A 72089-nucleotide genomic window follows, 5' to 3' on the forward strand; every position below is an offset into this window, starting at 1 on the left:
CCCTGTTCCCTAGAACTCTCTACCTCACTGCCGCAGCCACTTCCAGAGGCTCATGTACAATTAAGGGGGTTATTTGTTTAAACTATGGTCTATCCTCAGGATACATCATCAACTGTAGATTGGTGGGGGTCTATTGCTCAGACCCTTTGCTGATCAGTTGTTTCCAGGTTGGCATGCTTGTGCAGTGATCTGATTTCTGCAGGAAGGGGACAGCTCCATTCTAAACTGCAGTGGCCAGGCTTAGTATTCCATTCATTCATTTCAATGGGAACGTGGCCTGCAATACCAAGCCTGGCCTCTACAGTAAAAACTGAGCCATCCACTTCTTTCAGCATTCAGTTCAGTACACAAAGGCAACAGACCCCTGCCAATCTACTACTGATGATGTATGCCTAGGATAGGCCATGAATAGTTTACAACCGAACAATCCCTTTAACCCTTTGCATAAAATAGTATTTACGATAACCCCACTGTCTATGAGGCAGATCTATAAAGTGCTGCAGTGTGCGTGTTAATACTGGAACAGGAGCTCGTATGACAAATCTAACGTGCCATATGTGAGGATACATTTGCTGTAACATTATGGCTGCATCAATATTCAGAGGAAAATGGCGCCGTACATGGATAAATAGACCACAGGCATTTAATACCGTAATACCTAGCGCCATGATTGTGCTATCCGGAAACAAGCAGCAGTGAGATCATTTAAATGCAGACCACAGCTAGGAACAAAAAAGTGAGCATAAACAGGTTATTTTACTGCATAAAAGGGGGCATGCAGTGGCATTATTACTGTGAGGGGGCCACTGAGGGGCACTCCTACTGTTAAAGCATTACTAAGGGGCAATATTAATTTGATGGGACGCAGTGGGTATGGCTTAGTGTAAAAGGCTTGTCTTTCTAGGCATTATTCAAAAGTTGGAAGCTTTACAGTATCACTGGAGAAGGGTCATGCTGCTGCAGCACTGCTTGCGGTTGAATTTCTACTACTTGAATCTTCTATATATATCAGAGGAAAATACAAGCACCACAGACATTACAAACAATCAAATCGCAGTTCTAGTAATATAATAACCATTTAAAATACTATAATATCAGGGCATATCCTGAGGATGAGCCAGTCCTGGTCCTGGTCCTCAGCTCTGACCAAGTATATGGGTCATTTCCTACTACCGTATGTAGGAGTTCAGGTTCTTCAAGTATGTGATACCAGCAAAGCAACAACTGTGCCCTCTGCTGGTGATAAAGTGTAACTGCATCACAGAAGAACATCCTAATGAGCTGCAGACAAGTCCATGTGTTGTACTTAATTCACATTACAGCGGAGATCTGGAGCCCGATGTCACAGTTGTCAGCTCTGCGTCTGACTGGACATAGATCAGCAGGCTAGCTGTAGCCCCCCCTAAAAGACAAGAATGATGGGGTGATCCACATTAGCCATTTTATATATAAAATATGACATAATACACACCAAGCTGCTGCAAAACCTCTTTACAAAGCTTTACATCAATCAGTTATCTCTCAGCCCCTTGTTACCTCTAATACTCACCAGTGAAAGGCCGTGTTTCCATATGCACATTTCACATCATCCCAGGACACCTAAAACACACAGAAAACATGTGACGCCATATAGTGCAAATATACCACACACTGCTGATATAGAAGACAGGCTGCAGAGGGGAGAGCGGCCTCACCTTACAAACACAGGGGTCACATCTAACACTGTATGATGCCATATAGTGCACATATGCTGCACACTGATGATATATAGAGACTGGCTGCGGAGAGGAGAGCGGCCTCACCTTACATAAACAGATGACACATATGACGCCATGTAGTGCACATATACCACACACTAGTGATATAGAGGATGGGCTTTGGAGCAGATGGGAGAGGTCTCTCCTTACACACACAGGAGTCATTGAAGAAATAGCATCCACCATCCCTGCAGCCGTTAAAGGAGATGTCTCAAGGCAGCAGTGAAATTTTTTTTTGCCCAGTCCCCCTTCTTCAGCATACATTACTAAGTACCAATGTAAATGGCTTTTAAAGCCGGTTCCTACTTACAGTTCTGGCGTTTCATGAACTTATAAAAAGTTTCCCAAAGATGGCCGCCGCTTCTTCTCCCTGCGCTTGCTTCAGCCCGACGTGCTCGCTCCCGAGACGCCGGTCACGCTTCGTTTTAGCAGGGAGCTGTCCAGTGCTGATCCTTTCCCCCTGCACAAGTAATCCAGGCTTCGTTATAGCAGGGAGCTGTCCAGTGCTGAATTCTCAGCAGAAGGTACTGTAATGCCTGCCTGCAATTCACTTGCCACTGTTTTAGATGAAATAGTTTTTTCACCTAAATATATGTGTGTGTATATATGCGTGTACACATTTTATATCTATCTATCTATATATAGATAGATATAGTATACGTGTGTATGAGTATACGCGTATTCGTGAGTGTATATATACACACACATTATATATATATATACCCACACGTGTTTTTTATATGCGTGTGTATATATATGTGTCAGGATACAGGTGTCAATGAGAAGTGTGCCCACCAGGAGCCCTGGTGCAGGTATCAGTGAGAAGTGTGCCTACCAGGAGCTCCAATATGGGTGTTAGTGAGACGGGTGCCCACAATTAGCCCTGATACAGGTGTTAGCAAGAAGTGTGCCCACCATGGAACCTGATACAGATGCCAGCAAGAAGTCTGCCCACCATGAGCCCTGGTACAGTCGTCAGCGAGAAATGTGCCCACCATGAGCTCCAGTATGGGCATCAGCGAGAAGTGTGCTCATCAGAAGCCCTGGTACAGGTGCAAGAAAAATAGTGTGCCCACTACGAGCCCCGGTATAAGCGTCAGCGAGAAGGGTGCCTACCACGAGCCCCAAAACGGGTGTCAGCGAGAAGTGTGCCCACCATGAGTCCTGGTACAGGTGTCAGTGAAAAGTGTGCTCACCATGAGCACTGGTATGAGTGTCAGTGAGAAGTGTGCCCACTATAATCTCCTATACATTCCTCGCTGGCATTGAATCAATAAGTAATTGGATTAGAGATGAGCGAGCACACTCGTCCGAACTTGATACTCGATCGAGTATTAGACTACTCGAGATGAGCACCATGCATTGCTCGAGTAAACTTCATTTCCCGTCCCCGCATGTTTAGCGGCATTTTTTAGCCAATAAACATGCAGGGAAGGCTTTACCACTTATCTACAAGTCTGTGGGCGGTGAATTAGGGCTAGGTATCTGCAGTATACAGTGGCTTAATTATTTCTGGTGCAGCTCAGCGTCTCTCAAATCTACCAGTCTCTGTGTGCGATCAATTATCCCTATTTCTCAGCTCTATACACTGGTTAAATTTGTTCTGGCCTTGTTCAGAGTTTCTTAAAGTCTCTGTGTGTGGTGAATTAGTCCTAGATCTCAGCGCTACACACTGGTTAAATATTTTCGGGCCTAGCAGTCAGCATCTCTTATCTACTGTTGCGTTCTTACCGGATGTGCAATATTCGTAAACAAAAGAATAGGCACAACTGTGCAACGTTAATACAAAACTAAGGGAAATCCTTTCCCCGCGAACCCCTATCCTGGGAGGGAGCTCTGCCTACTCGGAGGGGCCGATCACTTGCGACAGGTGCGGACCCACAACTCGTACCTAAGCCACTAATAATTCCCTACCAGGGAGCCCTGATACAAAAAGGGAACAGTACACCATAACCGCAATGGTACTTAACTGAAGCAGCAACTGCAGCAAGGTGGAGGAGCTCCAGTGGCAGGTTGTGCTCCTCAGCAGCAATCCAGGAAGCAACTGAAAATTGACCAGCACTGAGGTCAATTCAAGCATAGTTTATATAGGAACAGGGCCACTCAGAAACAGGTGAGGACTGACATCACTCATCCAACCACCACACCCCTCAGCTCCAGGAAAGGTAGAGACACTGCTAAACCCTGGTCCGGCCTGAAAGCAAGGTGAAGACTTTAGAACGACTGCAACATCTACAAGTCTGCGGTATACAGTGGCTTAATTATTTCTGGCGCAGCTCAGCGTTTCTCAAATCTAGAATAGGGTAAGGGTCGAGGTCGAGGACATGGACACGGGCGTCTGAATGAGGGTGTGGGCAGAGGCCAAGGTCCTGGGCGGGGTGAAAGTGCCTGCTGCTGAGGGATTAGTAGAGCGCCGCGTATCTCTACTCCCCAGCTTCATGTCCCATTTTGCAGGTCCGCGTGGTAGACCATTATAAAAAGCACAGCAGTGCAATCAGGTGCTGACGTGCATAGCGGATAATGCCTCCAATACTTTATCTAACACCCATTCTTCCACGCAGTCCACTCACGCCACCCAAGGGAATGCACCTTTGAATCCTACGGCTGCTCCTTCTTCCTCCCAGCCTGGTCACTCCAGGAAAAGGAGAGATTATGAAGAACAGGCATACATACACCCAAGAACTCTTCTCAGGACCCTGCCCTAAGTCTGAATAAACATGCAGGGAAGGCTTGCCACGTGAGGACTTTGTCGTGATCGATGCCGAAAAATATGGAACTTTCACAGACTCAGGGTAATAAGGGTGGGGACTTCGAATTACTGTCTCAAGAGCTATTTGTGGATGATGAGGATTAGACATAGTTGTCTGTCAGTGAGGTGGTTGTTAAGGCAGTAAGTCTGAGGGAGGAGCAGACTGAAGAGTAAGAGGAAGAGCTGGTGGACGATGAGGTGACTGACCCCACCTTGCTTGCAAAGCCTACTGAAGACAGGGCTTCAGAGGGGGAGGCAGGTGCTGCAGCAGAACAGGTTGGAAGAGGCAGTGGGGTGGCCAGGGGAAGAAGCAGAGCCAGAGCAAATAATCCACCCACAGCATTCCCTCGTGGCAAGCCTCCGTGCAGAGGGCTAGGTGTTTGAAGGTCTGGAGGTTTTTTAGTGACAGCACAGACGACCGATGAACAGTGCTGTGCAACCTGCACTACCAGCCTGACCATCACCAGCATGCGCAAGCATATGATGGCTAAGCACCCCACGAGGTGAAACGAAGGCCATTTACCGCCTGCGGGTCACACCACTGCCTCTTCCCCAGTGTCACAACCTGTCACAGAGATGCAATCCCCTCCCAGGACACAGGCACGAGCGCCACCAGGCCTGCACCCACACCCTCACCTCCACGGACCTCCACGGTCGTCCACTGCCTTCACCAATGTGTCCCAGCACAGCGTTCAGCTGTCGCTAGCCCAATCGCTGAAACGAAAGCGTAAATGCGCGGCCACCCAACCACATGCAAAATCTTTAAACGTGCATATCGCAAAACTACTCAGCCTGGAGATGCTGTCATACAGGCTAGTAGAAACTGAGGCTTTCCGCAACATAATGGCGGCAGTGGTCCCTCGGTACTCAATCCCCAGTCGACACTATTTTTCCCGGTGTGCCGTCCCCGCCCTACACCAGCACATCTCTCGCAACATAAACTATGCCCTCACCAACTGGGAAGGTCCACTTAACCACGGACACGTGGACAAGTTCTGGCAGGCAGGGACAGTACATCTCCCTGACGGCACATTGGGTGAAGTTGGTGGAGGCTGGGACCGCGTCTGACCCTGAGTCTGCTCACCCCCAAGGATTGCGGGTCCTACCTTGGTGAAGGTTTCTCCGGTGTATTATGCCACCTCCTCTAAACACCCCCCTCCTCCTCCACCCCCTCCACCTCTCTATTACCACGTGTGAGCACGTCGGTAGCTTGAGGCGCTGCAGCACTGCGGTGGGGAAGTGTCAGCAGGCCATACTGAAAATACTCAGCTTGGGAGAGAAGAGGCACACCACCCAAGAGCTGTTGCAGGCTTTGACAGAGCAAACCGACCAGTGACTTTCGCCACTGAACCTCCAACCAGGCATGGTCGTGTGTGATAATGGTCGTAAACTGATGGCGGCTCTGCAGCTTGGCAGACCAACACATGTGCCATGCCTGGCCCACATGTTCAATCTGGTGGTTCAGCGCTTTCTGAAAAACTACCCCCATTTGTCTGACCTGCTCAGTAAGGTGCGTCGTGTGTACGCCCATTTCAGGAAGTCCACCACAGATGCTGCCACCCTCAGGACACTGGCCCTTCCAGCTGCCAGTGCACCGACTGCTGTGCGACGTGCCCACGTGCTGGAATTCTACATGTTGACCAGACTGTACGAGCAGCATAGAGCCATTGTAGAATACCAGCTGCAACATGGCCGGCGGAGTGGTAGTCAGCCTCCACAGTTCTTCACAGAGGAGTGGGCATGGATGGCAGGAAACTTTGAGGAGTCTACACAAATGATGAGCGGTGACGCGGCCATTATCAGCGTAACTATCCCACTGCTTTGCCTGCTGAGAAGATTGCTGCTAAGCATAAAGGCCGTTTGCAGTTAGAACAGGAGACGGGGATGACAGTATGTCGCTTGATAGCCAGACCACCCTCACACCTGTTTCTCAGTGCGTATTGGAGGAGGAGGAGGGGAAAGAGACTGCTACCCACACTGCAGAGGGTACCCATGCTACTTCCCTCATATCTGTTCAGCATGTATGGGGTGAAGAGGAGGAGGAGGATCATGAAAGTCATCCTCCTAGTGAGGACAGCGTTGTGTTGCATATTGGGTCACTGGCACACATGGCTGACTTCATGTTAAGCTGCCTTTCCCATGACCCTCGCGTTAGATGCATTCTGGCTAACCAGGATTCTCGACTCACGGTATAAGGAGAACCTTTCCACTCTCATTCCCGAAGAGGAAAGAAGTACGAGAGTGATGCAATACCACAAGGCCCTGGTGGAAAAGCTAATGCTAAGGTTCCCATCTGACATCCCTAGCGGTAGAGGACGCACTTCAATGGGCCAAGTAGCAGAGGATGCGCGGGGATCAGGCAGCATGTCCAGCGCAGGTAGGGGAACACTCTCCAAGAGCTTTGCCAGTTTTATGGCTCCCCAGCCAGACTGTGTCACCACACTGGCTGAGTAAGAGGGAACAGTGTAAAAAGATAGTGAGGGAGTATATAGCCGACGGTACCAACCCTCTGCTCCATACAACTATTGGGTGTCAAAGCTGGACACATGGCACGAGCTTGCGCTGTATGCCTTGGAGGTGCTGACCTGCCCTGCCGCTAGCGTCTTATCAGAGAGGGTGTTTAGTGGGGGGATCATCACGGATAAGAGTACCCACCTGTCAACTGACAGTGCCGACAGGCTTACAATCATTAAGATGAACAACGGCTGGATTTCGCCACCGCTCTTCTCCTCCGGTGGAAAGCAGCGGAACATAAAGATTCTCTTAGCTGGAACAGTAGAACCATGCATCCTTTTTAACCGCAAAAAAGGGGAGAAGTTGCTTGGTCTATCCTGCTCTGATCTTCCTCCTCCTAAACCAGCATGTAATCACGCTGAACAGCCAATTTTTCAGAGGGCCAAAAGGCTCTGTTAAAACTAATTTTTTCAGGGGGGCTGCCTTCAGGCTCTGTTAGCAAATTAAGCAACTAAGAGCTCTATCTTTAAAAAATGTTTCTGGGTTTCACCTGCACCGTGGGTAAACCAATTTTTTAGGGGTTCACCAGTACTCTTGGTACACACATTTTTGTGCCCTTCGCCTATACTCAGAGCAAACCAATTTTTCCAGGCTTCGTCTAAACTCATAGCAAACTAATTTTTCTGGCCTTCGCCTATACTCACAGCAAACCAATTTTTCAGGCCTTCGCCTATACTCATAGCAAACCAATTTTTCTGGGCTTCGCCTATACTCTTAGTAAATACATTTTTGAGGTGTTTGCCTATACTCTTGGTACACCAATTTTTCAGGGGTTCACCTATACCCTTGGTAGATCAATTTTTCTGGGAATCCGCTATACTCTTGGTACGGAAATGTTTCAAGGGTTTGCCTATACTCTTGCTACAGAAAGGTTTCAAGGATTCGCCTATATTCTTGCTACAGAAAGGTTTCAGGGATTCGCCTATACTCTTGCTAGAGGAAAGGTTTCAGGGGTTCGCCTATTCTCTTGCTACAGAAATGTTTCAGGGGTTCACCTATACTGTGGGTATACAAGGGTTTCCCATAGCAGTGTTCAGCTATCTGACACATACACAGAATGAATTGTCCTGCTTTGCCCACTCCAGTTTCTTCACGGTTCATGCAGTCTTTGGAGCGATCAAAGGAACCGTACCTGAGTTAATGAGACTTTCACAGGGTCACTGTATTGCTGTGGTGACAACTTTGGGAACACCTCCTGCTTAACTTAAATCTTCCATTTTAGAAAGGGTTGCTAAATTTTGCTGATGCTTGGAAGTACTAGCATCCGAGTCCGCTTTATGCCCGCGTTAGTTGAAGGTGTGGGCAGAGGCCAAAGTCCTGGGCAGGGTGGAACTTTGCCAGGTTTGGCCAGTGGAATTTCTTCATGGATCATCCAGTCTTTGGAGCGATGAAAGGAACAGTAACTGATTTCATGAGACGTTCACAGCAGTACTAGCATCCGAGTCCGCTTTATGCCCACTATTGTTAAGGGTGTGGGCAGAGGCCAAGGTCCTGGACGGGGTGCAACTGTGCCAGGTTTGGCCAGTGGAATTTCTTCGTGGTTCATCCAGTATTTGGAGCGATGAAAGGAGCCGTGACTGACGGCACATTGAGTCAACCAGGTGGAGGCTGGGACCGAGTCTGACCCTTAGCCCACTCACATGCTTTCTACACAGAGGATTGCGGGTCCTACCTCGGTCACGGTTTCTCGGGCTTATTATGCCAACTCCATCTCCTTCTTGGGGTCTGGGGATCAGCGTTGGTCGACATGCATTTTCTCTCGTGTTACCAGTTATCTGAGACACTGGTTTGGACCAATCAAAAGAAGCGTAACTGAATTAATGAGACGTTCAGAGCAATACTAGCATCCGAGTCCGCTTTATGATTGTTGAGGGTGTGGGCAGAGGCCGAGGTCCTGGGCGGTGTGCAACTGTGCCAGGTTTGGCCAGTGGAATTTCTGATCACCGCCGCAGGACTGAGGGCACACCGCCGGGGGAAAGCAGTTTGACCAAACTGCTTTCCCCCGGCGGTGTGCCCTCAGTCCTACGGCGGCGATCAGAAGCGTTGCCTCCTTTATTAAAGTACTGGAATTCAATATTGCGGATCTGGGCGGACTTTATTCATATACATCTGGAGTCATCACTTCAAGGAGGAGAATTCTGGACACTATACCCCCCTCCTACTAAGTAAGTGTTCATGTGACTGGTGATCTTGTATCTACTGGATTGACTGCATCTGCATTCTTTAGATCACTGTATCGGGTAGCGCAGGACGCATCTCTAGTTTGGATATCTTGCTGGGGTCCCTCCATGCTGGCACGATTTGTGTAATCAGTTGTTGTACAGTTTGTGTTGGGTGGCCATGTGATGTAATGCATCTACCTATGGGGATGAATCTGGGACCGCTTGGGCCAATCCATGGTCTTGACATCTTGCACATCTTGTGATGGCTGCAGTATGTAGATGGGCATTATCCTGTTGGAAGATATCATTTTGGATGGTGACCTTGAAGGGTATGACAATTTGGTGTACCACTCTGTCCAAATACTGGCAGGCACTCATTGTGCCTTCAACCATCACCGTTCTGCTAACTGACTGTCCCCCAAACCATGACTCCAGGAGTTGGACATGTGTGGCACTCTGAAATCACAGCAGTGAGGGCCCTTTCTTCAAAATGCCACAGATAGTTGATGGTTGTCACTTTGTCCTAAACAAAATCCAGACTGGTCGCTAAATACAACTGTCCTCCATCCATCAAAATTGGGATTATTTACCCTGGAAAAAAGACAGCTAAGGGGTGTTCAAATAAATATGTATAGGACTTCCGCTTCCGGCCCCATGGAGTAGGCAGCGGGGAGAACAAGCTTCGGCATCAACAGTAGCTGCTGTCGGCTCCCTGTGCTGCTCCCCCACTCTGCTATAGCAGTGGGACTCAGGGAGGCAGCGGTGACAGGACAGAGACAGCAGCGCCAACCCCTCCAACTACACTACAGTCCGTGCTGCAGCTCTGCCGGCAATACATCCTGGCTTACATACCACTTACAGGAGAGGAGGCACAGAGCTGCAGGAAGCTCCACTGTCATCATCTGTCATCATCTCCTCGGCTACAGGACTGCAGGCAAGAGAGCAGGCTCTGCTAGAAGGTGCTCCGGGACTGGGTGGGCACAGCAGAGCAAGCTGCTTAAAGGGGTTGTCCCGCAAAAAGAAGTAAGGTTAAACACTTCTGTATGGCCATATAAATGCACTTTGTAATATACATCGTGCATTAAATATTGGCCATACAGAAGTTATATACTTACCCCCCTGTGTTGGCGTCCCCATCTCCATGGCGCCAACCAAATCCTTCGCCTGGCTCGATTAGGCACGCTTGCGCAGTCTGCCTCTTCTGTGCCGTTGAAGGGGCCGCTCCAGCATGCTCGCGCCGCACAGGTTGTCTGCGCATGCGCAGACCGGCTGTGTGGCGGGAGCACGCTGGAGCGGCCCCATTCAACGGGACAGAAGAGGCAGACTGTGTAAGCGCGTCTAATCAAGGAGAAGGATTTGGCTGGCGCCAGGGAGATGGGGAAACGCCAACACGGGGGGGGGGGGGGGGGGCGCCCTGTAGGTAAGTATATAACTTCTGTATGGCCAATATTTAATGCACGATGTATATTACAAAGTGCATTTATATGGCCATACAGAAGTGTTTAACCTTACTTCTTTTTGCGGGACAACCCCTTTAAAACAGTGTGAAGCCACATAACACTGAGGAGGAAAAGTAAACCCTTCCGGCCCTGCACACTATTTCATAAAGCAGGAATCCCCAGGTGTAGGGGACACACATTAAGAGAAGCAATCTGCTTATTAACTCCCCATTAGGAATATACAGGCAACAGTATATTCTTGTTGCAGCCGTTCTGAGGTTCCCACCTTGCTTTCAGGCCAGACCAGGGTTTAGCAGCATTCCTACCTCTCCTGGAGCTGAGAGGTGTGGTGGTTGCAAGATTAATGTCAGTCAGCACCTGGTGCTAAGTAGCTCCGCCCCTATTTAAGCAGTGCTAACTGTTATTCCTGTGCTGGTCAATTCACTTCAGTACTATGTTGGACAGCGGCAGAGCAACACAGAGTGGTGGAAGCTCTTCAGTATAAGCTAAGTTCTTTACTGTTTGGTTTGGTTTGGTTTCTCCTTTTGTTTTGTGCTAGGGCCCCCAGTGAGGGACTGGTCAGTGGCCCAGGTTCGAGTGCAGGCTCGCACTTATCAGCGCGGTCGGTCTGCCGAGTAGGCAGGGCCCCCTCCCGGGTTAGGGGACGATAGGAAGAGCATTCCCCTTTAGTTTTTGTTTCCTTTTGCACAGTTGTGCCTTTGATTTATGTTATTGAGGTTGCACGTCCAGAGGACGCAACAATTCTCTTCAATGCAGAATCACTGAGTAGTGGAAGGTAGAAAGGAGGAAACAGCAGTCAGAGGAATATAGGTATAAGCTATTGAACTTTTACTATCATATCTGCTGACTTTCCCAACCCTGCAAATTTTCGGACACTTGTTGCAGAAATACCATAATTTCTAACTGCTGCATCAATCCATTATATGGAGGAGTTCGTTGTTAAGATGGGGTGTACTAAAACAAAACAAGTGGAGATGTCTGCAAGGGTTTCAACTAAATTATTACCAGATAAAGATGACAACCCTAGTGACAGCTCCCTGCCAGCCCCCCCCAGATTGTCCCTTGACATCTGAACACGATAGCCTTGCCATGGGGGATGCAACGATGCTGGACTATAAAACTTTAGCGATAGAAGTAGCAAAACTTATCTCTCCAGATATACAAGAAACTTTGGCAAATACGGTGGCGGGCACGTTACGCGAACTCCGAGATACGGTTTTCCAACATGGTAACAGGCTGGAATCAATTGAGTCGGAGACGGAAATAATATCCTCAGAGCAAAATGCGACAACTAAATGCGTGGAAAAATTGATGCGAGACAATAAGTATCTTTGGGACCGGCTGGAGGACTTGGAGAATAGATCCAGACGAAATAATCTACACATTATTGCAGTCCCCGAATCTTATTTACAAAAGGACTTGCGCCAATTATGCGAACTTACTATCCCTAATACACCTGGGATTGCACACACATGCAAAGTTGAAAGAGCTCATTGTCTGGGTCCAGACTTGCGTTCAGCTTCTACTATGAAGACCCCTAACAACAAATCATGTCCGAGACCAACAATAGTGAAGTACTTGGACTACACAGATAAAGCTTTAATTTTACGAAACTTCAAGAGCTGCAATAATACTTTGGAGATCGAGGGTCATAAAATTCAAATTTTTGCAGACTATTCAGCCGAAGTTCAACGCACAAGAAAAGCATTCTCCCCAATTTGCTCAGAACTGTATAAGAAACAGCAAAAGTTTGCACTATTGTATCCAGCAACATTGAAGGTATTCTGTTCTGAGGGAGTTATTCTAACATTTCAAGATCCAGATAAAGCAGAGCATGATCTCCCCTTAAAGGTGCTCGGAGGGTCGCCTGAAAGGCAGGGAGGAAGACCTTCCCCCAAGACACAAAAAAGCAAGAACTGGAGAGAAGACGATCCGTCATCATCTGCAGCGCCTAAAGAACAACGTTGCAAGAATACTTCGGCGTCAGCGTCTCCCCCTTGAGGCTTCTGGTCGGGGTCGTGAGTATGCAGTATTACAGGAGGGACATTTTGGGGGTAACAAAGGACTATCTAAGGACACTTGGTAAAAATGGAACGTTCCTTATGCACTGAGGTTGAAAGAGTTTAGTAAAATGCAATTTGTTGGAGTGGAGTAGAAATTTAAACATGAACAAAAATGGAGGTTCACTCCATTTGATTCCATATCGTGATTCACAAGGGAGCGAGAATACCATTGGAAGTTTAAACTTAGGGACGGTCGCAAATAAGCGTCTCTAGTCAATCGTTGCTTCCAATTGCTGCCTACGAAGTGAAATTAAAGGAAGTCGACTTATGTGCTCTTCTTGTGGGCTTATGCTAGGCATTTTACCCTAAAGGAGACAGCATTATATTTGATTTTATTTTGTTTGTGAAAGTTATAGTTCAAAGTTTCGATACCCGCGGGACAGCCTTCTGGTAGTTGATGTAATTTTATGATAAGTTATAATTACAGCATTCAAGATTATGAAGATTGTATCTTGGAATGTTAAGGGTCTCAGATCACCCCCAAACGGTCAGTCATACTTCGCCATCTTAAAGGACTGATAGTAGACATAGCGTTACTCCAGGAAACACATTTGACTAAAGATGATTATTTCCGTATGCGCCGGATGTGGGTGGGGGAAATATATGGCTCACCAGCAGTACATTCTAAGGCAGGGGTGCTGATACTTATTAAGAAAGGTTTAAATCTTGAAGTGCAAGACCAGTGGCATGACACAGAAGGGAGGATTATTTATCTGCGCATCAAAATGGGAATGGAAAATGTCAGCATTTATAATGTGTATGGCCCTAATACAAGCAATAAACAGTTTATGACACGTTGGAACATAAAATAGTGGGGGGAGATTTTAATGCAGTGATTAAAGCGGTAGAGGACCATCGTGGTCAGGCGGTTAGGGTCGATAACATTAGAAGCCAAGACACTAATCTCCACAATTTCTTACAAGCATCCAAACTTAGGGATATATGGCAGGAGCTCAACCCGGAGGGACGTGAATTCACACACTATTCGCATGCACACAACTCATGGTCCAGAATAGATTATATGCTAGTGACACCCCACTTGATACTCAAAATATCTAGTATTTTCATAGGGGAGATGGTAATTTCAGACCATGCTCCAGTAGTGCTATCTCTGAGAGAGGGGGTCCCGAGAGGTACTGACTACTTGTGGAGATTCCCATTATATCTGATAGAGGATGAAACTTTTTGTGCTTTTCTGAGGGGATGGTGCTTAGAATATATGTCTGATAATGAAGAACACGCAAATAATCCCCAGTTGTTATGGGACGCGGCCAAAGCCGTAATCCGAGGCAGGATAATTGCATATGTGATAGCCTTAAAAAGAAATATTATGGATAAAATAAGCTAATATAGTGCACAATTACGCAAGGCTTACACTAAGTTCCAGGGAAATCCAAATGACCATAACAAGCAGAAATGGATGACAGCAAAGGAGTCCTATGAATCTTGGCTTCACAAAAGAGAACAGCTATCATATTCGCGAAAAGAAGCAAAACTGTTTAAATACAGTAACAAAGCAGGGAAAATAATGGCTAATTTAGCAAGAGGGCCCTTTCAGAGATCAAATATTGTAGGCTTGAAAGACACTTCAGGAAAACTACAGTTTAATCCTCAAGAAATTAATAACTTATTCTTCAGGTTTTACTCAACACTCTATTCGCAGTCACAATCGGGAGTGGAGGGGGTGGAGGACATGTTTTCAGACATAACCTGGCCCTCGCTGACTGAGGAACAAAACTTGGAACTAAATGCCCCCATAGATCTAACAGAAATTAAGGAGTGTATTAAAAATTTGGGAAATAACAAGGCCACGGGACCAGATGGATATTCGGTTGAGTTTTTCAAGATCTTAAAAGACCAGACTGCCCCACTACTTGAAACCTTGCTTAATGGGTATATGCGAGACAGTCCCATTCCCTCTGAGATGAACACAGCCCATATTAAACTGTTACCCAAGCCCGGAAAAGATCCTAAGGATGCAAAACCGTACGGACCAATCTCCTTAATCCATACCGACCTAAAGTTGATGGCAAAAATTATGGAAAATCGCCTTGCCAATATCATGCCCCATTTAATTTCCCCATTGCAAACTGGCTTTACAAAAGGACACTCGGCCATCATGAACATTCGGAAAATCTTAACAGTGCTTGATGACATAAAATTACACCTTTCTTCCCATCCCACTCCGGCTCTTCTTGCAATAGATGCAGAAAAGGCATTCGATAATGTCTAGTGGAAGTGGCTAAAAGTAGTGATGGACAGGATGGGCTTTATAGGACTCTTCTGCTCCTATCTATGACAGGACAGTGGATACAAAGGAATCCGGACACGTTAGATGAATTTTCTTTGCTTTATTTGCTTCTTAGGCTTGTGCAATCAGGTACATGGTACAACAAGAACGCGTTTCGGCGTAATACCTTGTTCACTTCAATGTATGTTGCATGGTTTACTGATTTATAGGTTAAAAACAATTAATACTGATTCAAACTACCTGATATGTTAACTCCTTCATTACATTTGGTTTGCTGCCGGTTCACTTCCCAAAGAACCTGCTGCTCAAACCTTACTAAGTAATTGACTCTTTGTATATCAAATGCAAAACCCTTGTGGCACTTATAAACCTTTCATTAAATGCAGTCATATTATGCATCAAAAATTCCTTTTTAAATCATATTATGACATATATTCAACATTGGTTGTGACTGAAAACATTTCATAGAATTTATTCTGTGTGTGAAAACAATAAAACCATCAATAACTAACTTATACAATAAACTGTTGCAATAAAAAAATATATTTGGCACATTAGTATATGTATTAAATAACACACTGTCATAATGTGGTCGCATTAAGGCCATATAAGAGACCCACGAGAGAGAAAACACTTCAAATATCCTCTGAATCTATTACTATGTTTTGGTTTACAAATAAACATATAATTCAAATTGATTTTACATGCATTTTATAATAACCGCAATTAAAACGCACAAAAACCGCAAGAGAGTAAAAATTCCGAGAACCTTCCCTAAAACTATCTTAGTATATAATTCGTAAAAAGACATTTATTCATTGATAATTGCATGCTTATTATGTTATAACCGCAATATAATTGCAATATAATCGCAAAAGAAATGCAAGAGAGGAAAAAGTGCTCAGAATCCTTTCTAGAACTAACTCCGTGATTAGGTTATTGGGTAAACATTAACTCTAAATGGTTTCATGTTTGTTGTGCTATAACTATAATGCAAACGCATCGTAATCGCATGCAAACCGCATGGAAACGACAATTATTGGAATTTATTCTGGAACCATCTCTATATCGTGATACATAAGTTAGTATTCAGTTTTTAATGTTTGTATATTTATCATGTCATAACCGCAGTGTTATCGTACTGTAATCGCATAAAGATCTATTGGGAGTAAAACAGTCCTGGAATCTTATTTGACTAAGGCCGCCTGCACACGGGCGGAAATCCCGCGGCGGTATTTACCGCGGGATTTCCGCCACTGAAAGTTTGCATAGGAGTGCATTACAATACGCACTCCTATGCTGACGGCCGCGGTTTGGCCGTGCGAAATCTCGCGCGGCAAAAAAACCGCGGCATGTCCTATTTTTGTGCGGGGCTCGCACTCACCCGGCCGCCGGCTCCGGTCTGCACGTGCGCCGGCTGCGCGGCAGCCGGCACATGAAAGAGCCGGGGCCGCCAGGCGCGGGTGAGTATATGCTCGTCCCTGCAGGCTCTCGGCTCGGGTCCCGCGGCGAGAATTCTCGCTGCCGGATCCAACCCGCTCGTCTGCAGGCCGCCTAAGTCATTTCCATATTTATGTTCGTAAATGAATATTTGTTTGATAATGACTAGATATTAAACATACTATAACCATATTTCGATGGTATATGGACTACGTGTGAGGAGACCCATTGAATTTTTAATATATTGTTATCCCTCCAGTGTGTGATGCTTTATTCATTTTATTAGTTTGCAACCAAAAATTTTTTATTAACAGCCTTAATACAGATATAATAGATCAGTTTTTATATTTAACCCCTCTGGTTGCCTGGTATTTAAGGTGAGTATCCAATAACCTTCCCGTTTAAGTACTGCTGAGCGATCCACTTTTTGTTTTCTTTGTTTAGTTATCTTTTCTATTCCAAAATATATAAAATTTTTCATACTTCCACCATGGACTTCTATAAAGTGTTTCGCTACTCCTGAATGGTTTTTATTACCTTTTTCCACATTTCTAATATGTTCTGTCATGCGCGTTCGTAGTTTGCGTATAGTGCAACCTACATACATGAGTTTACATTCTGTGCACATTACCATATAGATTATGTTAAAGGAATTGCAATTCATATATCCCTTTATCTGGAAATGTTTTACCCCAGAGCTATCACAGAAACTATTACATTTGTGAGCATATTTGCATGTACTGCATTTTGCACTTCCACATTTTACAAATCCATTATGTGTTAACCAGTTTTTGTTGGTACTAGTTATTTTAGAGGAGAAGGAACTAGGAGATAGCGTGTCATATAGATTTCTACTTCTTTTAGCTACTACCCTTACCCCCCTACTTAGAATGTCTCTAGTTATTTTATCTTGGTACAGTACAGGCAAATATTTCAAAAATGTTTTTTTAATGCTGTAAAACTGTTCACTGGACCTTGTAGAGAACACTAGTGGATTGTCTCCACTTCTATTTTTATTATGTGAATCTACTAACAATTGATTTCTATGTTTTTTTTCCATTTTACGGGATGCTTTCTCAAGGAGACTTTTTTTATAACCTCTTTCTTTCAATCTATTGGTTATTTCAACTTCTGTTTTTTTGTAATCTTGATTTGAAGAGCAAGATCTCTTGGCTCTAATCATTTCTCCCATTGGTATTGCATTAATCACGTGTTGTGGATGTGCACTACGTGCATGTAATATTGTGTTGCCTGCAGTTTCCTTTCTAAAGGGTTTGAAACTAATTTTCCCATCCATATTAGATCCTATCAAAGTTAGATCCAAGAAGGATACAGTATTTTCCTTCCATTCACTGGTAAATTTCAGATTATACCTGTTTTCATTAATATAAGCACCAAACTCTTTCAAAGTGATGTTCATATCCTCCTGTGCTTTTTTTATCCAAATGATGATAATATCATCAATATAACGAGCATACCACACCATGCGGTCCTTAAATGGATTATCACAACAAAAAATAAACTTGGTCTCCCAAAAACTCATTGTTAAATTTGCAATAGTTGGTGAGAAACGAGAGCCCATAGGTGCTCCCGATATTTGTAAATAATATTTACTGTCAAACACAAAAAAATTATGTGAGAAAAAATTCAATAGATAATAAAATTAATTCTTTCAATTCCATTGTATAATTGCTGTGAAAATCTAAATGATATTTGATAGCCATCAGGGCCGCATGGTGCGGTATGCTTGAGTATAAATCAACCACATCACATACAATCCAACATGAATTAAGATCCCACCTGAATTTTTCTAATTGCTGTATAACCATTTTACTGTCACGTAAATATCCAGGTACCCTCCCGACCAAAGCCTGCAGGGATCGGTCCACCCACGAGCTAAGACGCTCACAGGGTGAGCCGATCCCTGCTACTATTGGTCGGAAGGGAGGAGGAAAAATTTGTTTGTGGACTTTAGGTAGTCCATAAATGACGGCCATAGTTGGATTTTCTGGAACCAAAAAATTGGCTTCTCTGTCATCCAGCAAGCCCATATTGAGACCTTTTAATACAAGATTTTTCAATTCTTTCAGACATTCGTCCGTTGGATCCACTTCCATTTTCTTATAAACAGTCTCATTGGTCAGGATTTTGTTAATTTGCGCGGCATAAAATGCAGAGTCCATTATTATAATGTTACCTCCCTTATCTGATTTTTTTATGGTTATATTTTCGTTGTCAGTTAGTGCTTTTAATTCCTTTCTCTCTTTAGATGTTAGGTTATCTTTATTCTTTGCAATTTTTTCTTCTTTCCTTTTTAAATCCAGAAGTTCTTGTTCTAGCACGAACTGAAAATCACTCATATGATCAGATTCAATAGGATAGAACTTTGGATTTGAGATCCTGAAATCCACTTTATTTCTTTCTTGCTGTTGTGTTTCATATGTATGACCACTTTCTTTTTCAAGATCTGTCAAATCTATTAAGGCTATGATTTAATTTCCCCATTGCAAACTGGCTTTACAAAACGACACTCGGCCATCATGAACATTCGGAAAATCTTAACAGTGCTTGATGACATAAAATTACACCTTTCTTCCCATCCCACTCTGGCTCTTCTTGCAATAGATGCAGAAAAGGCATTCGATAATGTCTAGTGGAAGTGGCTAAAAGTAGTGATGGACAGGATGGGCTTTATAGGACTCTTCTGCTCCTATCTATGACAGGGATGCTCGCTCTCGCCACTTTTATTCAACCTTGCAATAGAACCATTAGCAAGACTACTAGAAGGGACTATAGGGATCGAAGGTATCAAGATCCGGGACAAAATGGTCAAGACAATGCTATTTGCGGATGATATTTTGTTGGCACTTGGTAGTCCACACACTGATTTGCCACGGGTTTTTGCTATATTAGAATCTTTTGGGAAGAAATCAGGTTTCAAGGTAAACACTACTAAATGTGAATTGCTGGACATATCCCCCCATGGCAAACTCACTGGCATAGATCTCAAAAGCTGTCCTGTCAGTATAGTCAAAAATAGTATTAAGTACTCGGGAATAAATATAAACAAGAGACCAGAATCCCTTTACTCTCTAAACTATCCCCCATTGATACTAAAGATAATAAAAGAATTGGATGGATGGGGTAATCTCCCTCTCTCCCTTCTGGGCAGATGTCACCTAATTAAAATAGTTAGGTTCCCAAGACTCCTTTACTCTCTGCAGACAATACCCCTCTTACTACAAAGGTGCAACTTGAAGAAATTGCACACGGCATTCATGACCTTTATGTGGTCTCGGAGGTGAGCACGTATTGCCCTGAAAAAATTGATGCTCCCTAGGAGTGAAGGTGGAGTAAATTTCCCAGATATCTGTATGTACAATGTTGCTAGCCTTATGCGACATTCTCTGGACTGGATAAGGGGATGTAGCGATTTTTCTAATAATGACTTAGAGGCGGAATTATTCAACCCATGAAGCTTAAACGCCCTCTTGCATACAGGTTTTTCTAATCTTCCTATTGAAAGTAAACATTCTATATTGGCTAGAGACACTATAGCAGCCTGAAAAATAGCCCGTAGGACATATGAGCTGCCATTTAAAATCTCCAAACATATGGACTTGTGGAATCACCCAAAATTTAAAGAGGGAAGGGAAAACAAAATGTTCAAAATGTGGCGACAGAGGGGTATCATAAAAGTTCAACACCTTATACACCCAGAAGCTCCTAGATATAAGTCTTTTCGGGAGCTGTGCATAGAACACAATTTACCGACGTCACATTTCCTCTCATATGCCCAAGTACGAAACTTCTTACAGAAAAGACTAACCGATATAACAAAGGAGGCAATAGCTAACCCTATCGATACACTAGTTAAAAATCTCTCACATAAATAGTCAATTTCTGTTTTATATAACAAATTTAGAGAGGGGTGGGTTACGGAGTACAGCTCTAACTTGTTCAAAAAATATTCCCGCGACCTACAGGACCCGGAACTTCCCGAGGGAATGATTAAGAGCTGGATCTCTGTGAGAAAGGCGATCTCAAATGAACAGTGGCGGGAAACATATTTTAAAATAATCCACAGAGCAATTTATGGGTTTGACAAACCGCAGAATCCAAATGGCCCAACAAGGTTGCAAGGTTGCCCTAGATGCATCACGCCTAAAATCGGATTTCTTACATGGCATTTGACAATGCCCAAAGATAAGTAGATACTGGGTTGAGATCCAAAAGTTGGTGCAATACATAGGGGGTCAGAACCAGCAATTAACACCACAAGTATTTTTACGTCACCAATTTCCAGAACAGATGAGAAAGGTCAATATGACACATACCATACTTCTGATCGGCAAGAGGTGTCTTCTGAATAACTGGCTGCTACCCAAACCCCCGGGTATAAATGATTTCTTACAACAGTTAAAACACCTCCTGAAAATGGAAAGAACTGAGATTGAGCGATGTGTGGAATCTCAAGCCCCTAAGTTTTTCGAAAAGTGGAGGGATTTCATGGAAAAATTTCTTGGCCACAGGGAAATTATAGAATGTATGTCACAGTTCACCAACACTACTTGGTACCATAATAATGATAATGTGAACAGACTAGGATTATTGAAAGTAACGTGACTGACTGGGGAAGGGAGGAGGTCGCTAGGGGGATACAAAGCGGGATAGTTATATTCAGTTAGATGTTATTTGTTTAATAAAAATGTTGATTAATAAAGGGATATGGAGGGAGGGGGGAAGAGGGGAATAAAATGTTTGAAGACATATAGACGACTGAGAGTTAATCATCTTTACATAAACTATGGAAATTGTTCAGTATTGTATTATAATCAATCACAGCAATTTATCTGTAAGAGTAATATATGCTGTGCGGTCTTCTTTTTGAGTTCTATTTATAATATGCTCATGTTTGTATACTATGAAAATGTAAATAAAAATGAGTTATCAAAAAAAAAATATATATATATATACACACATGAAGGGACTATACAAGGATCTCTCCCATGATCTGTTTACACCCAGGACTGCGACGGTAATGAGAGGGCATCCGCTACATCTAGAAGAAAGCAGATTTTATCGCCAACACAGAAAAGTGTTCTTTACTGTAAGAGCGATGTAAGCAGTGAGACTGTGGAAGTTAATCCGGGTATACAGGCAGGTAGGAACTATTAGGGGTTAATCCAGGGAATAGTCTGATTGCTATTAGGGCTAATTGGCTGCTGTCTCTTGGGGTTTTTGCCTTCCTCTGGATAAACAACATAGGAGGATAAACAAGCTGAACTAGATGGACATTGTCTTTATTCAGCCTTACATACTATGTTACTATGTGTCCGGTTGCATCTAGCAGTATACCAGGTTAGTCGCTGCTGGCAGTACAAACAAGATAACGGGACACACTGCATGGGGGTCCGGGAATGCAACCCAGCTTCAAGCAATTAGCTTATAATTGTTCATGGCGTGATTGTCTGTACTACTGCTTGGATCCATGCTGCAGTTGCTTGTCTACAGTAGCTGCTATCCACACAAGTACTGGAGTCTTCCTGTGTCCACTGAGTAACCACTCTCTGTACTCACATAAGGAGGAGCCATGCAAATGCAATCACAAAAGTTTATGTGCTCGTGCAAAACTTCAGATCCTAGGCGAGGATCGCCTAGGATCACAGGTACTCCCCAAGTTGTTGGTGCCTTGTCAGATTGGCTTCCGGAATTTCACTCGGTCCGGTCAAGCTTTTATTGATTTGGGTGCTGCCGCCAATTTGATTAGTTTAAGTTTTGTCAGACCTTTGATGACTGAATTCTCGGCGTTAAAAATTCCCATCCGCTTCACTAGTATTGATTCTACCCCTCTGCCTGCAGGGATTGTACAATGGAGGACTCCCATGTTACAGTTCACTGTGGGTGTTCCCCATTCTGAGAATCTGTTGTTCTGGGTAATGAAAAGGATATCTGTTGATGTAGTGCTTGGTAGTGCTTGGTATAATCCTCACAGTATGCCCTGGTTGGCACCGCACAATTTTGATTGGTCCACTCGGGAATTGACACATTGGGGGTTCTCCTGTCATAGTCACTTAGCTACTATATCCATGTGTTCAGCAGATGCCATACTTATTCCTAAGTATTTGTCCGATTTTCATGATGTATTTTCCAAGAAACCGTCTGAGACTTTGTCTCCCTTAAGTCCTATATGTCAGAGTCTCTGGCCAAATGACATATCAGGCCGACCAGTTCCCCTGCCTGGGCAGATCTCTTCTTTGTAGAGAAGAAGGATGGGACATAGAGGTCTTGTGTGGATTATCAGGCTTTGAATAAAATTACAGTGAAGAACCAGTGCTCCTTGCCCCTGATTCCTGACTTATTGAATCAGGTGGTAGGGGCCCACTGGTTTTCCAAATTGGACTTGAGGGGGGCTTACAATTTAATTTGCATCCTGAAGGGTGATAAGTGGAAGACCGCATTCAACACCTCGTTTGGACATTTTGAATGTCTAGTCATGCCCATCAGACTTTGTAATGCCCCCGCTGTATTCCAGGGATTTATGAACGCAGTCTTCCACGACTTCCTGGGAGTATTTTTTGGTTATATATCTCAGTGACATTCTGGTGTACTTCCCAGACTGGGACTCACATGTGCGGCACCTGAGGCTGGTTCTGACCCGTTTGCGTGAGTACCAACTTTTTGTCAAGTTGGAGAAATGCATTTTTGGTACTAAACAAGTGTCTTTCCTTGGTTATGTGATTTCACCCACGGAGTTTCAAATGGAGTCTGATAAAGTCGCAGCAATCTCCCAATGGGTCAGACGAGATAACCTGAAAGCTCTCCAGCGGTTTTTAGATTTCGCAAATTTCTACCGTAGATTTATTAAGAATTATTCTGTTATTGCTCAACCCCTGACCGATCTTACCAAGAAGGGTGCTGACTTGGTAAGATGGTTGCCTGAGTTCCTAGAAGCTTTTAGTCGTCTCAAAAGGGAGTTTACTGCTGCCCTGGTGCTAGTACAGCCTGACGCGCGGTGACCGTTCTTCATTGAGGTCGATGCATCTGAGGTGGGGGCTGTATTGTCTCAGGAAGTCAACTGGAGACCTGGGTATAGTCAATGTGCGTTCTTCTCGCAGAAGTTCAGTTCAGCGGAACGTAACTACGACATGGGTAATCATGAGCTATTAGTGATTAAGTGGTCTCTATAAGAGTGGGGTAAAGCATCCCATTACCGTGTACTGATCATAAAAACTTGGTATATCTCGCCAATGCTAAGAGACTCACGGCTCGTCAGACCAGGTGGGCATTGTTTTTCGCCAGGTTTAACCTTGTCATTACATATATTCCAAGGGAGAAGAACGTGAAGGCAGATGCCCTCTCACAGAGTTTCGGTTCGCCGGAAAGTGAGACAGTGGTTCCCGAGAATATCTTGGCACCTGTGGTTGTGGTGGCAGCTGTAGAATCTGATCTCGTTCCTCATCTACAAAATTGCCAGCAGGACGCTCCCTCGGGGGTGCCGGAGGGCAGATGGTTTGTGCCAGAGACCTAGCATTTCAGAATCATTGAAGAGTCTCACTCATCTGTTCTCACAGGCCATCCGGGGGCTCAGGGGACTCTGGATCTTTGTACTAGACACTACTGGTGGCCAGGAATGTCTCGGGATATTTGCGGCTTTGTTAAGGGATGCTCTGTCTATGCACGCGGTAAAAGTCGGCGTTGTCGTCCAGAGGTGCCTCTGAGACTGTTACCGGTGCCTTTTCGTCCGTGGTCGCATTTATCGGTAGATTTTATCACTGATCTATCTGAGTCTCAGAAGTTCACCACTATCCTAGTTGTGGTAGACTGTTTCTCCAAGATGGCACATTTCGTGGCGTTAAAGAAGCTACCTTCTGCGATAGAATTTTCCATGATTTTTGTAAAAGAAATCATTCACCTACATGGGGTTCCCGAGAACATTGTATCTGATTGCAGTGTTCAGTTTGTTGCGAAACTTTGGCGAGCCTTCTGTAGAAACCTGGGAACGTTGCTTTCCTTCTCATCAGCATTCCACCCGCAAACTAATGGTCGGACTGAGTTGAAAAACCAGGATTTAATGCAATATTTACGGTTGCTTGCTAGCAAAAAGGCTCATTAGTGGGCAGAATTCCTGCCGTTTGCAGAGTTTGCACTAAACAACCATACTTGTTCTTCCACTGGGGTATCTCCATTCCTTTGCGTATATGGTCAGCATCGTCGCTTCCTTACAGCTATTTCTACTCCGTTGGCCTGTCTTGCAGCTGATGTCGCCACAGATGCGCTGCAGGGGGTACAGAAGAACCTGGAAGCAACGGGGGCTCGTATGCAGTTGCGTAGTGGGAGGTGTATGTCGGTATCTGAACCTTACAGGATGGGTCAGAAGGTATATTTGTCTTCTAGAAATCTCAAATTGAAGGTTCTTTGAAACTGGCGCCGCGTTACGTGGGTCTCTTTGTCATCACGCAGGTAGTAAATCCGCTTGCTTATGAACTTGATTTGCCAGCTACATGGAGGGTTCATAGGGTTTTTCATAAGTTATTGTTGAAACCTTTTGTCCCTTCAGTCCTGAAGATCATTCCTGGGTGGCTGCACGTGAAGTCCATGCCCCAGTGTTGGTGCGGCTTTTCCGTCTGTTTCCGGATAAGCCTGGACTTGTTGGGGGGGTCCCGGAGGTCCCTCGTCAGAGGGGCGGTAATGTTGCCATGCGGCAGTTGCTGGTCCTCCCGGGGCGGCGGTGTGTGGGGTCCCGCGGTTGGGGCGTGCTCCCCATGGCTTGTCGTCCAGGGGCGCAGGTGGCGGGCTGGCGTGGTGCTGGTGACGCGCAGCAGTGAGTGCAGGTGCCGTGCACGAGCTCCCTTTTATTACATTCTGTTGGGAGTTGGCTGTCTCCCTCTCTCTGCCCCTGGGCAGACACTTTTGTTTAAAGGTCGGGCAGAGACTTGCAATCACTGCCAGTTATTGGTTTCCCTCAGTTTGCTAGCTAGTCTGCCTCTGTTGGTCTCCTGCCTCTGTCATCTTGTCTGCTATACTTTGCTATTGTCTGCCAGGTTTTTCCATCTGCCTCAGTTCTGCTTAGTATTGTTCGTGTTGGTTATTTACATCTGCCTTTTCTGTCAGTATTCTAATTCTACCCTTTCCATCCAGATACGCCAGCGTCCCTTTCCGGTCCCTAGTGAGAGTACTGCCCAGTTGCCTGCCTCGGGTTAGCCAGGAGTGGAGGCAAGCAGGCAGAAACAGGGGTTGTGGGTGAGATCTAGGGCACGCAGGATGGTGTATCAAGGGTAGTATACCGTAACAATTAGTGATAGACATTGGAAATCTCTGTACCACCATCACCATGAAGAGGACACTGGAGTTTGAAAGTGAGGAAAGTATTCAGTAAAAAAAAAGTGTGCACACACAAACAATTACAGACAGACAGTAAGCAGGCCTGCTCGGTAGAGACTTCAATGTATCACTCTAGTCATCATTGGAGCTTTGCATTAAGAAGCTATTTGCCTTCCCCCTCGTTGTGCACAAGTTTCTCGGGCACCTCTTCATTGAATACAGTCCTCTGTCTGGGCAGGACACTTTCAATTTCTACTAGTGTATGAGGGGGTACCCAAAGGAAACAGAAATTGTCTTCAGGTAGGCGTTACTACTACTGTCACTAGGTGAATGTCAGCGAAATTCTGAGGGGGTATGACAGCTGACGTTCTTGGGGACGGTTGCTTTCGGCTCCAGCAATTTTTTGTTTTTCAACAAGTTGTTTCTTTTTGTCTATTTTGTGATGGTCAATTCATATGAACAATCTGCAACTGTGCCATTTTGTTTCCTTTTCCACTGCTACAAGCACTTATAGAAAACAAAATTGGATGGAGCATGATGGGGTGAGGGTGTGATACATTGTTTTGTCAAAAATTGCTTAACGCCACAGCCGTCTCAAGGTTGACTCAACCTTCCATCCTTCTGAGGTTGGTAAAATAAGTAACCAGCTTGCTGTGAGGTAAAAGATGACTGGGGAAGGCAATGGCAAACCTCCCCGCAAAAACAGTCTGCCAAAAAGACGTCACAATGTGACGTCACCCTAGGAGTCGTCATGACTCGGTGCTTGCACCAGGGGACTTTACCTTATAGGACGTACAGGGTATGTATGCAGGGGGATCGTGGGTCAATCCCGCTCCATAGAATGCCAGCTGTTTCTTATAGCTCACACCCACCCGCAACAGCTCCGATAAGCCGCGCCGCTGATCGCAGTTTTTAACCCGTTAAATGTCAATTCCGCATTTAAATGCCCCGATTGATGTTCAGGCGTCCCCCACTGCCCCCTGTGATAAGGCTGCCATGATAGATTGCCTGACAGACTGTGATATAATGTAATGCTACGGCATTACATCATACTGCAGGAGTGATTAAACTATCGCAAGTTCTTGTCCACTGTAGGGACAAGAAAAAAAAAGGAAAAAAAAGAATTTTAAAAAGTTTTATTAATTATTCAAAAAAATAAAAGGTAATAGAAGATAAAAAAAACCCTTTGCGATAGTTTTAGGAGAATCTAAATAATAAAACGAGAAAACATATTTGGTATAGCTGCGTCCATAAAAGTCCAATCTAACAAAGTAACGCACTATTTACCCTGCACAGCGAACTTCATCAAGAAAAAAAATTAAGAATGCCACAATTACGCTTTTTTGGTCACCCCATCGCCAAGAAAAAAATTTATGAAAAGCCATAAAGTCGTACATGCTCCAAAATGGTACCAATAAAAACTACAGGACGTCCTACAAATAATAAAAAAATTAAATATTTTTAGAAAAAAATAAAATTAGTACAGAAGAATATATATATAAATTTGGTATCGTAATATTCATACTGACCCATAGAATAAACCCCCAGACATCTACGACGATGAATTGCTCAAGAATTATTATTTTTTAAAAGAGAAGGGGGAGGGGTGGAGAAAAACCCGAAAATGGGGAAAAAAGTGCCGCATCCTTAAGAGTTTAAGCAAATAGGCTAAAACAGGAACACCTGGAGACGAACGCAACCTACCACAACAATGTCAGCTGGCATCATACCACCTCAGAAGGGTTCTGTGACATTCAACTAGCGGTAGTTGCAATACCCGCCCATCGGAAGATGATTTCTGTTGCTTTTGGGTACCCCTTTACGCGTTTCGCTGTCCTGCGACATTTAACACTATCACCCCAACTCACTATTGTCCGTCTTTCTTACCGTTGACCGCTCGTCTTCTGGAAGTTGTTCCGGGCTTAGGATCTCAAGCAGATCTAGAACTAGTGGGAAGGAGAACGTTCCGTTTGCCTTCTGTACCTGGGAACCTGTTTTATAGAGACGTTTTAGGTGAATGGTTAATGTGCGTGGCAGAGAACAGAGCCGTATGACCTGCAAACAATCAGACAAACAGCGTCCAGCGTGTGGGGAGAAGTTATCATAAACTAGTACAAGTTTTCACCATGGCCAAAATCTCTGCTTGCTGTCAGTGGATGGACACATTTATCATTCAGCTATCCTCTTAACTAGGGATGAGCGAGTATACTCGCTAAGGCACTACTCGCTTGAGTAATGTGCCTTAGCCGAGTATCTCCCTGCTCGTCCCGAAAGATTCGGGTGCCACCGCAGCTGACAGGTGAGTTGCGGCGGGGAGCGGGGCAGAGCGGGCGGGAGAGAGAGATCTCCCCTCCGTTCCTACCTGCTCTCTCCCGCAGCTCCCCGCCCCGCGGCGGCACCCGAATCTTTCGGGACGAGCAGAGAGATACTCGTCTAAGGCACATTACTCGAGTGAGTAGTGCCTTAGCGAGTATACTCGCTCATCCCTACTCTTAACACATATATCGGGCGGTCCTCGGGTCAGTTATGCCTGGCTAATGACACTGGATATCCACAATGATCTTCCCTGTAGCCCTGAACCCCACCTTGCAAAACTACAAGTCCTAGCATGCTCTGACGGCCCCACAGCTCATAACCTAAATCTAGGATTTGCCATCTAGGGGCGGGGCTTAGAATATTGCCTTGCGGTTACCTTTCTCGCACAACTGTTTTCTTCACACTTCGAGCAGAAAGTCTCATCTTCATATAACTCCTTGAGACGGAAATATCTCCAGAGTGCCCCCTCCTGACAAACATGGAGACAACAGCCTTCAGAGGGTCACATGGTACATGCACCATTCACATATAGCGGTGCTAGAGAGAATCGCAGCATGATATCCTGCTGCTGGGCACGGAACGGATGGGGGAGGGGATGAACAATGAAAATGTATCAAAACTGGTGCAAAGGAAAAATGGAGCAGTTGCCATAGAAACCAGTAAGATTGCACACTATATGGAAAATGAAAGCAGGAATCTGATTGGCTGCTACAGGTGACTACTCCACTTTTCCTTTGCACTTGGTTTGATCCCTCCCAGACGTCCGGGGTAATAAATCGCAGTTTTAGGTCTCACTCACCAGCTTCAATTTTCGGTGATATTTGGAGTGAGAAACTCTGAGTGGGAGGGATTTGAGTTCACAGTGGGTGAAGCGTTGGTGGCGGCACCTGTGGCATGTGACCTGTTCCTCCAGCGAGATGGCATACAGCGCCCTCAGCTTCTCCTCCTGCACCAGGATTCAAATAATAGATGAGTTGGGGGTCTGACAGTTGTGGGGTGCAACTCTCTAGTTTTATAGTGGTACTAGGGAGGTTTGGGGTTCCGTCAGGGTGTGACGAAGGAGCTGGGAGTTTGGGGTAATGTGTGGTGCTGTTGGGATGAGATGGGGTACCTAGCTCTTTTTGGGGTGACGGTAATAACCTGATAATCTTGCAGACTAATCAACAGGTTAAGGGGATGTACCTGAAGATTTGGGGGTCAGTCTGTAGTATCTGGGGTATGCCAGGTTTGGGATGTCTGATAATTTGGGGTTCAAATGTGGATGACACGGAATCTCTGGTAGCTGGTTTCATATGGGAGCAGTTTGTGGATCACTCATTAAATACGCTTGATTTGGGGTATCAGAATAGCATATATTAGATTTGGGGTCTAAGTTCAATGAGATGGGGAGTCTGGCAGTATTGGGGAGTGGTTGGATACAGAAGGGGGTCTGAGTTGGTCATTCTGCATTCGAATTGGCATGCTAAAATACAAAGACCCCGATACTACAGTCTGCACCCCGGGACTCAAGTATTCACCAGTTGAGGGTCCGGCATGTTCTGGAGGAGATGATTCCAGAAGGAGGAGAAAACATCACCCACATCCATCTGAGAGAATACTGTGAAATAACACAAGATTAATGTTACCTGCAACCCACTGTGAGTTGTACCCCTCTATTATACTGTGCACCCCTATATAATACTGGGTATCACTCCATCATACTATGCACCCCCAATACCTGTGCACCCCTCTATAATGTCATGCTGCCTCTATCATTCTGATTATCCCCAATATCCTGTCACCCAATATCATATTGTGCAACCTTGTATCATAATGCATATACCTCTATCATACAGTGCACCCCTCGATCACACTGTGCACCCCCATTATCCTGTGTACCTCTCTATCATACTGTAACTCCTCTAAGATATTGCAACCTATCTGACTGTATATCCTTTCAGGATACTGTATACCCCTCTACAACACTGTGTACCTCTATATTGTGCAGTGTACCCATCTACTACAATCTATCATAGCATATCCCCTCTTTCATACTGTGTATACCTGTATTAGACTGCACATTCCTCTATCATACTGTATATGCCGCTATCATACTTTAACCCCCTCTATCATACTGTACACCCTCTTTAGATGCATCTCCTCTCCTGTGTATGATACTCTACACCCTTTCTGTGTTCTCCCAACAACTCACAGGTCCCCACCAGCACGTGGAGGCAACGGAGAATACGGTATGGGGGTACAGCATCTTCTTTACTGTCTTGCATTTCTTCAAACAGGACAAGAAGCTCATAAGGCAGCCTCTTCTCTGTGGGTACATTGTCATCAGCTTCCCCGATTCTGCAGGAAACAATGTTATTAGTGTCAGCCTGCCATTATCGTGTGAGGGGTTAATTCAGGTTTATGCCTTTAAATTGATAAGTGTATTTCACAGAATACTTATGTGTTTATAATTTGCGTCTTCTTCTGCTAAAGGTTTAAGCTTATACGTGTAAGGGTCGACGCTTTAATAATAGACTACAGCGACTCCATTTTGTATCTCTTTGCTTGTTTTGCTTTAATACATGTATCTGTATTAAATTTCACCTTTTACCTAGAAAGATGTTAGATCCCAATTATAATGACCTTGAATATGTTCACATATGTCTTATCAGCTTTCTTTCTCTCATGTCTCCTTTCCTTGAGAAAGCTCACTCCCTTCTAGTAAGAAGCGTCCAAGAACATTTTGTTTTGATACAGTTGTCACTGGACATTGATGTATGGTTCATGTAGGAGACGTTTTTGAAAGATATGTATTGTCAATTAAAATCTGCAGATGTTATGTAGCCTTGGGCATGCGCAGTAATCAAATCAATACATCAGCAAACCTTTCCTATATCATCTGTAACTTTGAATAAACTTTCACTTCACTCATGGCAATCCCATCTTGCATGTGGCTGTCCATTTGTGTCGTCTGAGTACTCACCTCTAAAGACCAATTTGGAAGCACACAGCATCAGCTCAACGGTCTGAGTTTGACCCCCCACATTACTTGGCGCACCAACGAGGGCCAGAATTTAACTCCTTACCTGCAGCCGATATCTGACAACCCTGCCTGCCGACCACCTGGACCAGAGGCCACGGAACCCCAGATCTACAAAACACCGGTGTAAGGTAAGCCTTTGACTTACCGCCCTAGATCTGAGCTCCCCTGTCTTCAAAAGTCACGTGTCGACAGAACGGTTTGTTGCTGCATGTTTATAGGATACTTCTGCCTGTTATTTACGGTGTTCTTGGTAACCGTGCTAGACGGAAGAACCCACATGTGTATATTGCCATGCTGTCTGCTGCAAGCATTGAACTGATAGCTTTTTGTTGTACTTTGACTGCCGCACTCATTTTTCTAGCTGTCATTTGTTATAAGATTACAAAAGCCGCGTATAGAGACGAGCCGTGGTCTCCTCTCTCTCCATAAAAAGGTCTACTAATAAGTGAACATACGTGTCCTGCCAGCCGTGTACCTGGCAGAAGGGACTGTCCTGATCTACCCGAAGGACTGAGGTAGAAACAACGGAAATCAAGTCCATAGTAAACATTCGTGTCCTGCCAGCCGCGTACCTGGCAGAAGGGACTAAAAGGTCATTGCGACCGCCAGATTTACCCAGAGGACGTTTTGTACATCCTCACTACTCCGTGATTGTGGTAAATCAAAAATGGCAAGTCCAATTATTAGTATGGGGTCCGGACAGTCTAAGACTTTCTTGACCCCTATTGAGATAATTAGGGAGAGAGAGGGGGAGGATATTTATAGGCAAGCCCGTAAAGTTTACAAGCTGATAGGGCTTAAAAGAGCAGGAACTTTTAACTATGAGTTCTGGCGGCAGTACGGAACAAAACACATGAAAGCTATCAACGACGCTGGTCTAGATAAAGGACTAGAGGCCATAATCAAATATAGTAGAAAGGTAAACGTAGAATGGTGGGATTGTGAACCGAGGAATGAGGGCATACTTGTGTATGCATCCCCGGTGCCTGATCCAGCCAGAATGCACCCGATCTTACCAACCGCAAACAGCTCTGAAATTCTTCCTGACTATCAGAGTTGTACCGCTGCAAGTCCGCTACAAGAGCCCCAAAGAGAAAAACCTTATTGGGATTGTCCCAGGTGCGGACAACAAAACCCTTTACAAAAACAAACAGCTTTAACTATGTGTAAACGGGAAAAGAATGAAACCGTTGAATGCTATTTTGGCAGGCTAGAAACGAAGGCTAGAGACATGGGTCTCACCCTCTGTGCAGATGAAGTGTACTACCCAATGATGTGTGAAGCATTCATGCAAGGCATTGGACCATCATTGGCAGATAAAATAAAAGCATGCACCCCTGACTGGCGACAAGCCAAGCCCAGAGACTTGTATAAAAGGGCAGTAGGGTTTGCTATGGATGAGGAGCGCCCCGCAGTGGCGGTTAAATACTATAGCAACCAGGAGGGGAAGGTTCAGCTCCGGGACAGACTCCATAGAGGAACACGCAAGTGTTATAATTGCGGCAAAGTAGGCCACCTGGCCAGGGATTGCTTTCATAAGCCCCGGCGATCCCGCCCCAGTATCCCTACCGTAGAAACAGAGGATAGAGGCACTCATACCTTTGAGCCTGCTTCCATATGAGGTGAGGAAGTGCCCTTCCTTATAGACACTGGGGCTACAAATCCTGTCTCAAAAATTCATGTGAAATAGTAGAAATGTTTAAGGCAAGGAGTATGCCTATATGGAAACAGCTAGAGAAATAACAAAGGACAGACAAAGCAAGTTAGCCGTGAGGAGAGGATCTAGCAAGTTGTTGAGAAAAGCAAGTTAGAATTTTGGGAATCTGAGACCCACAAGTCTGAAAAATATTCAGAGATAAGCCAAAGTTGGGTAACGTATGTTAGATAGATGGAGTAAGGCACGTGTAGATACGGTAATTATCAGAAAAAGGGAATTCTTTTATAGTTTGTGTTCCTTTGGGACATAAAGCAAGTTCATGCAGAATCTGTGGATAATTATGTGTCAAATAACCAATATTGTCTGTATGTCTTCATGTTATGTAATCTATACGTTTTGTCCTTTCTTTTATGGGTTTAACTATTCCTCTGCCGTCTGGGTTTGATAGTCTGTGCAGAGAAATATTAGTTTTCTCTTGTTGCTGCTAATGATTGGTGTGGTTTGGAGCCTGGATATTCTGGCTGTTTTCCAAAAATCGTAGTTATTGTTCTGTTCCAGAGAGAGATGAAAAATTCAAAGTCATAGAAGAAAGACAGACGTTGAATGTATTGTGTGAATTGTATGGTTTTGAAAATGAAGAATACAAGAGAGATAGAGGGTTAATGTGTGCTTCTTGTGAAAAGCCGCAGCTGCAAGTCGCCCCCCCCCCTTGTCTCCGAAAGGGGGGTATAGTGAGATTTACAGAGAAGGAATGCGTGCTTCTCAAGGCCAAAGATTAGAGCGGAGAACACTGGATGAGTAACCCTGCTTGCTTGAATAGAATAAAACCCGTAATGAATCCAGTGAATATTAGTTTTACTGTTCTTTGTGTAAATGTCAGTTCTGTAACTGGTCGGACGTGTGCATAATTGCTAAATGTGTGTTCCTTTTATGGGAAATATTAGTGTTGTGGAATCTGGTATACTTCTCTAGTATTACAAACAGTTAAAGGGGTTGTCCCGAGCCGAAACAGGTTTTTTTTTTTTTCAATAGCCCCCCCGTTCGGCGCGAGACAAACCCGATGCAGGGGTTTAAAAAAAACCCGGATAGTGCTTACCTGAATCCCCGCGCTCCGGTGACTTCTTACTTACCTTGCGAAGATGGCCGCCGGGATCTTCACCCTCGGTGGACCGCAAGTCTTCTGTGCGGTCCATTGCCGATTCCAGCCTCCTGATTGGCTGGAATCGGCACACGTGACGGGGCGGAGCTACGAGGAGCAGCTCTCCAGCACGAGCAGCCCCATTCAACACGGAGAAGACCGGACTGCGCAAGCGCGTCTAATCGGGCGATTAGACGCTGAAAATTAGACGGCACCATGGAGACGGGGACGCCAGCAACGGAACAGGTAAGTGAATAACTTCTGTATGGCTCATAATTAATGCACAATGTACATTACAAAGTGCATTAATATGGCCATACAGAAGTGTATACCCCAACTTTGTTTCGCGGGACAACCCCTTTAAAGTTTGACTGATTCCAGGGAGGGGTGGGAGTGATTGAATGCATTTGTTTGCAAGATGAGGACAGTTGCATCATACGCGTTACGTCCTCTGTGAACTCTTACTAATATTTGAATGAGACTTGACTGCATGAACGGATGAGAGTTAATGTGTGATGTAGGCACTGTGTGCTGATAATTTGGAAGCCTGCCAACAAGTCACAATTATACTGTTTCTGAGAATGCTCTATAGAAGAAACGTACGGACGGCCATTCCTGTACTTACACCTGCTGCCAAACTCCGCACCTTTCTGGGCCTTGTTTTCATACTGCCGCCCATGGGTCCACTTTGTTTTCGCTCTTATACAACTACTCTATAATTGCCTTTTAATCATTCTTTCCTCTCTCACCACTGATCATTTATTCTTTTCTGTACTGAATTTTCTGGCCAGGTGACAGTATTGACACAAAAGCACAGGGGACAACCACAGCCACCTGGATGCTACTCCATGAAGCTGTATCCAGTGGCTCGAGGAGCTCCCTCATGTGTTTGTGCGGTGGCAGCAGTACAGGCAATGGTTAACAAATCTTCGGAGTTGGTATTGAACCAACTCCCCCTAGTGGTCCTCACCCCCCCCCCCCCCATGACACCCGAAGCATATACACGCAAGTGCAACCCAAGCACTTATTTCTGGCCCGTCAAATCCAGCTACAATGTGCTCTTGTCATTCTTCCCACTGTTGCTACTACCTTGAACTCGGTTACCCTTCCAATTAAGTACCCTAGTTCAAAAGGGGGGGAGAGAAGATATAGGTGATCTAGGTATTGCAGGTCAGCTATTTTTAAATTTTTAAAAATTTTTAATTTCCTTCTTACAACAAGGTTATGATCTATTTGAAATAGAATACCAGCCTGATTGTCTAGCGGTAATCGGTGCAAGGGGTTTTAGAAGTGCCAATTCAGCTGGCAGAAACTGAACCGCTTGAGGTAATGTTTAAAGGGTCACGATGCCTCATGTGCTTCCTTATGCTGGAAGGTCCTGAAAGCATATTGAGAATTGACGTGATGGGACCCTTGGGATGTTGTATCAAACTTCACCTGTCCGGTGAGGCTCGTATACACCCCGGGTCTGAAAGTCACCCGACCTTATGTCGGATGGCAGGAGACCAAGCGACACCTCTACCCGTCCTCACTCTTACGTACGCAGAGGAACAAGCTCTTAGCCCCCTTGGTCCGTCAGTACCCCCTGGCACATGTCCAGGAAGATGCAATTGCAGACACTGTCTCTTTTTTTTTTATGTTAACTGAAAGCCCTTGTTAAAGGGGTTGTCCCGCGAAAGCAAGTGGGTCTATACACTTGTGTATGGCCATATTAATGCACTTTGTAATATACATTGTGCATTAATTATGAGCCATACAGAAGTTATAAAAAGTTATTCACTTACCTGCTCCGTTGCTAGCGTCCTTGTTTCCATGGAGCCGTCTAATTTTCAGCGTCTAATCGCCAAATTAGACGTGCTTGCGCAGTCCGGGTCTTCTTCTTTTCTCAATGGGGCTCCGTGTAGCTCCGCCCCGTCACGTGCCGATTCCAGCCAATCAGGAGGCTGGAATTGGCAATGGACCGCACAGAAGCCCTGCGGTCCACCGAGGGAGAAGATCCCGGCGGCCATCTTCAGCAGGTAAGTAAGAAGTCACCGGAGCGCGGGGATTCAGGTAAGCGCTGTGCGGTGTTCTTTTTTAACCCCTGCATCGGGGTTGTCTCGCGCCGAACGGGGGGAGGGTTGAAAAAAAAAAAAAAACGTTTCGGCGCGGGACAACCCCTTTAATAATGCATATTCTGAGTTGTTTTTGTAGATGGTACCAGGGTGATTGACGACTCCACGCTGGATATGCAGTGGTCACGCAACAAGATGTCCTAAAAGCAAAATGCCTTCGCATGTCCCAGGACAGGAAGCGGAGTTACAGGCCCTCACTGAGGCGTGTGGAGTGGTAGAAGGTAAGACGGCAAACATTTACACTGACTCCCGGTATGCATTTGGCATAGCTCATGACTACGGCCTAACATGGAAGGCCAGACAGTTTGTTACCTCAGCAGGACAGCCAATTAAGAATGGTGCAGTGGTGACAAAGTGGAAAGCTCACACCAATTCCTACAGCAGAGAAACAAGAGGCAACGCCATCACAGACCACACAGCAAAGGCAGCGGCCCTTAAGCCGTGGAAGAAAAGAAGAAAAGAAGAATTTAACAATAACTTTGGACTTTGACTAAACTTTGGACTTTGATACAAATTTTGGACTTTCATATGCTAAAGACTTTACAGTTACAAGCCAGCAATGAAGAAAAAGACAAATGGACTAAATATGGGAGCAGCAGAAATGGGACGGTGAATGGCGAACAGTCAACAGTACTTGCCCACCACGGTCCCTGTGCCCCATGATGGCCCAGCGAATGCACGGAAAGACACACCTACTGGGGGTCCAGAAGTCCGCCTTGAGGTCGTGTCCTCTGGCCTGCTCCGTCGCCTCCAGTGCCGTCCGGCATGGCGTGCCCACAAGGGTCTTTCTAACTTTATTCCTGATAATGTTGCCTCCTGTGGCTAGAAACGCGCTGACGCCGAAATCTGCAATCTGCATGGAGCCGTCTTCACCCAGGAGGATGTTCCCAGCCTTAACATCCCTGAGGATCTGGCCGTTCTTATGCAGGTACTCCAGGCCTTCTAGCACCTCCTTCAGTATGGTGGCGATGCTTGCCTCATCCAGCACCCCGTTCAAAGCAGCAATGATGTCGACGCTTGAACAAGGACGGGTGGCTACTGGGTTTTCTGTAGCTGCTGCATCATCACTTGTCCAATTTTGCATGATCTTTGCCGTAAGCAACAGGGCAGAAGTAAATTTGCCTCACAACACTTGCCTAGACTACTCTACCCATTTCAGGGATTGCAAATTGACTACACTCAGCTCCCACTTGTTGGGAAGTATGAATATGTGCTTGTTGTTGTTGATGTCTTTTCAGGTTGGAGACCTACCTTGTTACCAAAGTAAATAAGCAGGTAATCGCACAGGAGCTGATGAATGAGGTAACCTGCAGATATGGGGCACTGGAAGTGATTGACTCAAACAAAGGTACACACTTCACACCTGCAGAGTTTAGACAAAGTTAAAAGACTAAATGGTACGCTTAAGTTAAAAGAAGTGTTGTTTGGCTCTATGCCAAGATTGGGGCTGTATCATCCACAGGTCCTACAGCAGGGCTATGACATAGTAGCCGGATGTGTAAAGCACCTGTGTGACCAACTAATGGTAACCCAGAATCTAGTCTTTTTCTCCCATTCCAGGCCCAGACAACCTAGAGGGACCTCATTCCCTACTACCTGGAAACTGGGTGGTCGTAAAGAGGCGTGTCCGGAAACCCTAGAGCCCGGACTCGAGGGGCCCTATCGAGTCCTGCTGATCGCACCTACTTTGGTAAAGGTTGAAGGAATTGTTGTTTGTTTTGGGACTAATGGACTTTTCATGCCTTACCTTTGCCCCCCCCCCCCATGAGAAGGAAAATGAAGGACATTTTGTTTATTGATGGACTTTTGGACTCCTCACTCCATGCTTCGCCCTTGTGAGAGGGTGCAAAGGGACAATGCTCAGAACCACCTTGTTAGACACCACCAAGTACTGGTGGACTTGTACACACACCTAGTGCCACTGGTTTTCCTTTCTTGGCTGTTCCTGTTCCGTCAAAAGAACTGTTTGCATGGACAAATGAAAACTCAGAAACCAGAAATAGCTGGTGGGGTAACACGTTTAGTTCTTTGAACCCTGCCAATTGTTTTTCTGGTTTAGGAGGTTGGTTTATGGGGATTCTACAAAGTATATTACAAGTTGTGATGATTTTATTATGCATTTATAGAGCAATTAAGGTTATATATAATTACATGTATTTCTAAATGTACTGAAAAAGCTTTTTCTTCGCCGATATGAATCACGTGTTTATGGACTAGGAGTCATACTTGTCTTGACTCCATGTCCAAAATGGGGGAATGTGAGGGGTTAATTCAGGTTTATGCCTTTAAATTGATAAGTATATTTCACAGAATACTTATGTGTTTATAATTTGCGTCTTCTTCTGCTAAAGGTTTAAGCTTATACGTGTAAGGGCCGACGCTTTAATAATAGACTACAGCGCCTCCATTTTGTATCTCTTTGCTTGTTTTGCTTTAATACATGTATCTGTATTAAATTTCACCTTTTACCTAGAAAGATGTTAGATCCCAATTATAATGACCTTGAATATGTTCACATATGTCTTATCAGCTTTCTTTCTCTCATGTCTCCTTTCCTTGAGAAAGCTCACTCCCTTCTAGTAAGAAGCGTCCAAGAACATTTTGTTTTGATACAGTTGTCACCGGACATTGATGTATGGTTCATGTAGGAGACGTATTTGAAAGATATGCATTGTCAATTAAAATCTGCAGATGTTATGTAGCCTTGGGCATGCGCAGTAATCAAATCAATACGTCAGCAAACCTTTCCTATATCATCTGTAACTTTGAATAAACTTTCACTTCACTCATGGCAATCCCATCTTGCATGTGGCTGTCCATTTGTGTCGTCTGAGTACTCACCTCTAAAGACCAATTTGGAAGCAGACAGCATCAGCTCAACGGTCTGAGTTTGACCCCCCACAATCGGGTCCTCCAAGGGTCAACTTGTCATTATCCTGTCCCCCAAGGCTCAGCGTGTCATTATCCGGTTGCCCAAAGGTCAGCGTGCCATTATCCTATCCCCCAAGGGTCAGTGTGCCATTATCCTGTCCCCCAAGGGTTAGTGTGCCATTATCCTGTCCCCCAAGGGTCACCGTGTCTATCTTGTCCCCCAAAGACGTCTTCATGCAGCTCCAGCGCAGCTGTCACACTACAGGCACCGGGGACACTGAGGCGGGGGACTGTGAGAGCGGCCCTGGTAAGTGGAGTCCGAGCGCTGCTGTGGAAGTCCGCCGCGAATAGTCACGGCGGGGCTACGGAACGCTGCCATCGGGGACTGTTACAGCGCCTTGGCTAAGGGAAGTCCACCGCCAGAGAGACTAACAGTGGCTTGAGTAACAGGAGTCCACCGCCGGGGAGAGTAACAGCATAGTCCCAGAATAGAGTTCACCAGAGCAGGCTCTGTGCAGCACTGAACCAGCAATGAATGCTGGGAGATCTTAGCTCTGAAGATACAGAATGTCAAAACAAGAAAAACTAAGTATTTCTCTCACCGGCACATTATATCAGTGAACTCCTTGTACATGTACAGTGCATGTAGCAGCGGGTTCAGACAGCTTGTCACACCGACATTGCAGAGTCCGACTGCTCGTGAGTAACAGAAAGCAATCAATGCATAACAGATAAGTTAGGATAAGTCTTTCCAAAGCAGACTTCAGCGGAAAGCGTTGCATTAATATTCCCACCGTGTGACCACAACACAGATCACGTAATGAAAAGGAGAAAAGTAATGGGGAGTTCATCTGCCAGTGCCGCCTTAGGCTTCCTGCAGATGGCTGGGCCGGATGCAGCTGCAAGAATTCTTGCAGCGGGATGCGAGCCATGCCCCTGCAGCGACCACTGCGGCTCACCTCCTCCCGGTTTCTCCCCGCTCTGTTATGTGTCGGCTGCCGCCCAACCGGCACGCGCGGAAAGGAATTTCCGCCCATGTCCAGGAAGCCTTAAGGAGATTCTGTCCCCATCGTATTGCAGCCTTCACTGAGAGCCCCATAAGGTAGTGCCTGCCAACACTCATCACAGTGATATGTCTGCTGTGTAGATCTGTGCATTGGTTTTGAAGAAACTTGCATTTTATGAGTAGCAGCCAGACACAGTAGTAGTCCTGGATATTTATGAGCTACAGACTAGTAATGGGTAGACAGCAGCGGTGGCTGGAGTGCGGGGTGAGTGTAGCCAGCTGCAGCTCATGAATGCCCAGGACTACTTTAAACAGTGTTCTATGCATGTGCTGCTACTGATAAAAGGCAAGTTTCTTCAAAACTACTGCATAAATCCATATAGCAGACATATTGCTATAATCAGTGTGACTGTCACTACGTTATGCTGCCCTTAGATAAGGGGCAAAAAAAATGGTGACAGATTTTCTTCAACATGATAATATGAAATCCAACATCTAGTTAATAGCTCTTTTTTAGAATGTAGCCTCCTGCACATGGACGGAAATTGCGCGGCGGGATTTCCCGCAGAATTTCCGCCTGTGCCCGCTGCCATAGGATTGCATTAGATGATGCAATCCTATGCAGACAACCGTGATTTGACCACGTGAAAACTTGCACGGTAAACAAATTGCGGCATGTCCTTTTTCTGTGCGAGCCTCATAGAGAATCATACAATCATAGAATGGTAGAGTTTGAAGGGACTTCCAGGGTCATCGGGTCCAACCCCCTGCTCAGTGCAGGATTTACTAAATCATCCCAGACAGATATTTGTCCAGCCTTTGTTTGAACACTTCCATTGATGGAGAACTCACCACCTCCCATAGTATCCTGTTCCACTCTTTGATCACCCTCACTGTCAGAAAGTTTTTTCTAATATCTAATCTGTCTCCTGACTTTCAGTTTCATCCCATTGCTTCTAGTCTTTCCTTGTGCAAATGAGAATAGAGCTGATCCCTTTGTGACAGCCCTTCAGATATATGTAGACAGCCATTAAGTTTCCTCTCAGCCTTCTTTTTTGCAAGCTTAACATTCCCAGATCCTTTAACTGTTCTATATAGGACATGATTTGCAGACCGCTCACCATCTTGGTAACTCTTCTCTGAACTTGCTCCAGTTTGTCTCTGTCTTTTTTTAAAGTGGGGTGTCCAGAACTGGACACAGTATTCCAGATGAGGTCTGACCAAGGAAGAGTAGTGGGGGATAATTACCGCACATGATCATGACTCTATGATTCTCTTAACACATCCCAGAATTGTGTTTGCCTTTTTGGCAGCTGCATCACATTGTTGACTCATGTTCAGACCATGATCTATTAGTATAATAATAATAATAATAATCTTTATTTGTATAGCGCCAACTTATTCCGCAGCGCTTTCAGGCATGGATAAATGCAAAACAATACAACAATTACAATATAAGGTACATTGGGTTAGACACAAATGGGTTGAGGGTGGTACAGGAGGTGCAGGGGGTGGGGAACACAGGCAATAGGAAATTTTATGTACAGATCATTTATCAGAAGGCAAACAGGGTGGAGCACCATAGGGAGGGGCGAGGGACTAGTTCAGGAGATTTGGTATGCTTCCCTGAAGAGGTGCGTTTTTAAGGCACGTCTGAAATTTCGTGCATCGGGAATTGTCCGGATGCCTTGGGGTAGAGCATTCCAGAGGATGGGTGCTGCTCTAGTGAAGTCCTGTAGGCGAGCATGAGAGGTTCGTATTACAGGGGTGTTTAGTCTGAGTGTGTTAGCCGATCAGAGTGAGCGGGCTGGGTGGTGTACTGACAGTAGGGAGGCGATGTATGGTGGCGCAGCGCCATGCAGAGCTTTGTGAGTGAGGTAAAGGAGTTTAAATTTAGTTCTGCAGTGGATGGGCAGCCAATGCAGCGACTGGCATAATGCAGAGGCGTCTGAATAACGACTGGATAGAAAAATGAGTCTAGCTGCTGCATGTAGTATGGATTGGAGCGGAGCGAGTCTAGTGCGGGGGAGGCCAATGAGTAGCGAGTTGCAGTAGTCAAGCCGGGAGTGGATGAGTGCAACCACGAGCGTCTTTAGCGTGTCCGTGGTTAGGAACGGACGTATTTTAGCAATATTTCTGAGGTGCATGTGGCATGTTTGGGCCAGAGATTGGATATGGGGGGCAAAGGAGAGGTCGGAGTCCAGTGTGACCCCAAGGCATCGGGCATGCCGTCGGGGGGTTATGATGGTGCCAGACACTGGAATGGAGATGTTGAGGGGAGGTCGGTTAGAAGGTGAAAAGACAAGGAGGTCAGTTTTAGAGAGGTTTAGTTTGAGAAAAAGGGAGGACATAGTGTTAGAGACAGCGGACAGACAGTCGGTGATATTTTGGAGGAATGGTCCAGAGATCTCATGAGAGGAGGTGTATAGTTGGGTGTCGTCACCATAGAGATGGTATTGGAGGCCGAATCTGTGGATGGTTTGTCCAATTGGGGCAGTATAGATAGAGAAAAGAAGGGGACCAAGGACCGAGCCCTGGGGTACCCCGACAGCGAGAGGAAGTGGAGCAGAGATAGAACCAGCAAAGGAAACACTGAAAGAGCGGTCAGAGAGGTAGGAGGAGAACCAGGAGAGAGCAGTATCCTTTAGACCAATAGAGTGGAGCATAGTGAGAAGGAGATTATGGTTGACAGTGTCAAATGCAGCAGACAGGTCAAGGAGGATTAGTAGAGAGTAATCACCTCTCGACTTTGCAGTCATCAGGTCATTTGTTACTTTTGTAAGGGCAGTTTCGGTCGAGTGTAGAGAGCGGAAACCAGACTGGAGGGGGTCGAGGAGTGAGTTGTCAGAGAGAAAGCGAGTAAGGCGGGAGTAGACCAGGCGTTCCAGTAATTTGGAGATAAAGGGGAGGTTTGAGACGGGTCGGTAGTTAGCAGCATTAGTCGAGTCCAGGGTTGGTTTTTTAAGCAGAGGGGATATAATGGAGTGTTTGAATGAGGAGGGAAAAGTGCCAGAGGTTAGGGAGAGGTTGCAGATTGTGGTAAGGTGAGTAATGAGAGCTGGGGAAAGGGAGCGGAGGAGGTGAGAGGGGAGAGGGTCGCTGGCGCAGGTGGTAGGGCGGGCAGCGGAAAGGAGCCTGGAGACTTCTTCCTCTGTCGTTGGTTCTAGCGTAGATATTGAGTAGGTGCTGGGTGCAGTGCTGATGAAGCTGGAATCAGGGCTAACCATGCAGCTTTCAGAGATTTCTTTTCGAATGTGGTCGATTTTTTCTTTGAAATAGGCAGCTAGTTCTCCAGCAGTCAGGTCTGTCGCAGGGGCCTGTTCCTTGGGGCTGAGGAGGGAGTGAAAGGTCTCAAAGAGTTGTTTGGGGTTGTGGGATAGTGAGGAGACAAGGGAGGTGAAATAAACTTGTTTGGCATGGTGAAGGGCTAGGTTATACATTTTAAGCATGAATTTGAAGTGGAGGAAGTCTGCTGGCAGCTTTGACTTTCTCCACAGCCGCTCGGCGCACCTAGAGCACCGCCGGATGAAGCGTATACCCAAGTCTTTTTCACGTGTGCTGCTGCTTAACCCAATTCCTCCTATTCTGTAAGTGCTTTCTTCATTTTTCTTGCCCAGATGTAGGACTTTGCATTTCTCATTGTTAAATACCATTCTGTTAGTCGCTGCCCACTGTGCAAGCTTTTCTAGATCTTTTTGAATACTCTCCCTCTCTTCCCTAGTGTTAGCTATCCCTCCCAGCTTTGTGTCATCAGCAAATTTGATAAGTTTCCCATCAATTCCCTCCTCCAGATCATTTAAAAAATGCTGAACAACACTGGGCCAATACAGAGTACCCCACTTGATACATTCCTCCACTTGGATGTGCAGCCATTTATGACCACTCTTTGAGTACGCCAGGAAACAAGCTTGACAAACACCGCATAGGTCGAAACGTCGCATATCTGATACCATTGAGACACAGTAAATGGTTTGAATTTTTTCATAATACCATATGGAGTAAGATACTGGTTCCTGAGTGCCGCACACCTGTTCTTATTGTTGGAGAGCACTCTTTGAGTACGATCACTTAGCCAACTGTGAATTCACCTAACAGTTGCCTTGTCAATCCCATATTTGGTCATTTTTTCAATAAGTATATTATGAGATACATTGTCAAATGCTTTATTAAAGGGCTTGTCTCGCGCCGAAACGTTTTTTGTTTTTTTTCCATAGGGCCCCCGTTCAGCGCAGGACAACCCCAAAGGATGTGTTAAAAAAAATAAAAATTATTACTTACCCGAATCCCCGCTCTGCGACGTCTTCCTTCTTCCTTCTTCTTCCTTCACCAAGATGGCCGCCGGGATCTTCAACCACGATGCACCGCGGGTCTTCTCCCATGGTGCACCGTGGGCTCTGTGTGGTCCATTGCCGATTCCAGCCTCCTGATTGGCTGGAATCGGCACACGTGACAGGGCGGAGCTACGAGGACCAGCTCTCCGGCACGAGCAGCCCCATTCACCAGGAAGAAGACCGCACAGTGAAAGCGCGTCTAAAAAAGCAAGAAGACATCAGAATGAGACAGATCCATGGCGACGGCGACGCTAGCAACGGAGCAGGTAAGTGAATAACTTCTGTATGGCTCATATTTAATGCACGATGTACATTACAAAGTGCATTAATATGGCCATACAGAAGTGTATAACCCCACTTGCTGCCGCGAGACAACCCCTTTAAGGTCAAGATAAACTATATCCACCGCATTTCCCTGATCAACCCAGTCGGTTATCCTGTCATAGAAGGAAATTAGATTAGTCTGGCACGACTTTTTGGTACAAACCCATGCTGGCTCTGGTTAATTACTCCCTTTTCATTCAAGTACTTGCATACATGCTGTTTAATAATTTGTTTAAAGATCTTTCCCGGTATAGAAGTCAGGCTCACATGCCTGTAGTTTCCTGGATCCACCTTCTTCCCTTTTTTGAAGATGAGGACAACATTTGTCCTTTTCCAATCTTCTGGGACTTCTCCTGTTCTCCAGAAATTTTCAAAGATTATGGCGAGTGATTCAGCAATTACCTCCACTGCTTCCTTTAGTATCCTAGGATGTAATTCAACTGGACCTTTAAGTTAGTTAAGTGTTCCCTCACCATCTCTCTGCTTACAGATTGCCTGCATTCTTTTATTTTCCCAATAGTGCAGGGAAGATTAGTTGATGTTCCATCTACAAAATAGGAATTTTAAAGTTTGGCCTTCTCAACATCATTCTTAACCAATTCACCATTTTCATCTTGTAAGCATCCAATAGCATCTGTGACTTTTCTTCCGCTTTTGACATACCCCTAAAAGCCTTTTTAGTTGCTTTTGACCTCTGTTGCAAGACTCAATTTATTATTAGCTTTAGTTTTTCTGACACTTGCCCTACAGTTTCTGCAGACCACATTACATATTTTTAGATATTTCCCCCTCTTTCCATGAGGCCTGCACGGAAACGTCACTGGTGACACACCGGCTCTGTGGCAGCCAGCACATAGTAGGGGGAGGAGACGGCGGAGCACTTGAGCCGCGGTGGTCACTGTAGGCACATGGCTCGCATCCCGCTGCAAGAATCCTCGCAGCGGGATCCGCCATGGCTGTCTGCTGGAGGCTTAAGGCTTGTTTTTGAAATTGTTTTGAATGCAGAAACTATCAACAAGCTGCTATTAACAGATTTTTGATTCTTATGTGTTTCTGGAGTGGCAACCAATCCCAGCTGCTCTCGCGTTAGTCCGAGTCAAACCTCAAAGCTGATCAGACTCCACCCAAGTCAATAATTTTAACATTTTCTTTTGGTCCCCATAGGAGGCTTGAACTTGCAATCACTTAATTGCTTATCCCATATACTGGACTACATAAATATTACAGTATATGTCATCTCTGCTGGCATTGTATTAATACAGGCCACAAGCCCGTTCTAATAGGCATAAACATATAGCAACCATGGGGGCTGCCATGGCAATGTAACGGCACCTAACAATCTCATTGTGGGAGGAAAGTTTGGGACCCCTGAACTCGAATTAGAACATTAAAATACTGCTGTCAGGATTGACAGTGGCAATTAAAGGATTAACAGTCGTGATCAGTGCATCAGCACCAGCATTGCATGTAGCAGGATCAGCTCCCTATCCCTCTGCATACAAGCCTTCAACGTTGGAGAGCATACATGTACCTGCAAGAGAGTCAAGGGTTTAATAACCCCTGATACGCATATGATTAACTGCCAATATCCAGTGCAGATATTAAGCATGGTAAGTAAAGAGTAATTGTCCAGAGTGATTAAATCCAATGAGTCATGACGCGGGTATTACGCATGTGCCTCTGTGACCTATCCCAGCCTCCCCTTTTTACCTTCCAATCAATACGCTACCAATTCTTGGTTGGATAAATTTTGGCCACAGCGGCCGTTTATTAAATTTTAATTTAACAATGGGTAAAAAACAGTATAAAATAGACAACCCACTGAAAAGGAGGGGAAGTCCCCGGAGCCTACAACCCCCTCTGTCGCCTCACTAACAGGGAAAAGGATCTTCTGTACTGCCTCCCGCCGCTCTCCCTCTATCCGACTCGGGAGACCGAAGATCCCTCCCACTACCACCCTCCCGTCGCCAGACCGCCGACTCGGGAGGTAACACACCCGGTTGCCCCTAGTCGCCCTCCTCCCAACTCAGAGACCCGCTAGCCATTCCTAGCCCAGCCCAAACGTCTCTGCAGGGACTCCGGCCTGACAGAGCCGGGAGGCGACAGACTGACCACACACTCTAGACCAAAAGTGGGTCGGGAAGGGGGGAAAGGCAGCCATCGGCCCTCCGCTCCCCCCCCCCCGCCACGCATCCGAACTGGCTCCAAGAACTCCACCCCCCCTCCAACTGCCGCTATGACAATGTAAAATAGCACCTATAAACCCCCCCCCACTAACTAAGACTTTAACCCCTAGTTACTAACATACGGGTGGGTGGGTGGGTGGGTGGGACTTCCTCGCTGTCTCCATCTTCTTCTCTTCTGCTCCTTCTTCCTTCTGCTGCCAACTGAAGAGCTCCTCCTCCTGCTTTTCCCGCACTTTCTAACAGCCTCCCCCACTACTCCTCCCTGCTCCCCCCCCCCACACCCCTTAAACTACTATTAACCCTAGCCTCCCCATTAACCCCGTCATGTGCTGCCTGCATATATGCGCCTGCGGCTAATATTCCGGCGCTTCTTGACGTGGGTATTACGGATGTGCCTCTGTGACCTATCCCAGCCTCCCCTTTTTACCTTCCAATCAATACGCTACCACTTCTTGTTTGGATAGCTTTTGGCCACAGCGGCCGTTTATTAAATTTTAATTTAATAATGGGTAAAAAACTGTATAAAATAGAAAACCCACCAAAAAGGGGGGGAAGTCCCCGGAGCCTACAACCCCCTCTGTCGCCTCACTAACAGGGAAAAGGATCTTCTGTTCTGCCTCCCGCCGCTCTCCCTCTATCCAACTTGGGAGACCGAAGATCCCTCCCGCTACCACCCTCCCGTCGCCAGACCGCCGACTCGGGAGGTAACACACCCGGTTGCCCCTAGTCGCCCTCCTCCCGACTCAGAGACCCGCTAGCCGTTCCTAGGCCAGCCCAAACTCCGGCCTGACAGAGCCGGGAGGCGACAGACTGACCACACACTCTAGACCAAAAGTGGGACGGGAAGGGGGGAAAGGCAGCCATCGGCCCTCCGCTCTCCCCCCCGCCCCGCATCCAAACTGGCTCCAAGAACTCCACCCCCCCTCAAACTGCCACAGCCAGCAGGGCATGACCACCTCCTGGATCCCTTCTAGCCACAGATCAGTCCCAATTTCATTGAGGTGGACCCCGTCGCCTCTCCAATAATTTCCCACCCCTTTTTTGGAGATCTATATGCCGCACGGCAACTTCTTCATTCCGCACCACGAAGCGGGACACCTCCCGATTAACTTTGATCCTCGCTTTATCTATTCCTTGCACCGACCGCACGTTCCGCCAAACTTTACGAGGGACCATCTCGGACCAGACCAAGATCAAGCCCCGGTACATCTGCAACAGCCGTAGCATATCGTACTGTATATCTCTGCCTAGCTCTCTGAAGGGTCTACGCCCCAAATCGTTACCCCCGACGTGCAGTACTGGTATGTCAGGTTTCTTGTCTAGAGAGACTAGGCGCTGTACATCCTGCAAAACCCGGAACCAAGCCATGCCCCGCACTCCTATCCAGCGTATTACCGCCGCTTCCTTACTCAGTCTAAGTTGTCTACTGTTAGGCCTGATCCTTGCCCTTTCTCCCCCCCCCCCCCAATACACATACCAGTGGCCCATTATCCACACCAGTGCAGCTGGCAGATCTGTAACAAAAGAAACAAAACTAACCGTAAATAACCCCCAACCATGTGCCCCCTACTTGACCTTTACAGAAAATGCGGTCTAATATACCGTCTGAACCTCCCCGACTTCCAACGACCAATTCCCATTACGGCTTGACTATCCAGACCCCTTGCTGCCGCCTCTGTCGCTGCGCCTATTCTAAAAGAATGCGTCCCGAAACTAGCGCTATCCAGTCCCAGAGCACTTATCGATCTCTTGAACACAGCCTCGAACTGAAACCTTGATAAAAAAACGACCGTCCTGATGCTGCAACAGGGGCCCTACCCTGGCCCCTGCTAGAGAACTGTAGTTCTCCCAACAACTAACCGGGCACATGGTCTCCCCTGGGATTTGCCCAAGTGACACCTGATGACCCCTTCCGACCTGATCCGTCTTAGAACGACGTATGACTATCTCTAACCGCCCCTTTATGACTCTAGTGTCCTCTACTTGCAAACCCCCCCTACATTTTTGCTGGGGGAAACCAATTCCCACACACGCAACGCTGCGAAAAAGGCTAACGAAAAGGCAAACTTAAAAAGCGAATACTCAAACCCGTCCCCGCATACCTCCTGCAACACGAGCCCCAATCTTTGTAATAATTCAAACGATACCGGCCGACGCGTATCTGGACCTCCCCGTCCCTTTCTAAACCCTTTTAGCGCCTGCCTTACTACAAAGTCTTTTGTTATATCTGTTACGCCCCTCAACTTAGCGCCAAACGCTACTCCCCCCATAAACTTGTTAACTCTTGCCACCGACAAACCAGCCTCCGAGCTTTTTCCCAACCACCTCAACAATGCCCCTACCGCGTCCTCGTCTATGCGCACGTTGCCCCACTGCCTCAACCACTCCTCCCATTCCACCCAGGCTGCTTTGTAAGCCGCCCATGTGCTCCGAGCCAAGGAGGCACCTATCAGGTGCCTCACTGCTCGGTGACCACGCTCCAGATGTGTGTCGGGCAAGACACCCCCTCCTCCTCTGCTCCTGGGGCCAACCGTCGGAATCGCTCCCACTGCAAACGAGAAAGAGCATCCGCTATTGAGTTGCTTACCCCCGGCACTTGTACCGCCCCAATCCAAGCGTTCAGCGACAATGCTTGCAACACTAGGTGGCGTAATAATGCCACCACAGGAGGGGACGATGCAGACAATTTGTTTATTGCCTGCACTACCCCAAGGTTGTCGCAGTGAAAGCGCACCCTTTTATCCCTGAACTGATCTCCCCATAACTCCACTGCTACTATGATGGGGAACAGCTCAAGCAGTACCAGATTTTTCACTAAGCCTGACGAAAACCATTCGCTCGGCCACCCGGACACGCACCACCAGCCTTGGAAATATATTCCAAAACCGGAACTTCCTGCGGCGTCGGTAAACAATTCCAAATCGAAATTGTCCACCACTTCCTCCATCATTACTGACCTCCCGTTATAGTTTTCCAAAAACGCCGCCCATACTGCCAGATCCCTCTTGTGGCCCTTGCCCAGCTGTATAAAATGATGGGGTAACCGAACCCCCACTGTAGCTGATGCTAACTTCCTACTGAAAATCCGTCCCATCGGCATAATGCGACAGGCGAAATTGAGCTTGCCCAACAACGACTGCAGCTCCCTCAACGTAACCTTGGTGACAACCCTTGCCCTGTTTACCTCCGCCTTTAACTCCGCAACTTTGTCCTAGGGCAACCTGCATTCCATTGCAACTGTGTCAATGGTAATGCCCAGAAACTTTAAACACGTTGTGGGCCCTTCGGTCTTCCCTGGTGCCAAAGGCACCCCGAACTGACCGGAAACCCATTGAAGAGACCCCAACAAAGTTGCGCACAGTGGCGAACTTGCCGGGCCTATGCATAGGAAGTCATCCAAATAATGGATAACCGACCTAATCCCTGCGCAATCCCTAACTACCCATTCCAAAAATGAGCTGAACGCTTCGAAATAAGTGCATGAAATAGAGCAGCCCATGGGTAGGCACCTATCCGCGAAGTAACTTCCCTCCGAAAAACAACCTAACAAACGAATACTTTCTGGGGCCACTGGGAGTAACCTGAACGCTGACTCAATGTCCACTTTCGCCAACCTAGCCCTCTGCCCGTACTTATGCACCCATTTTGTTGCGGCGTCAAATAAGGTATACACTACGGAACATATTTCCGGATCAATACCGTCATTTACTGACGCCCCCTTTGGGTAGGACAAGTGATGTATGAGTATGAACCTGTTTGGCTCCTTTTTAGGAACCACTCCCAGTGGTGACACCACCAAATCCGCCACCGGAGGGGAGCTAAAAGGCCCCGCCATGCGGCCTAATTGAACCTACTTACGCAATTTTTCTGTTACTACCGCCGAGTACCGGAGCGCTGTTGGTAAATTTTTCGTAGTAACAGGAACCCTATGAACTGGGGCAGGAATTTTAAAACCATCCCTCAAACCTTCTAACAATAAATTCGCCTTATCTCGGTCGGGGTACCTATTTAGAAACGGCATGATCTTTGCCAGTTTCACTGGTGTCATCCCTTTTTCCAGCTGCACCGAAACCCTTACCTTTTCCTTTCCTAAAGCACTTTGCTGCTTCGTGTGACGTAGCGTTGCACAGGGAGCAGACGTGCTTGAACCTGCAGCTATTTCCGAACTTGCATTGCCCGTCGTTAAACTGCCAACACAATCCGAGCCTATGACTCCCTGACCGTCCCCCCTGACTTCCTCCCTGGGAACCACTGGCCGAGCTGCTAGTCCCGGCCCTATGTCTTTCTGATCCCACCAAATAGATGGACGGATCGCCTTTCTTTGACGAAACTGCTCGTCGTACCTAAGCCACGTCTGGCCCCCGTATACCCTGTACGCCTCACCTATCGCGTTGAGGTAACAAAAAAGGCCGGAGAAATTCTCCGGCGCCTTTTCACCTATCACGCTAGCCAGAATAGCAAAGGCTTGCATCCAGTTAGAGAACGTCTGTGGAATTAGTCGCCACCGACGCTTCTCTTCCTCTTCCTTCTTATATTCAGTCCTTTTCCCTTTATCCAAATTAAATTTTTCTAAAGGGAGAAGGGAAAAGATCTCGACAGATTCGTCGCACCAGATCTTTTCTCTAATCTCCTTCTTCAATTGCGCACCCAGGGGGGCCCTCAAAGCAAACATATACCTCCCCCCTCACTCTGTCATCCAGGCGCATCCTGTCCCCGTCCCTTTCAGTCTGTACGCCTACCGTAACAGGTGCTGTTTGCTGCCCCACCGACGACCCCTTCGTACCTCCCCCCGTAGCGCTATTGCGACCGATGGACGCATTGGACGGTAATGTCCAGGCAGATACTGGCGACGGCCCTGGCCCTATCTCTTGCTTGCGCCACAGCTCCCATAATCCACCCAGAAATAACCCCAACTCGCTCGCTGCACCCCGTGTGCCTACCGTCGCAACGTGGCTAACTGCATTAAGTGTGTCCCCATGTGTTTGTTCACCTGGCTGCGTAGGGGCTGTAGTCCCACCAGCCGCCGATCCTCCCTCCAGCGGATCCGAATCCTTGTCTGACAGTGATCAGCGCTGGCATTCGAGGTCCTCCACTGGCTGTAGTCGCCCCTCCGGAGTCACAGCCTCCCCTCTGCTGCTCGGCCTGGCTCCCACGGGCCGCACGTCCTGCGAACCTGAAAGAATACTGTGGGGCTGCTCACCGACCTCCACCTCTCCCGGTGAGCGGCCCCACGCTGCTCCATCTCTCCCTGTAGTCAGTCCGGTGCCAGGCCCCGCCCCCCTGGCAGCACGGGACCTGGAGCCAGACGCTGCGCTGACCCGCCTGGTGAGATTCCTCCTGGGCCTGCGCTCCCCACCTGCCGTGGATACTGCTGGGAGCTGGCCCGGAGGGGCCCATGAGGGACTCTCAATGCGGTGCCGACGCTAAGGGGTTAAATCAGGGCTTAAACGCACCGGAGCGCGAGCCCTCCGCGGCCTCGGCTCTCTCTTCGCTGCTACGGGTGCCCCGCGCCTCCCCTCCGCTGAGGCATTGCGGCCATTGTCAGTCCCCGGCCTCTCTCCCCCTACTACTTCCGGTCCGCGGCTCCCAGCAGCAGCCGGACTCCGACCTCTTCCTCTCACCGGAGCTGCTGCTGGTACAACAGGCGCCGCTCCCTCCGCTTCCACAGGCCGCACCGGACCCGCTCCCACGTGCGCCGGGCCTGGGGCCCCACCATCCAGGATGCTCACCAGCCAGTCTATGCCCCACTCCTCCACCGCTGCCCGGATCCTCTCCATAATGGCGTCCATACTGGTAAGTCCTCTTCTGGGCTCTTCCAGACGCTCCTCTTCGGTACTTCCAGACGTCTTCACTCTTCTTTTCCTCTCCGGTGTCTTCTCTCTTCTTCCTCGCTGTCTCCGTCTTCTTCTCTTCTGCTGCCGACTGAAGAGCTCCTCCTCCTGCTTTTCCCGCACTTTCTAACAGCCTCCCCCACTACTCCTCCCTGCTCCCCCCCACCCCTTAAACTACTATTAACCCTAGCCTCCCGGTTAAACCCAGTCATGTGCTGCCTGCATATATGCGCCTGTGGCTAATATTCCGGCGCTTTTCACATTCTGGAGTAAAGCATACCATTTTTAAACTTTCCTGTGGAGTAGGACAAACTCTTTAGATGGGGCGGAGCTTTACAAACAGCTGGCTGAGAGTCTTCACTTTCCAGCTGTTGAATCTCTACATAATCGTCCTCATACATTCTGCCGCAAAAGTCATTGTAAGAGGAACCTACAACACAAAAGAGGAAATGTCCAACTCACAAATCACTGTGGATGCAAGGACATAGCCAGAACATACTGTGATAAGAAGGAGGAAATTAAGAAGAGAAAAGAGAGGTCCACAGCTCATGCAATTCAGGTATTATACTTAACCGCTAAGTGACGGCCCCATTGCCTAGTCCTAGTCCCCCCGGCAATGCGATCGGCGCTATCCAATAAATAGCTCTGGGATAGCGCTGATCGCAATAAAGTGAATTTAGTGGCCTTTGTTTTCCATTTTCGTTTTTTCCTCCCCCCCTTAAAAAAATCATGACTCCTTTATTTATCCATCGACGTCGCTGTATGAGGGCTTGTTTATTGCAGAACGAGTTGTATTTTTCAATGGTGCTATTTAATGTGCCATATAATGTACTGAAAATGTTTTTAAAAATTCTAAGTGGAGTAAAATGAAAAAAAAACTGCATTCCGCCATCTTTCAGTGCGTCTTGTTTCTACGGCGCACAAACTGCAACAAAAACGACATGATAAATTTATTCTATGGGTCAGTATGATTGCTACGATACCAAACTTGTATAGTTTTTTTTTTACTATACCACTCTTTTTTTTTCAAAGACATTTAATTTTTTTCAATTATTTTCTGCGGTCATGTTTGTGCACGCAATAACTTTTTTTTTTCCGTCGACGTAGTTCAGCAATGGCTCATTTTTTGCCGGATGTCCTGTAGTTTCCGTTAGTACTAATTCGGAATATGTACAACTTTTTGATCCCTTTTTATTGTGTTTTTCTGGTAGACAGGGTGACTGAAAAAGTGCATTTCTGGCGTTCTTTATTTTTTTTTTTCAGACAACGTTCACTGTGCGGGGTAAATAATGTGCTACTTTGATAGATCGGACTTTTATGGACGTGGTGATACCAAATATGTAGTTTTATTTTATTATTTAGACGTTTTAATTATAGATATAGATTTAAACTTTTATTCCTTTTTTTCTTCAATTAAACTTTCTTGCTCTTTTTTCACTTTACTTGTCCCCCCCTGGGGGACTACAATATGCGATACTTTGATCGCTCCTGCAGTATGACGTAATGCTATAGCATTACGTCATACTGCATTCTGACAGGCAGCCTATCAAGCCACCCCACGGGGATGGCTTGATAGGCAGTCTCTCAAGGCCCCCAGCAGCCATGACACCTGTACGGCTCCCCCGATCACACCGCGGGGGGGCTGTTCGGGGGCTTTAAATGCCGCTGTCAGAATTGACAGCGGCATTTAAAGGGTTAATAGACGCAATTGGCCGAATGGCCGATCGTGGCTATTGCCCGCGGGTGTCACTTGTACTCAACAACTGACACCCGCGCTGTATGCAGAGAGGTCAACCTCTCTGCATACATACCCCGACGCTCCAGGACGTAAATGTACGTCCTGGAGCGGGAAGGGGTTAAAGATTCAGCTGCCCTGATGGATTGGATCCATCAGGGCAGCTGAGATTACTCACCCTTTTGTCCATGGTGTCCCCAGACGTATGACGTCATGCGCAGAAGGCTGGGAGACCCAGGAAATTTAAAGTCTCCTGACTTCCCACTCCTTAAGGTAGTCGGAAACCAGGAGATGTTACTGGGGACCGCGGAGACCGGTTCTCGGACCCGTGATCACCGCTATCCAATGGATAGCGGCAATCACAAAAAAAGTTTTTAAAAAGTTCAAGTTTCACCTCCCCTCATGGGTCGGATCTATGAGGGGAGGTGAAAATACTCACCCCCGGGGCCCCTGCAATGTCCCTTTCTGCACATGCGCGCCCCGGAAATTTTGAGATGTCATCGGAGACCTCTGTATGAAAAAGTTTGTAAAAGTTTAAAAAGCTTATGTTTCATCTCCCCTCACGGATCATATCCATGAGGGAGGATGAAATGACGTACCTGAGGTCCCCAGATTTATCCGCAGACCTGCTAAAATGGCAGACGCATTGGCAAAAGCTGTGGATTATCAGGGTAATTTAAAATCTCCCTGCTCCTGACTACAAAACTTAGCCAAGAGCCTTGAGATTTCACAGGGGGCCGCGGTGAGCGGTTTCTGGTCACGCGTTTGCCGTTATCCAATGGATAATGGTGATCATGATCATGTAAAAGTAAAAAAAAAATGTTGAAGTTTCATCTCCCCTCACCAATGCGATTGGTATTGGGAGATGAAACTTTACCGGAGGCCTCTGTATTTGAACCCCGACGTTATCCTTTTTCGTGAAGCTTCCCGTATTCTGTACATGCGACCACTGGCAAAATGCCAGACACATGCGCAGGAGCAGGAGCCAGGAAGCCCAGGAAATTTACAATCTCCTTGCTCCCGGCAACCAACGGTCATTGAGCGGTTCCCGGTGATAAAAAGGTAGCGATCTACCTTATGCTGGTCTCTCATGACCAGATAGGAATTATGGATTCCGCATGCGTTTGATCCGCAGTAATACGCAGATCAATCACATTGGATTACACAATTCCGCTCACATTAGCGGGTTGGAATTACATAATCCACTCTCAGAAAACAGAACGCAGCAAAAAAAAATTAAAATCGTAATTTTTTCCTACTGCTTTGCTTAAATTTATTTAAAAATTGTAGGGTAAAAATACACAGTACACCCTTAGATGAATTCGTTAAGCGCCCTAGTTTCAAAAGGGCTCTATAAGTGGGCAATGGGGCCGAAATCAAATTCATGCAAAGTTTCGGTTCTGAAAGCCACCGACTACTCCTTTCATTTTGGACCCCGGTGTGCATCCAGGCATAAGATTAGGGTCACAATGGGTATGTCTCTAAACATAGAAGAAACAGGGGTATCCATTTTGGGGTGCAAGTCTTCATTTATATGTGTGCTGTACAAAAAAAAGCTGTTTTTAAAATGACAGAATTGCCAAAAAGACAAAACATATGATTTTTTCCTCCTGCTTTGCTTGAATTCATTCAAAAACTGATGAGTCAAAATGGGCAGTACACCCCTAGATAAATTCGTTAAGGGGTCTCGTTTTTAAAATAGGCTCATTTGTCGGGGTTCTCTATGGTTTTGGCCGCTCAAGAGCTCTACAAGTGTGCTATGGGGCATAAAAGGCTTTCAAGCAAAATTTCTGTTCTGAAAGACACCGACTACTGCTTTCATTTTGTGCATCCAGAGATAAGATTAGGGCCACAATGGGTATGTTTCTGAACACAGGACATACAGGGGTATCCATTTTTGGGTGTCAATCCTCATTGCCCTATAGAGAAAAAAAATGTCTTTAAAATGACATATTTGAAAAAATATGAAATTTTCTTTTTTCTCCTCTAAATTGCATTAATTCCTGAAAAAAAAACTATGGGGTCAAAAACTCATGATACCCCTCAGTGAATACATTAAGGGGTGTAGTTTTAAAAATAAGGTCACTTGTCTGGGTATCTATCATTCTGACACCTATGAGCCTTTGCAATCTTGGCTTGGTGTAGGAAAGCAAAGTGTTCCTCAAAATGCTGAAAAGTGATGTTAAATTGGTACATCTCCTAAATGGTTAAAAAAAAAAAGTTTTTCAAATGTGCATTCAGAATAAAGTAAACAGATGGAAATATATATCTTAGCAAAAATTTGTACAGTATGTTTGCACATATTTGAAATATTACAGTTGAAAATGTGAAAAAAATGACAGTTTTTCAAACTTTTCCCAATATTGTCACTTTTAATAAATATACACAAGTTCTAACGGTCTATTTTTACCACCTAAATGAAGTACAACATGTGGCGAAAAAACAATGTCAGAATCATTTGTATATGCAAAGCCTTTACGGAGTTATGCTATGTTAAGTGACACATGTTAGATTTCCAAAAGTTGGCTCTGTCACTAAGGCGCAAACAGACTTCGTCACTAAGGGGTTAAGGGTCATAAAGGCTAGAATGCATACGTTTCAAATACCTTTTATTTGGACGCTGGAATCTTTATACTTCTTTTATGGCTGAACTGTAATATTGGCCTCTAAAAAAAAAAAATACTATAACGCTGCCCCCTATGTACAGGATTACAGGATGTAATACTATAATAATACTGTTCACTACATACAAGAATATAATTACTACCATGTTTCCCTAAAAGTAGGTCTTACCCCGATAGTAAGACCCACTCCGGTTTTCGGGGTAGGCCGATGGTCTCTGGCATCACTGCGGCAAACAGCAGAGTCCTTCCAGTCTGCCATCTCAGCTTCTTCTGGTGACGGGGATTTGAAGACCCCACCTCCAGCAAAGCGAATGCTGCGATTGACTTATTGAGCGCCAGAAGCCAATTACAGCCGGCGCTCGATTAGCCAATCACAGCCATTCACTGATGTCATTCATTGAGTGGCTGGGATTGGATCATTGAACCCCAACTGTGATTGGCTGCTGGCGCTTAGTTAGCCAATCACAGCGCTCGTTTTGCTGGAGGCAGGGAATTCAAAGCCCCGTCACCAGAAGAAGCTGAGATGGCAGACGGGGAGGACTCTGCAGTTTGCCGCAGCGCCGCCGGAGACCATCGGGACGCCGCGGACCAGGTAAGTATAAGGCCACTCCCCCCGAAAATAAGACTGTGCCTCTTTTGTGCAAAAATTAATATGACAGTGTCTTATTTTCGGGGAAACACGGTATAATACTGTCCACTATGTACAAGAGTATAACCACTATAATACTTCCCCCTATGTATAAGAATATAACTATTTTAATACTGCCCCTATGTGCAAGAATATAACTACTATAATACTGCTTATATGTACAAGAATATAACTACTATAATACTGCTTATATGTACAAGAATATAACTACTATAATACTGTTCCCATGTACAAGAATATAGGTACTATAATACTGCCCCCTGTGTACAAGAATATAGCTACTATAATACTGTCGAGACTATGTACAAGAATATAACTACTATAATACTGCTCCTATGTACAAGAATATAACTACAATATGCCCCCCCCCCGTGTACAAGAATATAGCTACTATAATACTGTCTTCCATGTACAAGAATACAACTACTATAATACTGCCCCCTGTGCACAAGAATATAACTACTATAATTCTGCCCCCTGGGCACAAGAATATAACTACTATAATACTGCCCCCTGTGCACAAAAATGTAACTACTATAATACTGCTCATATGTACAAGAAAATAACTACTATAATACTGTCTCCTATGTACAAGAATATAACTACTATGATACTGCTCATATGTACAAGAAAATAACTACTATAATACTGCCCCCTGAGTACCAGAATAAAGCTACTATAATACTGTCTCATATGTACAGGAATATAAGTACTATAATACTGTCTCCTATGCGGAAGAATATAAATACTATAATATTGTCCTCCAGTGTACAAGAATATAACTACTATAGTACTGCCCCCGTGTACAAAAATATAGCTACTATAATACTGCCCCCTATGTACAGGAATTTTATTATAAAATCCTACAAGGAAAAGTGAAGGCTTCATAAAAGAAAACTGAATATGTGTTCAGATGATGTATTTACTTATACGTTTCTTCTCAAGCAGTCACACAGGTATAGTAGTGGTAACCTGCTATAGTTGTCACAATAGTGATATTCTGGTAACTATGATCCTTGTTGTCCCATTTAGTATCAGACAATATAGAAGGAATCTATGTGAGCCTGACAGACGAGAGCTTGATGTATAACGGAATCGATATGGATTCCTTCTATATTGTCTGATACTAAATGGGACAACAAGGATCATAGTTACCAGAATATCACTATTGTATTGCAATCCTATGCAGGTGTGTACGGGCGGGAATTTCCACCCGTGTGCAGGGGGCCTTATAAAGACAATGAGAAATATTTGCTTGGACCAAAGTTTCACATGTCAATATAAGTACACTATGCAAGAGCATTTCTGTAACAAAATTACTAGTAGACACCAGCCTCTTAAAAATCGTAACTCCTACCTGGCAGACGTGGATCGATTTTAGATCCTCTGAGAAATTTAAAACTTGGGTGGAGTTGGGACGGCTATAGAAAACTTGGGGGCGTCCCAGAACCTGGATGTGGCCCCCCACCCCCGTGTTCTACTCCAGAACCCTGACCGCTCTCCAGAAATCCACCCGTTCCCTTCCTCCCCCCCCCCCCCACCTTCTACCACCCCACCCCCCCTCTCCCCAGTTATATGTGTTTGTTAGTCCTGTCCTTGTCTTGGTTTAAGAGTTAATATGTTTGGGCAGCGAAGATCTGCCATAGGAGAGATGAGAAAAATGAGAACATAATTATTTGTTGTGAAAGCACGTTTATTTACAGTATTTGACAATAATCCATATTACATTAATTGTGCTCATCTTGGTTAAATGTATGTTTTCTAAATTGAAAATCCGGAATAAAATACTTTTTGAACAAAAATCGTAACTCCTTTACTTATTCATTGGCGTAGCTGTGAGAGGGCTTGTTTTTTACAGGACGAGTTGTATTTTTCAAATGATACCATTTAATGTATCCTATAATGTACTAAAAAAAACTTTAAAAAAATTCTAACTGGAGTAAAATGAAAAAAAAAAAATTCCACCAACCTTTGGTGCATTTTGTTTCTACAAACTGCAACGAAAATGACACGATAACTTTATTCTATGGGTCAGTACGATTACTACTATACCAAACTTATATAGTTGTTGTTTTTTTTTGCTGCACTGCTTGTATTTTTTTTTCAAAGATATTTAATATTTTTAAATTATTTTCTGCCACCATCTTCTGCATACAATAGCTTTTTTATTTTTTCATCGTCATAGTTGTGCGAGGGCTAATTTTTTGCGGAACGTCCTGTAGTTCGCGCTGGTATCATTTTGGAATACATACGATTTTTTGATAGCTTTTTATTGCCTTTTTTCTTAAAAACAGGGTGACCAAAAAAGTGCAATTCTGGCATTTTCTTTTTCCTGATGACATTCACTGTGCGGGGTGAATAATTTTTATGGACAAAGCGATAGCAAATATGTATTTTTGTTTTATTATTTAGATTCTTTTATTATAAATATGGAAAAGGGGGGAGAGGCTCAAACTTTTATTACTTGCTTTCTTTTAATAATCAGTAAAAAACTTTATTGATCTCATTTTAACTTTTTTGTTTAGTCCCCAGAGAGGACAACAACTTGCGATGCTTTGATTGCTCCTGGAGTATGATGTAATGCCATAGCATTAAATCATACTGCGATTGAGCAGGCAGTTTATCAAACCACTCCACGGGCTACCATGAAACCCGCATGGCTCCCTGTGATCTCATCGCTCAGGAGATTTACAGCATTGACAACAGCATTTAAAGGGTTAACAGTTCCGATGAGCTGCGCTGCTTATTGGAGCTGTTGCCGCCGGGTGGGAGATCTCCCTTTATACATTTCCTGTAGCTGCAGGCCGTCAAAAGACGCATCGGCGGTCATTAAGAAGTTAATATGTTGGTTGCATTTTGCAGTAGCTCCGTGTGCCAAACAGAAGACTGTACCGGCTACAACCTGGAGTAAGTTTCAGATATAGTTTACACCAGTTTCTGTTGCAAATAAGAGCAAATGGGACAGTATGTACGACCATACCCCGACTTTGCAACTATTATAGTTTTATACTGTTTTTATCAATTTTGGTGATTAGGAAGGCTGGTGTACACGGCATAATACAGATGCCCCTATGTATGTATATAATATACAGTGGATTTGGAAAGTCTACAGACCCTTTCCATTTTTTTACATGTTGTTATGCTGTGTTTCTACATCATTCTGCAATCAATACCTGCAGAATGACAAAGTGACAACAAATTAGGAAATCTTTGTACAATTTTTAAAAATGAAAAAAATGATAAATTTTCACACCCTTTGGTATGACACTTCACGTTTTACTCTGGTGATCTGCCATTTCTCTTGATCATCTCTAAGATGTTTCTAGACGTTGATTGATGTCACCTGTAGTAAATTCAGCTCTCACAGCTCACAATGCTGGGTTCACACAGGGCAGATTTGCCTGGAATTTCGCCGTGGAACATCCGCCTGCGGCTGCTAATCCTTGGAAATCTCATCCACACGAGACTGCGAATCAGTCACGGCAAAGCCGGCACTGCGTCGCGGATTCGCCAGCCGCAGTATGTCCATTTTTTAAAAATTCAGCTGCAGCTGCGCTCTCCTCTGCTAAGCACCGGCCGCTGCAGAAAAGCGAGCGGCCAGGCTGCTTCAAAACCTGCGGCCAAGTGCCGCAGGTTTTGAAGTAGCACTTCTTACGGCGGAAATCTCTGTTTTTCGCTGCGGCCAAAACTCGAGATTCTGGCGTGTGAGCTCCCAGGCTAAGGAAAGGAAAGAACTGCCTGCAGAGTTCAGAGACCGGATTGTGTGAAGGCACAGATCTGGAGAAGCTACAAAAATATTTCTGCTGCACTGAAAGTTTCCAAGAGCACAGCGGCCTCCATAATTCTTACATGGAAGAACAACAACTGGACTGTTCCTAGAGCCGCCGACTCCAAACTAAGGGGGAAAAGGACTTTGGTAAAAGCAGTGGTCAATAACCCAAAGGTCACTGACTGAGAAACTTCCAGAAGGTCAGCCATCACTGCAGCCCTTCACCAATCTGGGCTTTATGGCAGAGCAGCTAGAAAGAAGCCTCCTCAGTAAGACACATGAAAGCCGCCTAGAGTTTACCAAAAAGGCCCTAAAGACTCTCAGACTGAGAGAAAAAAGATTCTCTGCTTTGATGACACCTGTCTGGGGGAAACCAGGCGCCGCTCATCACCTACCCAATACCGTCCTTACAGTGAAGCCTGGTGGTGGCAGTATCCTGCTGGGGGGTAGGGAGACCGGTCAGAGTTGGTGAAAAGCTGAATGGAGCAAAGTACAGAGATAATGACAACCTGATAAAGAGCGCAAGAAACCTCTAACTGGACACTTTAAAAACCTTTTAAACCAAAAATGTTTTTTCAGACAGGTTTGTCAAAACAGATGTAACACAAGAGTTTGGGTATATAATAAGTACACAAATGCGCAAGTCATTGCATAACTTACTCACACCCCCAGGACTTGGCCCCTGAATCCTTCAACATAGGAACAAACCTCTATCCAACTTTTCCATTTTAATGAAGATATATCTAACTACAGTAAATACTAAAAGAAAGCAAGAAAGAAAAAGAGAAGAAGGGGGTGGGCAGAGAATGCATCTACATATTAAGTATGCGGGACCACAGGCATGTATAAACCTTGGCCCCAATGTGCTGGGCTGATGAGGAGAGGAGACTCATTCCGTTACGAAGCCTATAAGGGAGGACGAGGGACCTATGATGTGCTTGACCCCATGGATACCCAGTCTCCAAGTCTGGGGTTTGACCTGAAATCAAGCCAAGGCTGCCAAATCGCGTAGAAGCCGGCTATAGCCATGTCCTCCTCAGCCCTCATCTCCTCGTACCGTGCAAGCATTTTGACCGCCTCCACCCAATGTGCCGTAGAGGGGTGCCGGCTGGAGCGCCAGAATCTTGGGATGACCTGTCTGACAGCCTAGACAAAGAAGCGCAGCAACCCTTTTTTTACGCTTGCAATTGACCCCGGATACATGGACAATATTGCTGTCTCAAAGGGGAGGACCACCGAGAGGCCACAGATGTCATTATATAACCTCATTACGTCCGCCCACAGCGCAGCCACCGGGGGGCACTCCCACCAAATGTGGAGAATATTTCCCCTGCCACTGGAGCATCTCCAACAGAGGGGTGAAGACTGAGGGAACATCTTGTGTAACCGCTCCGGGGTTCTGTACCACCGTGCTAAAATCTTGAAATTAAGTTCCTGCAATCTGAAAAGGCTGTCCCCTTATGTGTTAGGGTAAAAGCCTTCTGCCAGGTCACTGAGGAAAATCGTCTTCTCACCTCCTCCTCCCACGCCCCCACAAACCCTGGGGACCCATTCCCCATCTCTCGGTCCAACATCATCCTATAAAGGAGTGAGATTCGATGTCTCAGGGAGTTGGGGGACATGCAAAGAATCTCGAAAGGAGTGAGGGTTTTAATTAGCTGCGGCCCAGGCACCAGGGAATCCACAGAGCCCCTCAGCTGTAAGTAATTCATCTATGCTCCAGGTGGGGTGTGGGAGTCCGCAAAGAACTCCACCAAAAGTCTCAGTCCTGACTGTCCCATCACATCTCTCAGGCATGGAAACGAGATCGTTGGGGTAAAAAGCAGGGATTTATTCTGTTCAAAGGCTTTAAATTGGGGATTAGCCAACAGCGGAGTGAGAGGGCCCGGAACCGAGACCAAGCATCCACCAGTTGTGCTAGTAGAGGAGACAATCCAGATGAGTCCCTCAGCAGACCACCTGGGATCCAGAATACCCCCTGGTCCAGCCTGGGATCCAAATTGTACTCTTTCGACCCACAGCTTAGATTCCCGATGTTTGAGAAGGTTCAGGACGCAGTTTGCTATATTGGATTTGTAATATAGGGAGAAATCCGGCAGTCCAAGATGTAAGGAGAATTTAGGTGCTTATCAAAGAGAAGACGATCCCAGATCTCGTGCAGAAGTCTGGGCCCAGGAGAAATACAAATCACACCAGCCTGTGCGGTATCAGATGATTTCTAATTTATTCTAAGGTGTTCGAAGGTTATGTACCATAAATGACATCACAGCAAAAGTATATACCTCCAAGATTAATAAGAATACATGATAGGCTAAAACAAAAATGATTAACATAAGTTACACCTCTTAAGGTGTAACTATAACATAGAATAAAACCGTTATGAATTCAGGAGACAGGAATGCAAAGCATATATAGACGTCTGTCCTATTTCCTGTGGGCCTCATCTGTAAACATACATACATGGGTGGTCTAGTAGACTCTTATCTCTAATCTGTCTTCCTCAGAAGACATGCAGGCCTATAGAAGGGTTTCGTTTAACCCCTTCACTACTTATACTAGTATCATGCTATATATTCCTAGTCTACAATGCAATATAGAATAATTAACTGATACATTGATCTACAATTTTCTTAACATTCCCCACTTTAGATCAATACATCAACACAGTATAATAGTAAATACACATATGTAATGACTCTGCCACAGACCCCCTGGCTTATTCAGGCCCGAAGCTTTATTACCAGGATGCCTGGGTTCACACTTCAAGACTAAGTATGTAATTATTTCGTATAAAAGCATTACATTGATGCATATATATAAAATCATTCCACCAATTGTATCCACAATTAGGCCTGCCCCCAAGAGAAGCTTGGCCTTGATTTATTATTATCCAATTGATGCTTCTTTCTTCATATATTATAAATCATTGTCCATTCCGATATAAAATCTTACTTATCGAAGTGTCACTCAGTTATTAGAGCAATCCTCCGGTACAATCAGAACGCACTGGAATCAAAATGTCACACCTTAGAATCATCAAAGTAAAATGGCACTTCCTTCATAGAACTTTTACCCATCACTTGTCATACAGAGGTGGTCACCTGACCCAGTAAGCCATCTTGTTCTTCGTCATCTTGTATATTTTGGAACATCGTTTTGATGATGGAAGTGTTAATAAGGTTTTGCAACAGTCCTCAGATACATGGAATACAGCAGCAACCGCAGAGTACTAGAATGGAGGCACATACTGACATAGACTAGTGTGGAGTATATGACTTGTGACCAATGTCCGAACAAGCTTTCAACCAGTCCCTGAATGGATCGTCTATGCCAGAGTTATCAGCTGGTTCATTTTATTATACATTTAACCCTTCCAGTGCTCAGGTATCATCTGGTGCCGTGTTATTAGGAAAGATAGTACAACAATACCCTCCAATCATTTTACAAACTCTGCTAGTAACATATAACGAGAGCCATTCTATTTTGCCATGCAATAAGTGTAAGGTGTGTCCTAGTTGTTTCTCTAGGCCCCTGATTGCATCTCTTGTATAATTAACAAATCTCTGTTAGTTATAATATATATATAATCCAGTCTACATCTTTATTCACTGTTACCCACCATACAAGAAGAGACTCAAACCCCCTGCAGCCATCCGATTTCTCGCCCCAAACTCGTCCGGTACCCCCCTTGAGACCCCGATGGGTCAGAGGAACCTTTGGGAGAGGTGTTCCTAGTTCTCCAGACACGGCCCTTGCTGTTGCCCTCGGAGGTCATGATGTGCACAGGCATTATCAGTTGTACCAAGCACAATCCTGTTAGGGCCTGTACCTGGCACCTGTTCTAGGCCCGGTCACCACACAACCATCACACGTCTGCACGTGCTCTCTGTAGCTCAGGACATATCCCAGAGACAGCGTGCCCTTACGGTTCTCCTCTCCGCACAGCATCCCTCAGGCAGTCTCCCGTAGTCTGCCTCGGTCCCATTACCAGGTAGCGCGAAGCAAGTATAACCCCAGGATCGGAGACAACAGCAGGTATTTGGTCCCTGCCCACAGGTGGAAACAACAAACTCAATGTATAACATGGATCACTTATTTGTGGGGGGTAGGTACAGTTAAGAAGCTTAATCACACATTTTACGTTCATCACAGCTTGAAGACTTGTCATTAACTTTTATCTATCGTGGGGTCAAGTCTTTCTATCTCATATAATTATTAATAACATTCTCTTTACACAATATTTACTGCATAACATAAAGATTCACACAACTACTACTACTCCAATCATCTGCAGTCGCTTGATCCTCCAACGTTAACAACCCCCCTCAGGAATTTCTCTTATCAAGGAGAGGTGATGGAGTAAGATAAACAGACCTTTAACTGTGTCTGGACTCCTACAGATAACTGCAGTATACTTGGGATATCCTCCCCTTAATAGGAGCACTCAGCTCTCACATTATCAACAACTTAATTAGTATTATAACTTACATGACATTATCACATTGAAAACACCATTTAACAATCAAAATCACTGCAAACCAATCACAGAACTGACATGTACACAAATGACAGCAAGAATGGACGTTCCCTATTCACACAGGTTTATACTAAACTTCATTCATGATCATCTTCATTACAGGTCTATTCATTTCAAGCAAGCAGAGCATGGCTAGTCAGTCACATACCCCCTCCCTCCCTCACTGAACTCTAAAGCTGAAAGGCGGGGGTGAGGGTGAAACAAGCATTCCAATGTAACAGATGATTTAACCATTTGTGAGCTGACCCCACCACACAGAGCAGCACTCAGGCCATTGTCATCTTCATCTAATACTACTGTAAACTTTCATTCCCTCACTGTCTCATCCCAGGACTGTCTGCATCATGTAATCATCCCTTCTGTCCGGCTGCCTACTATCCCTGATCCTTGTCAGTACTACCGTTACCCATAGCAACGTGTCCCCTCACTACCGTCACCCATAGCAACCTGTCCCCTCACTACCTGACACTTATCTGAAGGAGACCTTACATATTCCTCGCTAGACTAAATATCATACTGACCCTATCTTATAGCGCACACTTAATAAGGTGGACAACATATCATCAACACAGAGGACAGTGATGGAGGCTTCTGACTATTCCTATGCAATTCAGAGAAGGCACTAATCACTGGTGTTGTGTACTACAAGTGCAAGCATTGGGATGCCAGGTAGAAGGTACAGCTATGGGATGTAAGGAGCCAAGATGGCACCTGGGCGGCGGCTGAAGGTATTACAGCAGGTACTAAAATGTCCGCAGGCCATGACTAGCACTAAGATGGCCACCAGGGACGTGGCCTGACTAGGAATACGATCAAGCCAGGCAAGCATCTAGCCACACCTTATACCTTCGTGTGCAATGCCAACAAGTCCCTCATCTGACACACATCTATAATCTTTGTGTATAGCACCAACATATTCCGCAGCGCTTCCATAGACAGGGGGGGATACAGAAAGACAAAAGTCCAAAAATTACAGAACCACGGTTACATAGTAATCAGCTGATGGAAACAATAGGGGTGCGGGTCCTGCTCCAACGAGCTTACATACTAGAAGTAATGGGGTGATACAGAAGGTAAAGGGCTGGAGATGTGCACGGTATGGCGGGCTGGAGATGCGCACGGTATGGCGGGGTGGAGAGGTGTACGGTATGGCGAGGTGAAGAGTGAGGGATGCTATACACATAGACAATGGTCAGACATTTAGCCGTGTGACGGCAGAAACTGTGTGACTGCAGGGGCAGTTTATGATGGCTAGCAGGGATTGCAGTCAGTAGGTCAGGAAGCAGATCTACCAGTATGGCGCTCGTCACTCCTTCTATACAAGTTACACCCAGAGCTCTCCCAGCATCCCCCATGTGTAGGATCGGGTCCCCTCCTGGTCTTATACTCCCTTCTGCATTGTGTTTAGCACAAATAATACAAGACAAAAAATTTTTTTAGAGTAGTTTGTAAACCCCTAGGCTGTGAATACTTTCCATATGAGTGCTACCATCCCCCCTGTTGAGACATGACACAGGCCATGGCTCAAAACTGCTGCACATCTGAAGAACGATTTAGGTAAGATAGTTTTTTTTTCCCCTTTTTTCTCTATGGAGATGTACAGTCCATCTACAAAGAGTGTATTCAGCATCTACAAGAGATACATCCTGCAGACCTCATGTGCCATCTCTCCTAGACAATTGTGTGGAGGACCGTCTGAAGAAATAGGCAGTAAGGTAGATGGATGGAGCGTAGTACATCCCTAGGTTGTCAGGTGCGGCTGTGAGCAGTAGTGTCCTGCAGGGGGGATGTCTAGAAGGACTAAGATATGAGTATAACTAACTGCGTGCGGTACTCAGTGTGTGGGGGGACAGCACTATAGTGGCAGAAGGTCTGACTACCACTTGTGCGCAGGGTGGGAGCGCTTGGCCACTGGATCTAGTCTGCAGAGTAGTATGCCAGCGGTCTGTTTCCCACCGTGTTCCTGAGTTAACACAGAGGTAATATATCCTTCTCCTGAGTCAACAGTTAACACAAAGGGCTTGCTGTAGTTCAGCCTCCCCCCAGACTGATGTGCCCACCAGAGTCTGTTTTAACCTGACAAAGGCTTCCTCAGATGGCGCCCTCCACTGGATCCAGTCAGCTGCAGCCAGAGGTTCATCACAGATGAGTCTGGTAAGAAGCGCTGTCAGAGATGCAGAATTTGGGATCCAGGAGCTGCAGAAGTTTGTCTGTTACGATTGTGTGGGCGGGCAAAGCACGGAACCCACATGATCATGACCAAAGGGGACGCACATGGGTATCACCAGGGTCACACGGGACTCACACCGGTTTCAGGCAACTGACCCTGTGCTAACGGGAGGTAGAAATGGCCCTACCTAAGCGGGGACATTGCCCCAATAAGGGCAGCCCAGCGGTCTTCGGATCTGGGCCCTAGCTGATCCTAGGAGCCACGCACCAGAACAGGACGCATTCACATGCCACATGACAGACCCAGAATACACCGCATACAACATGCAACCACTAGTAACAGATTGGAGGCTGAATATAAATACCAGGTATTGGTTGACATGTTGTACAATATGTTGAAACTAGCAGGCCACTTCATGGCTCCTGGTTATACTGCTAGTCCCTACACTAACCAGGAGTCCAGCAGAACAGGACAGAGTTCACCACACGCTGCAACAGGACACAACACAGATTGCAGGTCACACAGCAAACTAACACAAAACTGACAGAATTTAAACGTACAAACGGACATGAACCAAGTCACACTGCAAACCTCACCGGACAAGCATTCATGACTGCTCACCTGAGGGGCCATACAGACTGACCAGGGGATTGGCTAGCAGACAGTACCACACCCAGCCAGCTCAATCATTAACCCTATGAGTGCTGTGCTGCTGGAAACACAATAGAACAACATATCTCAGCAGCACACGTAACATTGTCATTCCCAAAGAGGACATCATTTGCTCATAGTTTTGGGACCTCCAGAATTGCTTGCCTACCTTCATCTGACAGGTTATACCCCAAATATTTAACCGTTTGCTGACCGTATTGGAGTTTCTACCTGTTTACTTTATGGCCTTGCTCATAAATAAACCTCAAGAGTGCGACTGTGCCCCCCCCCCCCCACCACAATTCTCTCCACTGTCTGCTGCTGGCTACCAACATACAGTAGTAGCTGACTACCTCTAAGAGGCTGGAACTGCGCTAAGTGTACTGACATAGCCTGGGAGAATATTGTTGGAGGTTCACAGCAGCCCCGAGGTACTCTGGTGAAGGTATACCTATTTTTATCATAATATCTCATCTCAACAATTTTACTGGACATATTCGAGACTACATAATTTGACATTTCACAGGCTTATTTGTCTCTAAGTCTGTTATAACTGGTTCAGAGAGGGATTCCCTGTGGGTCCGGCCATTAACCCCTCTTACCAGGATATGACTATTACTACATTTAACATTGGCTACATATTGGGATGTATTAATTTCCTGGTCGCTCCTGAGCCCACCAGGAAAGTAATCATCCGCCCATTCACCTGGAGATCTATCTCAGGCAGTGGAAATTGCCATGAGATCCTCCAAGTGTTGTACATCGACCCCTCCTAGTCATTTTTCCCCAAGGTGGCTGAGAACATTGTTTCTCAGGGCACTCTCGGAGCAAAATCACTAGACTTCCCATAATTCCAACACACATTTAAATCCCCGAGCTGCATCCCACCTCTGCTTCTTCCTCTGTCTCTACTTTCACATCCTCTCGCTGTCCAATGACCTCTCTGACTTTCTTGAACCATCATATCACATTCTTCTCCCCATATAAAAAAACCTCACTTTCTCACCCTTTTCTTTGTAACACTTTTCTGCATGTTTTGCATATTGCAAAACATCCTGCAAGGATCCCATCCTCAGGGTAACCATGTATCTCATTATATAACCTCCTATTCCCTTCTGATTATACTATGGAAGGGGTCTACCATCTCCTCCCCTCCCATTCTAATTTCTGTCTACAGAACTCCAATCTGGCAATAGAATTCTTCTATCTGCTCTCTCTATTTTTCATTCAATTGGAACTCCTCATTAACCCTTTGAATTGTTCATCAAACTGTCGGGGGTATATTTTTATATGGGCGTGACAGTTTGGGGCTTCTTTTAACCAGACTTCAGCAGCGGATAATCCGTATTTCTGCTGATCTTTTAGCTGATTTTGTCCGTATTTTATCATAATTCTTTACAACTAGGAACTTTTAATTTATTTATTTATTTATTTTTTTAATCCATATTTTTCCCACTTATGTCACAATATTTGACATAGTCAGGATCTAACTTGTGTATGTACTTCTTATCCCCTTGAAGGGCTTCCTGTCATTGGCAACAACAGACATACACAAGAGAATGCCTTACAGTTTATATTTCCAATTGTTAGTAATTATGTTCTTGGTGCCGATTTACAAGACAAACAACATAAAACAAGCCTCTGGCCACTAAAATGTTTAGTGAAAACGCAAAGGTCCCTTTTAGTTTTACTGAGTAGGGCCTGTGAACATTGAACACAATAAGGGGCTTGTCTGAAAACAACCTGCGCAGCGAGGTTGGTCCTTAATGTGTCCTAGAGGTCAATGCCCACGTATCGGATCCACTCATCTCAATCACTCACACATTCACTTCATGCAATATAAGACAACAATACAAATAGTACATTATGTTAGTAGGCGGCCGCTCTCTTTATATTCTTAGTTACTCTATAACACAGTGTTAAAGAGAAAGTAATAGAAAGATAAGAAGTAAAGTTCCTGGACACCCCTGTGTCCCATGACGTCATCTAACCGCTTTTTACTTGTCGCACGGAGTTAATTCTTTCCTGTAGCCTTCTCACAATGGCTATGGTCTCACATAGACTACTGCTATTGCCCCTTGGCAACCCATTCGTCTATACTTCTCATTTACCTTAGACATTTCACATAGACTACTGCTATTGTCCCTTGACAACCCATTCGTCTATACTTGCCTCTCATTTACAATACACATTGTAAATTCTACTAACACTAAAGTATACAGAAGAAGAAGAAGAGAGAAGAAAAGTTTAACCATTGTTATACTTACTACACATTATCTGGGAGGCTTCTAAATTCTCCGGCTAGTTCGGAAAAACGTCACTGTTTCAGACAGGATGCCCGACTGGCCTCTAATGACGTCTAAGCAAGACGGAGGTCTTTTAATGATCGGAGAGTACTTCAGACCCACCTTTTCACAGCCAGGCTGTCCTCTCCCTCTGCAGTGAGTCTTTCCGGCTCGAAGGACCAAAAATGTAAGGAGAATTTAGGTGTTTATCAAAGAGAAGACGATCCCAGATCTCGTGCAGAAGTCTGGGCCCAGGAGAAATACAAATCACACCAGCCTGTGCGGTATCAGATGATTTCTAATTTATTCTAAGGTGTTCGAAGGTTATGTACCATAAATGACATCACAGCAAAAGTATATACCTCCAAGATTAATAAGAATACATGATAGGCTAAAACAAAAATGATTAACATAAGTTACACCTCTTAAGGTGTAACTATAACATAGAATAAAACCGTTATGAATTCAGGAGACAGGAATGCAAAGCATATATAGACGTCTGTCCTATTTCCTGTGGGCCTCATCTGTAAACATACATACATGGGTGGTCTAGTAGACTCTTATCTCTAATCTGTCTTCCTCAGAAGACATGCAGGCCTATAGAAGGGTTTCGTTTAACCCCTTCACTACTTATACTAGTATCATGCTATATATTCCTAGTCTACAATGCAATATAGAATAATTAACTGATACATTGATCTACAATTTTCTTAACACAAGACCTCCCAGCTCCCAGGTCTAGTGAGCATGCTATATTTTAGTCTAGGTCTACGACCTCTCCACACAAATCTGGTGATCAGGGAACGAATGTGATTCAAGAAAGGCCTGTGTCATCTGATGGGGAATGCCTGGCAAAGATATAGAAATCTTGGAAGGGAGTCCATTTTAACCGAGTCGATTCTGCCACTCCAGGATATGAAAAGTGGGTTCCATTTATTTAAATCATTTTCTAGATTTGACAGAAAAGGTTTGGAAGTTGAATGCCTAGATATTTGATAGAGGTGGCTTGCCACGTAAAAGGGAACTGTCTCTGTATAAGCTGCACCTCAGCTCGAGGAAGGGTAACATTCAAAATCTCGTTTTTTTGCAGATTAATTTTAAAATTACTTACTTCGCTAAATCTACCAAATTCTTGCATCAAAACTGGAATCCC

The 72089-nt window shown here is 45.5% G+C and overlaps 1 protein-coding gene across 1 annotated transcript; it reads right to left on the bottom strand.

Moving 5' to 3' along the window:
* Nucleotides 1-1275: 1275 nt before the first annotated feature.
* On the bottom strand, nucleotides 1276-52917 carry USP18 (ubiquitin specific peptidase 18). The gene is made up of 10 exons (XM_066589788.1): nucleotides 52797-52917; nucleotides 49189-49191; nucleotides 39441-39534; nucleotides 30228-30373; nucleotides 29554-29633; nucleotides 28836-28982; nucleotides 28413-28505; nucleotides 27608-27775; nucleotides 1550-1599; nucleotides 1276-1402 (listed from the first exon to the last, which is right to left on the bottom strand). Exons 1-10 carry the CDS (start codon nucleotides 52915-52917, stop codon nucleotides 1387-1389), a joined length of 918 nt encoding a protein of 305 aa, XP_066445885.1. The 3' UTR covers nucleotides 1276-1386.
* Nucleotides 52918-72089: the final 19172 nt, after the last annotated feature.

Source organism: Eleutherodactylus coqui, chromosome 2 (genome assembly GCF_035609145.1).
Source record: "Eleutherodactylus coqui strain aEleCoq1 chromosome 2, aEleCoq1.hap1, whole genome shotgun sequence".
In the NCBI taxonomy this organism is placed as follows: domain Eukaryota; kingdom Metazoa; phylum Chordata; class Amphibia; order Anura; family Eleutherodactylidae; genus Eleutherodactylus; species Eleutherodactylus coqui.

Bases quoted from the DNA above. Each gene is read 5' to 3' on its own strand.
- USP18 (XM_066589788.1), bottom strand. From the start codon at position 52,917: ATGTATGAGGACGATTATGTAGAGATTCAACAGCTGGAAAGTGAAGAC. The intron at 29,634-30,227 runs GTGAGTTGTTGG...GTTATTTCACAG, and splicing joins CCACGTGCTGGTGGGGACCT to TATTCTCTCAGATGGATGTG. The intron at 28,506-28,835 runs GTGAGTGAGACC...CATGTTTGTCAG, and splicing joins ATCACCGAAAATTGAAGCTG to GAGGGGGCACTCTGGAGATA.